This window comes from Nuphar pumila, chromosome 1 (assembly GCF_984573655.1).
Source record: "Nuphar pumila chromosome 1, dmNupPumi1.hap1.1, whole genome shotgun sequence".
Classification (NCBI taxonomy): domain Eukaryota; kingdom Viridiplantae; phylum Streptophyta; class Magnoliopsida; order Nymphaeales; family Nymphaeaceae; genus Nuphar; species Nuphar pumila.
Genome location: NC_143249.1, coordinates 32,619,427 through 32,691,515, shown reverse-complemented (window position 1 = coordinate 32,691,515; position 72,089 = coordinate 32,619,427). Strand labels below are relative to the sequence as shown.

The 72,089-nt window shown below is 37.4% G+C and overlaps 2 protein-coding genes across 4 annotated transcripts; both read left to right on the top strand.

Moving 5' to 3' along the window:
• The first annotated feature begins 12,457 nt into the window (after positions 1-12,457).
• Positions 12,458-44,853, top strand: LOC149848608 (autophagy-related protein 13b-like). 3 transcript variants are annotated; one of them, XM_089996426.1, is made up of 3 exons: positions 12,458-14,723; positions 14,885-15,066; positions 44,049-44,853. In XM_089996426.1, the coding sequence occupies exons 1-3, from the start codon at positions 13,116-13,118 to the stop codon at positions 44,416-44,418; spliced, it is 2,160 nt and encodes a 719-aa protein (XP_089852552.1). In that variant the 5' UTR covers positions 12,458-13,115; the 3' UTR covers positions 44,419-44,853. The 3 variants fall into 3 exon arrangements, with proteins under 3 accessions (XP_089852552.1, XP_089852562.1, XP_089852571.1); XM_089996436.1 differs by having other exon boundaries at positions 44,067-44,650; XM_089996445.1 differs by having other exon boundaries at positions 44,071-44,273.
• Positions 44,854-65,369: 20,516 nt separating this feature from the next.
• On the top strand, positions 65,370-66,017 carry LOC149848607 (vacuolar iron transporter homolog 4-like). Its single transcript, XM_090004875.1, has one exon. The coding sequence runs from the start codon at positions 65,370-65,372 to the stop codon at positions 66,015-66,017; it is 648 nt and encodes a 215-aa protein (XP_089861001.1).
• The last annotated feature ends 6,072 nt before the right edge of the window (positions 66,018-72,089 follow it).

The window sequence follows — 72,089 nt, the reverse complement described above, 5'->3', positions numbered from 1 at the left end:
ACTGAAACTAAGGATCATATTTGGTAGACCCAAGGGGTTTGGCTTAGTGGGATGGGGCCTAGACGGTTTAACGGGTAGTCTAGGTTCAAAACCCATGGGCGTCACCTCTTGTGTAAGCCGAAGCTTGGCGACTCCTTGGGGTCGAGGGGTAAGCCATCAGAGTTTTACGCTAACAGGACAACGACCTGAGGTATGACAGGCTGAGCCAGCTTGACTAGGTCTCTGCACCTAGGGCGGTTTCTAGAGTAAAAAAAAAAAAGATTATATTTCGTGGACTAAGCATTGATCAAGATTCAGATCAACGTGAACAGTCAAGATCCAGGTTTCCAGTTTAACTACCTGCTTTATGTTTGGATGCCATTTGTCTGATGTCTCATACATCAAAGAGAATGGATCTTATCGGGTCCGAACCACGCCCCAGACCTGATCAATTTTAGCCCTACTTTAGCTTGTAGCATTGTGCGTGACAGTAAGTGTAGTGTGATACTATTAGTATATATCTGACACTAGGGGTGCAAATTAATAGGATTTGGTCCGATTTCAATCAAAGAACGGCATGCCATTATAGGATATGGATATTGCAATAAGATCCGAATATATATATGGATCGAACTTTAGATTTATGAAGTCAGACCTTTTTTGGACTTTGGTTCCGAATGGATTGGTATTTTCTGTCGAACCCACATTCAGTTCTTGATCCAAACCGTTGCACTTTTGTACGTGTAAAATACTTGATTTCAACCTTTAAAAAAATCCCGTCCAATTGTTATCATTTAAAATTGGAATCCCTAAAATTGGTTGGGTCCAGTTCTGGATCATATATATCAAACCACAATCGACTAGACAAGTTATGGATCTCTGTCAGGATTGAATCGATTCCAACTGGAAAGGTTTGGACCTATTGACGGTTGCCATTTATATCACACACGATCTCGAGGTAGGCCTTGGCCCAACCAATTAGTTTAGTTAATGGTCATATAGGGTTGTCAATGGGTCGGGTACCCAAACATCAGGGTGCATCCAAACGTGCCCAAATAACAAGCACTCAGTTCTGGATTCTAGTTCGCGTTTGATTGGGTCGATGGACTGGATCCCAAACCCAGCCCACATAATTTAGAGGGTATAACATAATTTTTTGCATAAAAATATCCAAGAGAACACTTGGGTCAGTCAGATCGGGTCGAAAAGCCCAAACCTGACACGAATGTTACTCGGGTTTGGTTCTGGTAGACTCGATTACAATTTGGGTTGGCATTTTTTATGTTCATTCCTGGATATCCGATTTCGGGTCAGGTTGGACACCTGAGAAAAAACTGTACCCACTGTCATCTAAGACTCTGATGTGGATTGACCCGGTTTAGACTGCTCAAACTTATGAGTGGCTTATCAAACCTCGATGAACTTTTTTTTTTTTTTTTACTAAAAGAAACAGCTCCTGGATCAGATACCTAGCCGTGCTGGATCTGCCTACCTGCCGTACTTAGGTCGCTGTTCTGGTAGCGCGGAGTCGCCACACTTTGGCTTGTGCAAGAGTGACGCCCATGGGATTTGAACCTAGACCATCTGCCTAGCAGCCTAGGCCTCACTATGCCAAACCCCTTGGGGCTTAACTTCGATGAACTTCTTGTGCAAAAATGCTGGTCAGCATGGGCCATTGCCAAGCGTAAGCTTAGTCAACACGCTTAAGCTAGTAATCTAATTCATGTTAGAATGGAACAATTTCCTAAATATAAGCATATAATTGAGATTTTGAAAATCCAGAGATATTTTTGCAAGATTTTCGCTGCTTGTGAAAATCCCTATATTATTGTAGGATTTTCAAAAACCCACATGTGGTTTTTGCTGAGATAATGTTATCATGATTGTTATGTTTGTTTTAATTCTTGATGTTTCTGCATGCTTTAATGATATTTTTATATTTTGCGATTATAAACATGCAGAGATTTTCCCAATATTTTCTCGAGAAAAACAAAAAAACTTTCAGCTTATTGAGAGATTAAAATGAAAACTACAATTAAATGACAATAATAGCTGTTATTTGGGGCCAAGGAAAAAAAAAACATGCATAGTCTAGAGACTCTAAACTTGTACCAAGATGTTGATGGTACCACTAAAATATAAAATAAAGATATATTGGGTCCAAAATGTCAGCATTTACATTATCTATCCTTCAAAGATTAAAATAACTTTGCTGGTAACATTTCAGAATTTCCAACAAATGTGTATCAAAATTTGTTTTGTCAATACTGCCAATAAAATCCAAATTTTACCAATTTTACTGAATTTTCTTTAAAGAACTCTTCACCACATTTCTTTGGGGTTTTGACAGTGTATACTTAACAAGGAGATCTTGAATCACTGTAAGATGAAAGATACATTTGACTAGAATAGCGTTTGATACTTTTAGGCAATATAGTCATCTAGCATGTTTTGAAAATGATCTTGATGCAAATTCATGGCCATTCACCAAAACATCTACCAACTACATTTGCCAAACTACAAATATCTAAGAATTATGGTATACATGTGCAAAATATTGGGAATTATCTAAGAATTATTGCCAAACTACAAATATCTACAAATTAACTAAATTAGAGTGGGAATTGATTATCAATCTCAATCTTAATATCTTAATACTTCTTAACTGTTCAAAATATTGACACAGTTATATATGTTTTTAATGGCATGCAATGGATTATGGTATACATGTCATTTAAAAATTTGTTTTAGACTTTTTTATTAAGGGAAAGATGCCCTATTAGGTATGGCAATGGACAGGGGGAAAATGGGGTTCCGCCCTGCCTTGCTCCATTTGGATCGGGGATAGAGGACATGAAACGGGGATGAAGGTTAAAATCAAAACCCGTGCAGAGATGGAGGTGAAGATGTACTTACGCTTTCCCCCGCCCCACCGCAACTCATCCCCGATCCTCAATAGTAAAATAACTAAAATGCCTTTAGGGATGGAAACGGGACCCCACCCCCATCATGACATGAAATGGGGATGGAGGCGGAGATGAAGGTAGGGCGGGGATGGAGTGCAAAATTTTGAGACAGGGCGGGAGTGTAGACCTTGTCCCCAGCCCTGGTCCACTGCCATTCTTGTCCCCCTTCACACACACACACACACACACACACACACACACACACACACACACACACACACACACATATATATATATATATATATATATATATATATATAGAGAGAGAGAGAGAGAGAGAGAGAGAGAGAGAGAGAGACCTGCAAGAGGATGTTATGGATATATAGGAGGGTTAGGTATTTTAGAAAGTTATCTATATATAGATATTAAATTATCAAAAAATAGAAAGAGAGAGAGAGATAAAAATATATTAATTATTAATAAAAATCAGTTAAATTATAAATAATTTTAAAGTTAAAGAGTGTGTATAAATGCATGCGAGTGTGTCTCTTGTGCGTGTATCTGACCCGTTCGTAAGAATGTATGCTCCCTAGTTTCACTGATAAACCCTTGAATCTTTCATCAGAGGAGAATTCTAATTTTACAACTTCCTTATTTGATAAACTTAATTAAGATAGTTTTTGTAAATCTAATCAACTTTCTAACTAGTTATGCGTATTTATCATCCAAGTGTAAGCTAGAAAAATCCAAATAGAAACCTCAATGTGAAACAGAAATTAAATAAATACTGTGAACCTGGCTCCCCTTGCGCTTGGGGATGTAGATGGATAGGATTTAGCCATTACAAAGTCCGTCTTAATCGGATTTGGAGTCGGATGGGATCAAATAAAACTGAACCGAGATCCGACTAGAGTAAAATTAGATATTTACACATAATCATATTTAGATTTTACGGGATTCAGATCTTAGTTAGATTTGGACTAGGATGAAAAACTCGATATGGAATATGACTATTCAGATTTGGATTCAAGTCGGATATCGGATTACATCCAACCCGTTGACATCCCTACAGATGGGGATTCTGAACATTTTTTTTGCCAATAGGATAAGCCTGGCCTTGCAAATTTTCATCCTTCTTTACCCCTCATAATACACAATATACCAATTATTAATAAGTAAAATGATGTGCAAGGTCCCAGATTGGGTCTTCTTGGGAGCTCATGAGTTAGGATAGGAACTGAAGATTTCGGTTGGAGTTTGGTGAAACTCCTTGAAAGTGGTTGTTTGGGAGAAAATTGTTGGGGGAGGTACTTAAGGAATTGAGGTGGTGCTCAAGAGACTGAGGTAGGTGTGTCAATGGGTCAGGTTGACCCAGACCCGACCCGTACCAAACCCTACAGGGTGAGCGTTTGGTGATAAATAAGAAGATCTGATTAGAATCAGGGTCAGACCTAAAGGGACCGATTAATACATGGAGCCAGGTATGCTTTGTAAAATTTCATACCAGACCCAGGCTCGACCAGAGTTTCGAATAAGATCCGCAATTTTTCAATGTAAAAAGGATGAAAAATATTATTTTATTAAGTGTGGTTCATGTTATCCTTATAAGATTTGGGTAGGCTTCTCTTATGGCTGGTCAGATTGAACCCAAGTCCAGACCTGGAACGAGCAAGCCAAATCAGGTCTGGGTTAGGTTCCACTTGGATCCGAACCAAACCCGACCCGTTGACACCGCTAGACTGTGGCATTTAATCATTTGGATTTTCATCCAAAAATATAATTGCCAACTACCACCTCCACAAAGTAGTATTTGTCAGTTCTAAGAGGTGAGGGTTTTCATTTTCTTTGTTCCTCCTTATAAAAAAAAACACCGTGTGATGTTCAGCCAATAAACCAAAAGGAATGTCAACAGATTGGATTTGGTTCGAATATTCAAATGACTGACCATTTAGCTAGAATCATTGAAGAATTCTAAATCTGATTAACTAAATGAATCAAACATTTTTTTAGAGAAAATGAATCAGACTTGGATTTAGTATTTTGCATTTGAATTTAAATCCAATTAACATCTGAAACCGAATATACATAAAAATGTTTCCAATTAATTTAAATACCATATTCATTAGCATCCTGTTCAGAGGTGGTGTTAAACTCAATATTGTTAATTACATCCAAACCGGATATGATCCATTTACATCGCTACAAACATAGGCTAAATAAGACCTTCATGCTTCTCCTGTTTGGTATCTTCCAAGAAGCATTCATTTTTGCTTTGATGATGAAGCATCCATTCAAAAATATTGGTTGGTGGTCTATACAACAAGGTAAAACGACTTGGGCTTTTCCCAAACCTAGGTCAAATGAGACACCACTAATAAGTATCAATAATATTTTATTATTTTAATCATTTTTGTAATATTTCAATAATGCATATATTTATATATATTAAATATCAAAAATAAATTTTGACCAATAAAAATAATAAAAAATCCATGTCCTATCATCCTATTTTACACCAGCTGCCATGTGGTAGGGTTAGGGGTGTCAATGGGCCTGGTTTACTCGGACCCGACCCAGACCAAACCCTATAGGGTCCGGGTATGGTGACAAATAAGAAAACCCGATTAAGACCCAGGTTTGGACCTGCAGATCCAATTAATACATGGACCTGAGTATAGTTTGTGAAATTTTATAGCAGTCTTGGGACCAACCCGAGTTTTGATTAAGACCCACAATTTTTCAATGTAAAAATTATAAAAAATATTATTTTATCAGGTATGGTATGGGTCTGGTTCATGTTTTTAAACTTGTAATTTTTTTAATATTATACATAAATAAAGAAATCATCTTTATCCTCAAGTTAGAAATGTGTTTCTAGTTTTAAATTTCATTTTTGGTATTTTACATGTGCAATTTCTCATTTCTAATCAATAAAGGCATAACTAACATTTCTAAAATTATTTCATATAAATTATTATTTAAAATATATGATTTATCATTACAACTATTTATTTTAGTGAATCATGACTCATCTAGGTGTTTTCAAAGTGTTTTGAACCTAATTCAATGTATTTTGGTAGTTTTTGAAAGAAAATTTATAAAAAGGTATTTTAGTCATAAATAATTTATAAAGAATATTTTAATCAAATAAATTATTATTTTAGAAAGTACCAAAACCATGAACTAATTGGAATTAGTATAGTTATTTTGTTTCAGTAGTCATAAAAATAATTTTTAGAAAAGATTATGGATCTTAGAATTGACCCAAAGTCCATATAGGTTTAGACCCAAATGAGTTGACTTAAATTACGTTTTTATGGGGTTTTAAATAATTAAATAAAATTATGTTTAACACTAGATTAAATTTTAGACATGTAGTTATTTTAAATTTTGAGTTTTACTTCTTAGAAATCGATATTTAAGTTTTTTGGTATTATTTGGATCCAAATGGAGACCCATTTGGAAATGCCCCTAAACGAAGCTGGGTGGGGCCCACTAGGGCACCCCAAACCCCCTTATTTATCTTTTTTTTCAAGAGAGGTTGAAACCCCCTCTCTTCTCCTTTTCCCCTTTTAAGTTTTAAGGAAAAAAACACATTCTCTTTCTCCCTCTTTCCCTTTTCCTTGTGAATTGATCCATCCACTTAGGGATTTGTGCATAAAATATATTGGGATTGATGCCAGCCATTACCTCTTTAGTGTGAAGGTGAATTTCTCCTTGATTTTCTTTCTTTTCTCATCCCTTTTTGGGTTTTTACCCTAGCGGTTTGCCCTAAGAGGGGTTTTCCTCAATTTTTGTGTCAAATCCAGCCTTGGAAATAATTTCTCAGTTAGTTTGGATTCTCTCAGATTCTTATTGACGTGAATATGTATGATTCTATCCCCTCCCATCGTTTTGTCTATCTCATTCCTTTTTTAATTAAGATTCTTCCTAGTTGATTTACCCTAATTAGTGTTTTCATTTTTTTTGTGCATTTTTCTGCCTTGGGAATCATGCCTTGGTAGATCTAGGCCATTTTCACACATGTCGATGGGTTGAGGTGTGTGTTCGTCATTATGTTCATCTTATTAATTGAAACTCATTTTGAATTTTTGTGCTTTACCTTAGCTGACCTTCCCTATTTGAATAATTTTAGGATGTGTGCACATTTTCTGGCTCGAGAATCATGTCCTGCAGTTGATGCTACCTTTGTCAGTTGCAACAACATTGATATCATTTGCTTTATCCCCTTATTCATTTTTTTATCGTTTTGATGCTATTTTTCAAGAAAAAATGGGTCTTCTTTAAAATTGGGTGCCTCAGGATTCATGCTGTCACTATGAAAGCATCTTGAAGTGTGTGCAAAACAAAGGAGACACCCAACATGGTAGTTCAGTCCAGTGTTTGTTGTTTAATTTGTTTATTGCGAAATTGATTTACTTGATTTTCATTTATTTGTTTTTATGTGCAAAAATATATTCTAACAATTTATCACAATTTGTGCAATGCTATAGTACTCTCTGTCAGTGAGAGAATGCCACCAGTTGAATCATTTTTACTATGTTTTGCTTGGTGTTGTGTGCCATATACCAAGTGTTCGGTGAATTGCAAAAATCATAATTCGTAGGATACTTCGTAGAATCCCTAAACTAATCTTGTTGAATGCGTAGTTAAGTTGTTTTGTTTGCAATCTAGTGTATTTGTATGTCATGTTTGCCTAAGCATGTAACATAAGTATAACATGAGTGAATTAGGTTTTTGATATGCTTAATTAATGGATTATTTCATTATTTGATTATTGATTTTAATTAGCATATGATTAGCATTATTAAATGAGTTGATTTAATTCTATATAGCATGATTATAATTCTGAAAATTTAGATTATGCTTTGATAATTGTGTCACACGCTAAGTATTCGATAAAATACTCAAAAGAGTATACTTTTTATATTTGAAAGTGGTCTCGAAGGGGATTTCAAATCAATTTTCAAATATATATAATGTGTATTTAAAACTCAGTTTGAAAGAGGTTTGATGCATGATTAGATCATGGTTATAATTATATTGATTGCATCATAAAAATGCATTTGAGTGTGTGCGAATGTGCGTAGTTAACCATGTTAACATGCACATCGCAAGTGCAGTTTTTATACGTGCACATGCATAGTTTATATTCACAAATGAAAATTGTCTAGAAGCATTTATCAATTTAATTCTAATAGTATGAATGCTTAGAAATATATATTGCAATATCCAAATTATCATGCATGTACAAAATAAATGATACTTAAATACTAAGTATCATTTGCAGTTAGAAAGGCCATACACATAAAATGCACAGTATTGTACAAATCTGGTAAATACAGATGGTAAGTGTTTGTGATGCACATACATTACCACAAAAGATATATAGTTGTATAAAATATGATATACATACACAACTTAGTTGTGGATATTAGGATTGTTATAATTATATTTCAGAGATTATGTTGTGCACGATTTGAATGTATGAGAATAAAAGTATTTTTTTACAATGGTTCAGGAGATCATGCTTGACATGATATTAGATAGCAAGATATGAATTTTTTTTGCAAGTACATGTGTGCATATGCATGATTGAATTGAATATTATGTGATTGATATGACTACATAGCTGAAATTAAATATTTGTGTGAATGTTGCACATGATGTATGTTATGTATGCAATAAATGTATTATGTATATAAATTTTGAGTTGAATGATTCATGCATAGAGGCATGAATGAATCATGACATGTATCATGCATCAAAGCATATTTGTTTGAATCATGCATATGACATAAATTGTTGAATCATGCATGAGAGCATGAGTGAGTTATCCTATAAGATAATGACACTGAAATATGACCTATGACTTAATAATAAAGATAACCCTATGACCATGAGTCCAATTAAGGGATCGGTGAAGTCGGGCTCTCATAGATAACTAGGTCCATCCCGATCTCAACGAGATGACTGGGTCCATCCCGATCTCTTATCTTCTTTAGAGAGAGAAAGGCGGTACAAACATTGTGGGGGGTAACTTGAGAGTTGGAGGACTACGTGTACTTCATTTCTCACCCCACAGAGGTATAGGGGGTAGGCCTACCTAGGAGATCCACATGATAGAGCAAAAAACTTTGCGAAGTAAGGGAAGACATTTCTTTTTGTTTTTGCTTAAGTGACTTATGCAGGTGTAGGTTGATACGAGGACTCCGTGTCTATCTCTCAGTCACTGCATGACATGATTGACTGCTTGGGATAGACTTAGTTAAGCCACAAGAGGGAGAATAAAATACATAGAATAATAAATACTCCTATGATTATTTCTAAGTTGCTATACCCTCTTTTGTACCAAACGAGTCTACGTAAATAAGAGAAACAAGACATTATATTTTTAGAATCATTGCAATCATGTGTATAAATATATAATTGTAGATATGTAGAGTTTGCTAATGTTTACATATGAATTTACATGTGAATGAGAAAGGCATGTTTAAGGTTATGTGGTTGACCTTTTGCTTTAAGTCACAGACTTGATAATTTTGCATGTGAGGTGCTTGTGTATGTGATACACATGAGAATATTTGAGTTAGAGCCTATTCCCTATTTATTTAAACGCTAAAGTGCATTAACTGTCTTAAGAACGGACATGATGATTTGATAAAATTTAAGAATGCATATGATATTCATGAGTTGGACATGTGTATGCTGTTTTTGAGAACAGAATGTGAATGTTTACACTTTCATATACTGTTATGTCTTATTCACTTAAAAAGCATGCACATATCAAGTACGCTGAAATGGTCGAATGAGATTTCGATTTGTTTGTCATATGCAACTGCATAGGTGTATATGTTATGTGAATGTTTATTATTGTAGATTTTCTTGACCCTCATTTTATAAATAATGAGAATCATACTTTATTTGTACAATTACGAACTTGATTTGTATTCTTTAAATTTAGTTTTTGGTTTTTTATGAGCATGTAGTTAATGTTCTATAATATTACATATATTATCTTGGAGGACTGAATGAAAGATGGGTTGCTGCGCACTTGGAGGCACCATTCTTACCTACTACAATCTCTAAGGGATCCAGACATTTTGATTTTGATAAACTTGTAAATAATTAAACTTTATAATGCTAGATTTTTACTTTTAAAAACTTATAAATATTTTGGAATGAGAATCCTTATAAATGCTATCTTTTATTTTATGCAATATGATTACAAATCTTAAATTCTTACGTAATTCCTCAATTGTCTTAAACCTTAAATAAATGTCGTCTTCCACATTTTGACATGTGACATCCCCTAGAGTAATAACTTCAATCAATTGTGTCTAAAGTTGGTTTTATATGGGAGACTAATATACACATGTGCTTGCATTCAAGCAGCTCATCTAATATTTAGAACTGTTTAAACATGATCGTAGATGAACTCATTGAAATTTTTTAAATTTTCTTAAAATTTTGTGCTTTAAAAAATGTTTTAAAAAAGATAGATTTCTGAGGGACGTTACATATGTAGTTCTTGTAGGGTCCGGTTATGGTTTCTCTTATAGTAGACCTAGGTCAGGATCCAATACCATACCCAAAAATCTGATCTGTATGGTTTCACTTGGGTTCGAACCAAACCCGACCTATTGACACCCCTAGGTAGGGTAAAATCACTTTGTACAAATTCAGCACTAAATGGGGCTAAAAAATAGCTTTAAAGATGATATAAATGAAACCCAGGCCAGACTCACGAAAATAATAATACTGATCTTAGTCGAAACTCAAATCAGGCTCAAGCTGACATGAAATTTCATAAGTCATACCTACCTTTATACCCTATTTGGGCCTGATGATGAATCTGTCCTGGCCAGTTATTTTTTTTTTGTTTTTTCAATAATACCAAGAAAATCTCGCCAAAAAATAGATCACTTAATGAGCCCGCCGACCTTTTGCAAGATAAACCTCAGATAAGGCACCCTCACACTCGGTGAGAGTTGAACTTGGGACGAAAGGGTCAATTCAACACCTTCTTTCAAGCCCGCTGCCACTGACTAGTTAATTGAAATAGTTTCTGCGTTACCAATTTTGGACCTTACTGGATTTTACACTAAGTCAGGATCAGGTCATATTAGACCGGTAGACACCCACACCCCACCCTCGAGTGTACATGAACATTTTTCTGATTTGGCTTGATAATACTTAAGGGAAATCTTGCTTGGATCAAAATCTAAGTCCATGTCCTACTTAGTGGATTTGAACATCATCAGACCCGAACCATTCGTGCCATAGACAAAAAGCATTTAAGGCACCCTCATTATCTCTGCTCACCTGTTCAAGGATGTCCTCCTCTCCCTGATATATATATATATATATATATATATATATATATATATATATATATATATATATATATATATATATTGAGAATGAAAACCTCTTACATAAAAACTGTTTCATACCTATCAAATGAAAAATTATAGTGTTTTTTTTTATTTTGACGGTACAAATGTGTTCAACATCATTGATTAATTAAAATCCATACTTGGATCACGAATTTTGGATAAAAAAGTGATATTTGGAGCCTCAAAAATTTATAAAAATTGTATATCATTAATTTTTGAAACTTATAAAAACCTACTCATGCATCATAATCAAATGCTCCAAGAACTTATTCTTAGAAAAAGAAGCATATAGATCACATTTGTACGGTCAGAATTTCAAAAAAATAATAAAAATCTAATAAAATATCCATGAGGGCTTTTCATTGAAGAGGTTTTCAAAATCACATATATATATATATATATATTGAGAATGAAAACCTCTTACATAAAAACTGTTTCATACCTATCAAATGAAAAATTATAGTGTTTTTTTTTTTATTTTGACGGTACAAATGTGTTCAACATCATTGATTAATTAAAATCCATACTTGGATCACGAATTTTGGATAAAAAAGTGATATTTGGAGCCTCAAAAATTTATAAAAATTGTATATCATTAATTTTTGAAACTTATAAAAACCTACTCATGCATCATAATCAAATGCTCCAAGAACTTATTCTTAGAAAAAGAAGCATATAGATCACATTTGTACGGTCAGAATTTCAAAAAAATAATAAAAATCTAATAAAATATCCATGAGGGCTTTTCATTGAAGAGGTTTTCAAAATCATATATATATATATATATATATATATATATGTTGATGACGAAGAACCCTCGTAGAAGTCAAGCCCTACCTTAAGTGCCCCCCTCTCCCTGGTATTAAATATAAGTATTACATTAATATTTTTTATTAAATATTAAATGTGAAATATTTTATTATTATTATCATCATTAAAGCAACCCCTGGTCTCACTTTATTCAAGAAAGCGCTCTCTCTCTCTCTCTCTAAGAACTTAGTTCCAATTATTAATATTTTCTCAGTTAAATTTAAATACTTTAAGATAAATACGGAATTATTACTAATACTTATTGTTATTATTAAATTAAAATATTCACGAGTAGGAAGCGTATGCGTGTGTTATGGTCGAACAACTCAAACCGAGTTTTTTCAAAGAAAAATGATTTGTGGGTTTCCTTTTTCAAACTTCATGGAGCTAAGCTCCTCTTCCAAACCCTAATTCCCCAATCCCTCCTTCTCTCTGAATTTCCCTCTTCTTCTCGTCCTTGTTGACCTCCTATTTTTGTCGTCTTCTTCTTCCTTTTCCACTCTCTGAATTCCTGATTTTGGGTGTGGAAAATTTTGGTGTTTCTCAACTTCCCGAAATCTAGGGTTTTATGGGGCTCAATTCTTGTTTTATGATTAGAATCTAGGGTTTTCTTGGTCCAGTTCGAGTTCTTGTTAGTGGGAAGTCTAGGGTTTATGGAGCTCGATCGTGGTTCTTCGTGATGTAGAATTTTAGGGCTTGTGGGATTCGATTTCCAAGTTTTCCGTAGTAGAATTCCAGGGTTTATGTGGTTCGGTTCAAGTTCTTCGTGGTAGAAATTTAAGGTGTTGAACTTTAATAGTATAAAAACTGGGGTTTGCAGAGTTTATTTTGAGTTCGTCATAGTGAAAATCTAAGGTTTTCTGTTCCATTGCTTGTTCTACGCTGTATAAGATCTAAGGTTTACGGAGTTGGATTCAATCTTTTCCAAGCTTGTGGCGTAAGTTTAGTTTTAGTACTTAGTAGCCGAGTGTAAATTTTGTTTCTTTGATTGTCTTCCATCTGTGGAGTATTTGGCCAATTCATGTCATCTCATGGTAATTTGAACTCGGAATCGCCGAAGACCGAACAGATAATTACGGAATTCTTCTCGAAGTGCCTGCATATTATACTAGAATCTAGGGCTCTCTTCGCCTCGTCGAGGAATTTCAGCGGCGAGAAGGCGGTTTCGTCGCCCTCTTCGTCCTCCACATCGTCGCCTGGAATTAGGCGGAGGGATAGATGGTTCAGTTTGGTGCTCAGGGATTGCTTCCCTGCGATAGAAAACTTCGATCTTTGGCGGCAGAACGGCCGGGAATTGTTGGTCATAGATATAGTCATTGTGCAGCGGTCTGCATGCGATTCACCTGTGGAGAAGGTAGGCTTTTCGAGGAATCCGTCTTTGAAGGGGCGGTTCTTCAATTGTTGGAACTCCGGCGAGGAAGATTCGTCGTTCGCGACGGAGATGGTTGCCGAGCGTTGGGTGGTTCAGTATGAGCACAGGAAGGCGGGTGGTAGAGAATTGCATCCTGGTAGGACCAGGTATGAAGAGGGCAAGAAGGGTGGCGGGCCGCGGCTTGGTAAAGGTCGGGGGCATATGGCCGTCCCGGAGTCGCAGAATTGTTACTTGCCTTCGAATGAATCGCCGTCTTCGGCTTACAAGAGGATGGGGAAGAGATTGAACATACTGTTGCGGTCCTTATATCTTACTGTTAGGCTCTTACCTGCTTATCGATTCTTCAAAGTTCTCAATTCATCTAGTCGCATTTACCCATTTAGCCTTAGCTATAAGGTCTTACCATTTGCAGAGCCTTTCTCTCGTAAGGAAGAAGCTGAGATGCAGCTGTTCAGTTTTGCGCCCATTGAGACTCCTTGTGGTAGGCTTTCCCTGTCTGTGTGGTACCATCCGAGTCTAACCGATATAAAATTCGAACCTTCTATTCCGTCATCCCCACAATTGATGATGGACTATGTTGGAAGTCCAAATGCTGATCCTTTGAAAAGGTTTGCTTCTGGATCATTCAATCCATCTGGGAAGAAAGGAACTAATGCAGTTGGTCTCCCATTAAATTCGCCGAATTCAAGAGTTCCATTTGCTAGGAGGCATAGCTGGAGTAACGACCTCAGTAGAGCCACTCCTCTGCTCTACTCGAACTCACCTCCTTCCCATACCAGCAATTTATCTGCTTCACCTTCTCCAATCTACTCTGACTCTCGTGCATTGCCTTCTAATCCTTCCTCTCATCAGCTCCCACGACATAGGCAGCTACATGTGGATCATTCCCCATCTGGAAGCTCACCACTGCATCCATTGGACATCCCCAAAATGACTGGTTTTGATGAGTACTGGCCTTCTCCTTTCTCACTTTCTCCTTCACCTTCCCCACCAATACATCAGTATCTTTCAAGGGCTCTTCTACGCTGTGAAAGTGCTCCACTCAGCATCTCGTCAGCTAGATTTGGTAGGAGCCCGGGATTACCAACACCGCACTCTCATGACCGAAACTGTAACTTGCCCCGATCCCCATCTCTTAAAAGAGCAACTGTTGGCCCATCTCAGGGCGAGAGCAAGTCTTCTGTCAAGGCAGATGAATTGAGAACATTAGAGCCTAATGCCATCTTACATGCCTTGCCCACATGCTGTAGTCAGAAGGTATTGTGGATGCCAATTGGTCATGTTTGATTTATATCTATAATATAGTTGCTTCAGTGGTTTCCCTTTTAGTTTTTTTGCTGTCTTCTGTCAATTCTTAATACTTGTGAAGCTAATTTTTTGGGTCTTCACTTCCCCTTTATCTTTTGTTTCTGTTTTAGGCCTTGTTGTCTGGTAAGGAAGATTGTGGAGGTTTATGTGGAGCAAGGGTGTCTGCTAGTAGTTCACCATGGGTTTCAGTGTCGAGGAGCTCCAGCAGATTATCACTCCAAGAAGAATCTGATGACTACGAGTTTTCTTGCCCGTTTGCTATTGATGACGATTTGTCATATGCACATAACAGGTGCTCTTACTGTTCAACAATATTTCTTTCCTTAATTAGTATGTCATTCATGTGAGAGATGTCTTTGATATTTATATCGCTAGTTTATTTTACCTGTTTGTTGTTCAAATGTCTATGATAATGTATCGAGATAGTATTAGAACAAGCTAGCAGCTAGCTTGTTTCCAACAAGAAGTTTCAGACAAATGGATGCAATAGTTAAGTTTATCTTATGGCACACCTTTATTTCTGTTCCTATCTCTTAAGCATGTTGCATATCATTTATTGTGTATCTCTGGAAGTGATAATTTATTTTTATTTTTCCCAGTAACTTATTTAGTCTTGTTCCACCAACTCATGATCGCAGTTTGAAATTTTTATGGGGTCTGAGTGTTGGGTTTTAGTGCCAAAAGCTACCTCGCTCCCACCAGACGAGAGACATTTTAGTCATCAAAAAGGGATGGTAACATTCTTGAAAGTCTCATCTAATTTTTCTTTATATATCCCTTTGGTGGCTTATGCAACCTTCATCTACTCTGCCTTAACTGAACTGCATCAGGAAAGATGCAGTTCCCATCATCTCCTGGAAAAGGAAGAAGCTAAAGAATGGAATCACATGTAGGAAATTCCTTGACTTTGTATTGAGTTTTGAGTTCACTTATCTTAAATGTCTAAATCTTCTATCCTAATTCCTTTTGTCATGTCCTTTAGATCAATTCATGGGCTCTTCAAGCTATTTCTTCTTCGTGCCTTGCCTCCAAGAATCTTGTTCTTTTTCCTGTGTTTATCTCTGTCAAATTCTATCCTCACACTTGTCTAACTCTAAACCGTTTGCTTATAAAGTCGCACCCTTCCAATAAAAGTTTCTCTTCTTCCTGACATTACCCCTAATGTTTACCATGGTGACAGCTACTCTAGCATAGGAACATTCATAAAGTTGAAAAGTTAAAAATTCATGAACGTATTCTTGTGACTTCTAGATAGAAGAGAAGAAAACAAAAAGTCAGTTTTCTCTGTTCATCTATTATGATTTTGTATCTACTTCCTTGAAAGGGAATGCCCCACTATCTTGCCTTGATTTGGTCTTGTGAGTAAGCATGTCACCTTGCAAATTTCTGTGTATTTCCCCTTCAAGCGTGTGTATCATATGTTCATATCCCTCCTTTTTTCTGTTCCTATCGTTTCCTTTTTTTTTTGTGTATCTTGCTAGACTGCTCATCTTTGGAAGTTTTCTGTTGTCAGATTATTCTGTTGAAACATATTCATGATCTCATGGTCCACCTCAGTTGGCTGACATCACTGGAGTTTATGTTCTGTACAGATAGCTATGAGATCTACAACAGCATAATGTCTTTCCCTAGGAACATAAAGTTGAAAAGCAAGGGCCATGAATGACCTTCTATGTTACATCTGTAATACTGCAAGAGGTTTTTTTCTTGAAAGACAATATTGCATGAGATATTATCCAACATTCTAGGTAACTATAACGCTCATTATGCTAATTATTTTCTGTAGATTTCTAATGGACACCATTGTATGAAAATGAAATCTTAGATCTGGAAAAGGTGATCTTTGTAGTCGAGTAAATTGGTTGCCAACTTGCAACTATGGATTAACTTGTGCCAGAGCTTGAAAAGGTGAATGGGAACCTTGCTGATATAGCTTCTGGTTTGCACATGGTCATTGCTTCTGTCACATTGAGGTCTCAATCTACACCCAGTTCTTTAATGTGACGCTCTGTTCATAGCATGGATTTCAGCATTCAAAATAAAAGGAATTTGTATGGACATGGTAGAGAAGACAATTTGTAGAGCAAGAGGCAAGGTTTGCAACAGATACAGTGGCCAGTTTTGCGAAAAAGTAAAAAACTTGTGTAGCTGCTAATGGGTGAATAGTTGGCACTAGAGTTGCTAGTCGGGGAAGTGGGAGCGGGAAGTGAGGCATTTCCAAAATTTTAGGAAGCGGGAAACATGGGATGACTTCGAAGCGAACAAGGAATCGTCTCGAAAGCGAGAAGAGAAGTGAACCGGAAGCGACCTAAGGAGTGAACTGGAAGCGAGGGAAAAGTGAAAAAGGAGAAAAAGAAGGAAAAACAAGAAGGAAAAAACAGAAAAAAAGGAAAAAAGAAGGGGAAGCGAGCTTCCCATTTAATTATGGCGCTTCCTAGATCGTTTCGGGAGTGCCACGTTTCGTGCTTCCAAAATGCGTCCCCGGGTTCTATGGCGCTTCCGGTAACCCTGGTTGACACATCAATATAAAAATCTTTTGCAGTGCAAGGACAACTTTTGGCTTTCACAAAATGCATTTGACATTCCTTTCTTTGAATTCAAGACAAACACTCTCAATGAATGCTGGATTATTGGCTTGGGAGCATGAAATTCATGTTAAGTAATCTTTTAATATGTACTCCAAACAAAAACCGTATTGAAGAAGGTGTAACCAGCCACATGGTAGTTCTAAGGGTTAACACCAATGACATATAGGAAATGCCTGTCCTTTTACTTCCAAGTTAGTGTCTTTTGACTGGTTTTGCTGCTCTTGTAATAGAATTTTTTCCTCCTCCTGAGCTTGCTATCTCGGGCATGTATGAAAAAATATTCTTCCGGCAAACTGGTGTCCTTGTGGCCATATCCCAGGGGAAAAGTTGATGCTTTTCCTAAGAATTTGATGCATCAAATAAAGTATACTACTCTATTATTGCAACTTTACTCTATAATCTTGTAGTAATTGACCTGCTTCACTCTGTTTAAATTTCAGAAAGGGTTGTTAAGCTATTTCTAGTTGTCAAACTCATACCTGTCATGAATTGTCTTATACATCAAATATAAGAAGAGGGCTTTTATCTGTTTAAACTTGTTCATTATGATATATCAGTTCTTCTTTCAAAGGATCACAATTGTTTCAATATTTTCATTGGTTCATGACTTTAGTAGATATTGTTAGTTTCATGAAGTAGAAACCCAAGGTAGTTACACTATTTCTTTAATTTTATTCTCAATGCAAGTCAAATTTTAGCTAAGATTCTTAATTGCCAAACTGAAGTTGGGGGTTGAATTTTCTTCTAATAAACCTCATTGAGTTCCTCTTTTATCGTTGGATAATTTATAAATCTTGCCCGTGAAATGAAATGGAGTAACCAAGAGAGCACACTCAAATCTTTGTAATGGTATCATGACAGACCTCTCCTGAGTTGATCTTTGATTTTTGCCACCAAAATATTACATGATAAACGACCTTTCATCTGTTCTTGGTTGAAAGTCTTTGAACTATTTTTGGTTCACACAATAGCTGGAAAAGCTAAAACCAAATAACAAGAATCCGAGGACAGTGTTTGCTGTAAGGGCTGAAGTTTGTTGATTCATGGAAATGTTGATAACTATACCACCGTGGGTGGATGAATGCAAATGTCACCATATGTTCTTTTTAATGAAAGGCTTTTTAAGAATAAATCTGGAGGTTTTGATGATGTTTGTGTTTCTCTTATGAAAGACGAAGAGAGTGGCCAGCACTCTTAATTAGTGTGACAATGTATGCAAGAGGATGCTTTGAGCTGTGACAAAATCATAGTTATCGGTGTTAGAGAACGATTAGAGAGGAGAGAGAGGCTCTGATGGCTGCAGTCTGCGGTTTTGCATCTCATTAAGTATATACAGATACAATAATTAGGGTACGAAAATACCCATGACATGATATGTTAAAATTACAACATGCCATTAATGAGCATGTGTTAAAATAAAACGAATTGGGTCTGGATCTCGTGAATGACAACGTCTTTTCACCCTCCCTCAAGTTGTACATGGTTTTGAACCATGAACAACTTGCCTTTTAACATCCAAAATCGCTCCTTGATAAGTCCTTTTGTAAACAAGTCAGCAACTTGATCAACAGTCCGTACGTATTCTGGTTCAATTTCCTTCTCTTCGACCTTTGTCTTACAAAATGTTGATCAATTTCAATATGCTTGGCACGACTGTGGTAGATATGATTGAATGACATATTGATAGCACTTTGATTGTCACACAAGAGAACGCTTTTAGAAATCGATTCTCTTACTTCTGTCAACAGGTGTATGATCCATGTTACTTCGGCTGTAGCAACTGCCATTGATCTATATTCAGCTTTTGTGCTCGACCTGGCTATGGCCTTTTGTTTTCTACTGCTCCAGGAGACAAGATTTAGGCCAATGAAAACACAGTATCCTGAGACTGACCTACGCTCATCTGGATCTCCTGCCCAATCTGCATCCGTGTAAGTAAGAAGTTCATGCATGTGATGACTATGCATACTCTTTCTGTACAAAAGACCATATCCAATAGTTTCTTTCAAATATCGAAGAATGCGTTTAACAACTTCCATATGCCCAATATGCGGTTCATGCATAAACTGAGATACCTGATTGACAGCATAAACAATGTCAGGCCGAGTGAAGGTAAGATACTGAAACATTCCTACTATCCTGCGATATCCTGTAGGATCCTCATACAAATCTCCATCTTGGGAACTGAGTTTCTGATGAAGTACACTGGGTGTGCTTAGAGGCCTGCAATCTGTCATACCTGTCTTGCTAAGAACATCAACAATATACTTATGTTGAGTAAGTGTCATGCCTTTAGGAGTCCTGTCAACTTCTACTCCAAGAAAGTATCGCAGTTTACCAAGATCCTTCATCTTGAATCTATGGTTCAAAAGTTCTTTAACCTGTTCAATATGTTCATTAGAGTTACCTGTAATGATAATGTCATCAACATATTGTTAGAAAATAATACATATATGTATATTTTAATTCTGTAATTTTTTATTTTTATTTTTTATGTAATCTGTCATCAATTAAACATTGTCAGCTAATGACAGACTGTGTGCTGCACAGTAGCACACAGTCTGTCAGCTAATGATAGACTGTGTGCACAGTCTCTGTCTACTAAAGAGTTGGGACTGTACCCAATGGCTCTAATTAGAGCCGTTGGGTACAACCCAACGACTCCCTCTCTTTCACCCCTCTATAAATAAGGGCCTCCCAGCCCATTGTATTATTATTCAATAAGGGTTTTTATTCCCTTGTGATTGTTAATAAAATAGTGCATTTTATGCACTTTCTTGCTTTTGTGGTGTGTAACATTTGAGTGCAACTTTGAGCTAGCCTGTGTTTGAAATATCAAGTTATTGTCTGTAAGGCTCTTTACATGGTATCAGAGCTAGGTGTATGATCAACAGTGCATCGGTGGGTTGCCTCGTAAATCATGATTATTCTATTTCATGGTGGTGATTTCTTTTCCTCCTTTAATTCACCATGGGTGAATCTTTTCCACACAATACAAGCAATTCCAACTTTATTCCACCCTTCAAACTTGAAGGAATCATCTATAATATTTGGGCGGGACACTTGGAGACATTCATCAAAGGTCAAGGTTTGTGGGGATTCGTAAGAGGTATTATTCTTGAACCCATTCCCAAAATTTCATTAGGTGAAAATGAAGTTGAGACTAGTCTTGAAGAAAGAAACAAAGCCATGGAAGAATACTACAAGAAATTAGATGAATGGGAAATGAGAAATGCAAAAATTCTTTCATGGATGGTAAGTGGAGTTTAGACAAAAATCGCCTCAAATCTATTATGCTATAAAAAGGCAAATGAAGCGTGAAAATATCTTAAAGGTATGTTTACCGAAAAAGATATGGCTCACAAGTATCATCTTCAAGAAAAGGTTAGAAATATCAAACAAGGAGATAAAAATGTAAGAGATTACTTTATGGAGTTATCTTCAATTTGGACCCAACTTGCCCAATTTGAACCCAAATGGGAAGGTAAGTGTAACGCCCCAAATTTCAAACTTGCGAACCTTTTCAGAAAAACAGGCAAGTGACTAGAAATATCTCTTTCCTTCAGAGTTTGTTTATGAAATCAACGGAAGATTTTTCTTTGATAAATCATAAGGCAAGCTGACAACTTTGGGCACATTAGCTAAAAGAACCAAAACTCACAAGATTCGGATATCCTAAGGGAAATCCGATACAAACCCAAGCGTCCAGGACGCGAGCTAAGAGCAGGAAGAAGAAGCCTTGAAGCCATCTCGCAATCGCGCCATCGCCCGTAGTGTACCTAATCATCACCTGTACCCATAGAATGGGTTAGTTTCGCAAAAAACTAGTAGGTGCACAAAAGAGACTACAAGGAACTAAATTAAGTACATTTAATTCAGTAGGCTACGCAGTTTAAAGCAGATATGCAGTTAAACAGGTAAGCAATGCAAGCAGGTGAATAGTGCAAACACGTAAGCAGTACAAGCGAATAAGGCGTGCGAGCGAGTAAGTAGTGCAAGCGAGTAAGCAGTGCAAATGCGTAAGTAGTGCAAACAGTAAGCAGTTCAACGCAAGTAAGCAGTGCAACTGACCAACGCAGCATACGATCTATTTGATCGTAAGTTGAGAACTACTACGCAACAAGCTTGTCCTCGTTCCTAGAACGAGGTCTCTGCATCTAATCACCATCAGGACATCGTTTGTCGCTCACTACTTCTAACAAACGCATTGTCCTGAACAACCTTAATCTATCCTCATCTCTCAAAGTCTTACGCGGCTAACCGTCACCGGTTATGACGCACTAAGGCGTCATACTTTCTCAGAGAATCTCACCCTTCCGTAGAAGGTCCAAAACATGATCACTAACTCAAATCACTAACGATCTGATTCTCACATCTGAGTCACTAACGATCTGATTCTCACATCTGAGTCATGCACGTAATCATGCTAAAACAGAAAGCCGAAACTATGAATTCATAGTTGACTATCACAAACAATCTCAGAAGATCGTCACAGCTCACCATAACTTTTTATGGTAAGCGAAAACACAAGATCCACGTCGGATCGTTCGGTTCGAGAGATATACGACCGGACAAGGAATTACCGCCCTAGAGGGTATACCTGATCTTGGACCCTACACTTCCTCACAGGAGTTCACCGTCTTTGCAGCTACCCGTTCGTGGACAATGTATATTCTCACAGAGATCTCCCACTCTAGCCGGGTCACCCGATCTGGGAAATGTATAACCTCACAGCGAAACCTTTGGGAAACCGATCCCCAACATATGCCATATCCAATGAAAATCATTGCGATACACGCATCAACACAAAAGACCGCTCTTGGGGTCGATAGCTACTAATACATACAACAAGATCAACGCCGGATCACCTGGTCTGGGAAATGTATAACCTCACAAGGAATTCCGCCCTAGATGGTATACCTGATCTTGGACCATACACTTCCTCACAGGAGTTCACCATCCTTGCGGCTACCCGTTCGTGGACAGTGTACATCCTCACAGAGAATCTACCACTCTAGCCGGGTACCTGGTCTTGATCATACACGCCCTCGCAGATAATCCTTTGGAGATCAGGTGCTCGTCAGACACCCTACTCGGTGATACACGCATCTATACAATCGACTGCTCCGAACAGTTGCCTGCTCTCGAGGTCAGTAGCCACAATATGGGCACAAGCATGTATATCAGCAATATGCATTATATCACTCCGCGCAGAAGCATATAATCCTACGTATCGTATGATTGCCACGAGGAATATTGCAATCCTCAAATAGGCCCTCAAAGCATGTGTAAACGACACATGAGAACGCGCAGATATGTCAATTCGGTTGATTCTATGGGCGAAGGGTAACTAACTCTACCCGTCAGCCAAACAAAACAACTGAATAAGACAAGCACTCATAACAATGCTCGTAAAACATATAATTACCATAAAATGGCTCAGTCCATGAACAAGTAATTAAATTAATCGTAAGGCATAAACCATTACATCACAAGCCATTCATAAGCAATCATACGACAACAATTATATCACAATATGTAAGCAGCTTATAAGACAAGCGGCCACATCAATCCTAGTTGCCACCAGTTCGTAGATTACGAGCTGTATGTAATTACATCAATCATAAGAGATGCAAACCAACAAGTGTTACGCTACAATAAGCACCAAACAGTTCAACCAAGGGATAAAGCAAGTCACATGCTAATATGTAGCAACTGGTATAATTCTATTATTATAAGCATTTAACTAGCATGAGAAACTCCTTATTACTCCGCAAAGAACTGCGTAAGCAGTTTAACCAACTAGAGTAACGCCTTGACAGGCGTGCACAGTTCAACGAGTAGCATACAGAACTATCGAGCAAGCAAGCGAATTAGTATTGCAAGCGAATCAGTAGTGCAAGTGAATCAGTAGTGCAAGCGAATCAGTAGTGCAAACGAATCAGTAGTGCAAGTGAATCAGTAGTGCAAGCGAATCCGTAGTGCAAGTGAATCTCACGACCCATGACCAGTGTGAACAGACCTTATGTTTTGATAATTACTGGCCTGCGGGTACGCGCAGGCAAAATATAGAAACAACTGAGACTAGTTCGGGCGTTTGTTATTCTATGTATTTTCGATAACCCGAATAGCTAGTTGAGTCCGCTCCAAAAGGGACGACATTAGCCGAGAGAGGATTCCCCAGAGGCTGAAAAGCAGTGCCACGGATGCATCCAACTTCTGCAGAAGTGTTGAGCTAACTTGTGTAGCCCCTATCCCCTAATTCCAATGACTGGGGAGGCCAGATCTTTGCCCGTGGGGTGGTTGTTAACAACCTGTCCATTGGAGTTTTTATACCGATCTGTCCTCTCCCTTGACAGACAACCAGAAGCGAACGGGTGCGTTAGGGGTTGCTTAACTAACGACCCATTCTATGCTGTGGTATTTAAACCACTCGAGCATCTTGCCTGTGAAGGCGAATGTGAGGCCATTTATGTGATTACAACATTTTGCATTTAGCGCTGTTCGAGGTCGCACGACCGTCTCATCCGATCATCGCAGTACTAGACGTGTCGTGCACGACTACAAGTACTCTAGGATGAAGGGGGTATAGCTCCTCAATAGAAGCCCCAACAGGAGTATTTCACAAAGATGTAAAGTTTATCAACTTTACTCTATCTTTTGAAACAACAGTACCTTGTGCCAACATTATGCATGTGATTATCTCGAATCACATCCGCTATCGGGGTATCTACATGTCTCGCATGACTCGATACCGGCCTCGATAGACGGGATACGGGTTTCTCAACAGAACACCCGCTAAGAAGTTCGCTCGAACCTCCAATTCGGGATCACCCGAGATATGCCAAAAAGGCGAGCAGAACCAGCCAGTCACATCCTTCCAAATGCTTCGATTTGGAGCAGTCTTTGATGCTTTTGCGCAGCTCCCTGAAATCTCAAGTCGACTCTGCAGGACTGTACACACGAAAAGCCAGGATCCTTGTGAGGTATCCCTCTCCTTAAACGGAGGTGTATCGCTAGCTCCCAACTGAACTCTTGTCGCAAGAGTGAGTGATAGATGTCTCTTGCATCCTCTATGAGGATGCCTTTAAGGCATACGCAAAGAGCAAGAACCTGCACATCATCTGCAAAAGCAAGGCAATACCAACACATATGCAAAAGCAAGAGCCTAGGCGCAACGGCAAAGTAAAGGCGGTAAGCATAAGTGCAACGCAAACCCTCGCACAACGCGCGACGGCAAGTAAAAACTCTAAGCAGGAGTGCAACGCAAAACCTTTGCACGATGCACAACGGCAAAGTAAAGGAACTGTAAACAGGAGTGCAACACAAAACCTGTGCGCGATGCGCAACGGCAAAGTAAAGGACAAGGATCGCGAAACCGCGTCCTTGAGTTAAATGCGTACTCATATAAATATATATGATATATATATATATATATGCATATATATTTATTTAATTGTCCTTTTTAGTTAATTGAACTCAATTCAATTGTCCAAGTCTTCTGTGCAATCTTCCCCTACCTTTGAGAGTTGCAAGCTTGCTGTCGTTCGCGGATGTACGCGATTGGCGGCTCGGGTCGCGGAGCGCGAGCGGGATCCGTCGTACGAGCTGCAAAAGTAACGATCTTAGCAAGCTAATACCAAAATAGAAAGTCAGAGGCACTATCGCCGTCCTGACGTAAGGGAAGCAAAGGTAGGGGCATTGTGCACATGCGCACCTGCTATAAGCGCAAGAAGCAGGGGCAGGGCCACGAGCCCCTGCTGACATGCTGTCAGCGAACAACGGGGAGGCAGGGGGTCGCACCCTTGCCCGAAGAAGACAACGAGGGAGGCTTCGCCCTACCAGCCAAGAGAGCAAGGAAGCGAGGCCCTTCCCTGCGAGCCACTAAGGGGGAAGCAGGAGGCCACACCTTGCCTCTCAACAACGAACGGAGGCCCGCCCGATGCCAATGAAAAGCGAGGCGAGGGGGCTTGCCCCGGCCTGCCGAAAAACAGCGAAGGCAGGGGCGATGCCCCTGCCTAACGAGAAAAGAGGCACAGGGAGGGCTCGGCCCCCTCCCTTGCCGTAACAAAGAGCAGGGAGGGGCTCAACCCCCTCCCCCATCAAAACAAAGAGCAGGGAGGGGGCTCAGCCCCTCCCCTACCGTATCACGAAGCAGGGAGGGGGCTCAGCCCCTCCCCTGCCAAACGAAAGGGCAGGGAGGGGGCTCAGCCCCTCCCTTGCCTAAAAGGGAGCAGAGAGGAGGGGCTCGGCCCCTCCCCTGCCTTGACAGAGGGCAGAGAGAGGAGGGGGCCGAACCCCTCCTCTGTCGTGACAGGAGGCAGGGAGGAGGGGCTCGGCCCCTCCCCTGCCGTGACAGAGGGAGCAGAGAGGAGGGGGAGAGTGGCGAACGAAAGAGGGCGTACCTGGTGGTCGCCGACGGCGGCAGCGGCAGCGGCAGCGGCAACAGCGGCGTCGGTGGCAGGTCGCAGGTGGCGGCAGCGTCGGCGTGGTCGCAGAGGGGGGGCTGTCGCCGGCGACGGCCTAACAGTCCTCTTCGGCAAATCACCAAAGACGAGGGAGAATCGGGGAGAGAGAACGAGAGAGGAAGAAGGGGGCAGGGGTTCTCTTTGAAACCCCTGCCTCCCTGTGTTAAAAACACGGGAGGCGGTGCCTCCATTCAGGTCCGGGTCCGGATCCGACCCGAATCCAAACTTTTTTTTTACGGGTTATTACAGTAAGTGTATAGAAATGCGAAGAGTTCAAGTTGAAAAAAATAGATTCTTTGCCTTCTTCTATGGTTTGAGACCCGAATTTGAATAAACAAGGGCCTCACTGCTATCATCTTCAACACCCCCTCCTATTCATGAGATTCTCACTAAACTTAGTGGAGAAGAAACTAGGCTAAACATGAGTAAAAATGTTAGTGTTCTTGCTACTTCTAGCAATAATCAAGAAGAGGACCGCGCTCTTGCCACATCAAAACCAGGACATTATATTAAGCCATATAAACCATCCCACTTCAATAGGAATAAAGGTGAATAAAAAATCATTTGCTACAACTGTAATGAACCCAGTCACATTCGGCCTCAATGTCCTAAATACAAATATAGGTCTCAATAAAAACGTGTTGCCGCTGCACCATCAAAACAAGATGAAGATACTCTGAATCTCAAGGACCTCACCAAATCATTATCTCAATTGACGGAGGCATTACAACCATTGCTTAAAGGATCTACGTCAGGAGCGACTATTGCAGCATCTTCTACTCCTGATATGTGCTCTTGGCTTCTAGATTCAAGAGCTATTTTTCATAAGACTCCACATAAGTCTATATTATCTGAATGTCAATCTAATTCAAATACATCATTTGTTTCCACTGCTGATGGTACTACTTTAGAAATAGAAGGTGTTGAAACTTTTAAAAATAATAGCAAATTTTATATTCCAAAAATAAGATTTATACCTAAACTACATCTTAACCTACTTTTAGTTTCGCAAATCTCGGATCATGGATGTGATGTCATTTTCTCATCGAATAAATATTGGGTGCAGGATCGCCAGTTCTGGAAATTGATTGGGGAAGGTTCTAGGTAAGGAGATCTCTATTATATGGATTTCCTTTGTATTCCAAAGGAATCATTTTGTAACATTGCCCAAACAAAAGATATACAGACTTGGCATCATAGACTTGGGCATCCAAATATAAAGAAATTAAATTTTGTACCAGTTACCAAAAATATTTATAAAAAAAAATTTGAATGTAAAGAATGTTTACTTGGTAAAATGACAACCTTGCCTTATGGTCAAAGAACTTTTTATTCTTTAATGCCTTTTCAATTAGTTCATTCAGATGTGTGGGGTCTTACACCCATAGCTTATAAAGGAGGATTCTCCTACTATGTTGTGTTTATTGATGATTTCACTAGATATTGCTGGATTTACTTTCTTTAAGTTTAAATCCGATGTATTCGAAATCTTTAAAACATTCCATAACATGATTAAAAATCAATATGAAAGTAAACTCAAAATCCTCAGAACTAAATCTAGAGGAGAATATTTGTCAAATGAATTTAAACAATTTTTAGAAAATAAAGGAATCCTACATCAAACATCTCCTAGAACTCCACAATAAAACAAAATTTCAGAAAGAAAACACAGGCACATTATGAAAACTAAAAGGACTCTTTTTATTGCTAAAAATGTTCCAAAAAATCTTTGGGCAGAAGCTGCATTAACTTCAGTATATCTTATAAATAGGATGCCTTCAAAAACATTGTCCAATGAAATTTCCTTTGAAAAATTATTTAAATATCAACCTGACTATAAAAGACTGAGAATCTTTGGTTGCAAATGTTATGTTTTAAATGATAAAAGAGATAAACTGTCCTCTAAGGCTATTCCTTGTGTGTTTATTGGCAATTTAGAAACACAAAAGGGATTCAAATGTTATGATATAAAAAATAATAAACTTCTCGTATCAAGGAATGTCAATTTTGTTGAAAATGAAAGTGGATTTAAAGAAAACATGTCGGAAGACATAAATTCTGATTATTCATTCTTATTTAAACTGCTGTCTAATAATGAAAATATTTATGTAGAACCTCCTATTGAGAATATAACAACAACTGAACCAATAGTATACACTAGAAGGAATCGAAATGCAACCAATGAAGGTGTAAATCAAAGTAATCATGAAGCTTTAGAAATTTCCTCACAACAATCAACTATTCATAGATCTGAACAAACCTCAAGGATCTCAAATAAATTTGTGTCTTATGACTCATTCTCTCCTAAACATAGAACATGTCTTATAGCCATTCATTCTTACTTTGAACCTTCATGTTACAATGAAGCAAAAAATTTACCTGAATGGATAAAAGCTATGCATATAAAATTAGATGCTCTTAAAGAAGCTAATACTTGGGAAATTCTAAATTTACCCATTGGAAAGAAGACCATAGGTTGGAGATGGGTTTTTAAGGTAAAAACCAAAAGTGATGGATCCTTGGAAGGACATAAAGCCAGGCTAGTTGCCAAAGGATATTCTTAAGAATACAAAGTTAATTATGAAGAAACTTTTGCTCCCGTTGCCAAAATGACCACAGTTCGGATGCTTGTAGCTATTTCAGCTATTAAAAATTTGAATATACTTCAAATGAATGTTAAAAATGCCTTTTTGAATGGGCATCTTAATGAGGAAGTATATATGGATGTTCCACCTGGATTGATAATTCCTTCAGGTAAAGTGCTTAAATTGAAAAAGGCATTGTATGGTCTCAAACAAGCACCTAAAGCTTGGTTTGATACTTTTAACGACGTTATTACAAGATATGGTTTTAAACCATGTTATACTGATACAACTTTATTTATTAAGAATTCTCCTGCAGGTATTATAATTTTACTTTTGTATGTGGATGATATGTTGATTACAGGTAGTGACAAAGAAGTAATCAAGAAAGTAAAACAGTTTTTGAAAAATTCTTTTGAAATGACAGATCTTGGGTTTCTAACATACTTTCTTGGTATAAAAGTATCCTACTCTAACAAAGAATACATATTGTCACAAACAAAGTTTGCTTCAGATATTATTGACAGGTCAGGACTATCAGATGATAAAGTTGTTGACACCCTAGAGACAGTTGGAATGAAGATACGAGCCGATGATGGAGTTCCTTTGGACAACCCAACCCTCTTCAGACAACTCGTGGGATATCTTATGTATCTAAGTATTACAAGACCGGACATAGCTCATGCTGTATATATAGCCAGTCAATTTCAACATGCTCCAACATCAACTCATATGAGTGCAGTCATGAGAATCATTAAATATGTCAGAAGTACAATAAATAAGGGAGTTTTTCTATCTTCTTCTTCCTCCTTAGATCTTATTGCATACTTTGATGCTGATTGGGGAGGGGATCCAATTAATAGGCGCTCAACAACTGGTTTTGTGTGTTTCTAGGTGAATCATTGATTTCATGGAGATGCAAAAAACAAAAAAAAATGTCTCTATCATCTACCGAAGCCGAATATAGAACAATGACAACTACTACTATGAAAATCATGTGGCTCAAACAACTAATTTCAGATATGAGAATTCATCTCCAGAATCCTACAAGATTATGTTGTGACAACAAGAGCTCCATATACATTGCTCGAAATCATACGTTCCATGAAATAACTAAGCATATAGAGATGAATTGTCATTTTGTTCGTGAAGAATACTTAAAGAAGACTATTGATCTAACTTATGTAACATCAAAATATCAACTTGCGAATTTCTTCACCAAGGCACTGTGCTCACCAAGATTCAACTTTTTACTTGACAAACTTTCAGTGATTTCACCATAAGTTTGAGGGAGGGTGTTAGAAAATAATACATATATGTATATTTTAATTCTGTAATTTTTCTTTTTTATGTAATCTATCATCAACTGAACATTGTCAGTTAATGACAGACTGTGTGCTGCACAGTCTGTCAGCTAATTACAGATTGTGTGCTGCACAGTTTCTGTCAGAGCCGTTGGGTACAACCCAACGACTCCCTCTCTTTCACCTCTCTATAAATAAGGGCCTCCCAACCCATTGTATTATTATTCAATAAGGGTTTTTATTCCCTTGTGCTTGTTAATAAAATAGTGCATTTTATGCACTTTCTTGCTTTTGTGGTGTGTAACATTTGAGTGCAACTTTGAGCTAGCTTGTGTTTGAAATATCAAGTTATTGTCTGTAAGGCTCTTTACACGTATATCAATAACAGGGTAACTATATCTTTGCATTTGAATATGAAAAGAGAATGGTCAAGAAGAGACCGACTAAAACCATATTTTTATACTTCAAGAGAGAAACTATCAAACCAAGATCGAGATGCCCGTTCAGACCATATATAGCTCTCTTTAACCTACATATGTATTCTTTAGAGTTTCTTTCTGCATACCCAGTGGGCTGCTCCATGTATACTTACTCCTTCAGAGTTTCATGTAGAAACTCATTTTTCACATCCAGTTGGTTGAGAGTCTATTGGTGTTAAACAACCAATGATAGTATGATGCAGATAGTACCCATTTTCACGACCGGACTGAAGGTCTCATCATGGTCTTGTCCTTGCTACTGTGTGAAGCCTTTGGCAACCATCCTAGCCTTGTATTGCTTGATAGTACCATGTGGCTTATACTTTATCTTATACACCCACTTTGATCCAACCACATTTCAATTGTGTGGTCTGGGAACAATATCCCAAGTGCCACATTCATGAAGCGCCTCCATTTCTTCGTTCATAACTTCAATCCATCTCTTAGAATTTATTGTTTGATAAAATGTTGTGGGTTGATCTTCCTTGCCCAAAGAGGTTAAGAAGAGTTGAAAATCCATCGCGAAGTTCTCATAATTAACCCACCTATCAATTGGATGTCGAGATCGGGTAGACCTTCTGTGAACAGGTGATTGAATGGAAACAGAAGGAGAATTCTGCTCCTGATTAGAGCTAAGAGGTATCTCCTTCTCACATCGAGTAAACAATGCCTTTATACCTTTCGGGGGCCAATAATGGTTCAAAAATCATACTTTTCTGGGTCTTTTGCGCAGCAGTAGATACATTTCTCTCATTGCTTTGATTACATTCAGAAGAACAAATATCATCAATCCTAGAAAAGAGATCTGAGTTCAACCAAGGATGATAAACTTCAATTTCAGGAGGAGTGTTAGCATTATGACCAAAGTTTGATTCGTCAAACACAACATTTCTGGATATTTTGATGCGCTTGCTCACGGGATCATAGCATCTGTAGCCTTTGTAATCATCAGCATACCTCACAAATCTGCACTTTAAGAATCCTGAAACTTGTGCCGCATTGAACTGTCAATATGAACATAACATACACACTCGAATACACGCAAATCATGATAATTTGGATGCACACCATGTAAAGATAAATAAGGTGATTTATTTTTCAAGATGTTCATGGGCAATCAATTTATGACATAGACTGCTGTATGAAAAGCCTCTGTCCAGAAGGTAACTGAAAGATTACTATCATGCATCATGCTCATTGCACTCTCAACAATATGGTGATGCTTTTGTTCAACAATCCCATTCTGTTGAGGTGTATGAGGGCAAGACACCTGCTTACTTATCCCATTTGTCTAGAGAAAACTAATAAAGTCATTTAAAGAGAATTCACCCCCTCCATCACACTGAAAATAAATAATATTCTCAGAGAATTGATTTTGAACAAAGAAATGAAAATTCTGAAATAACTTGAAGGTTTCAGATTTACTTTTCATAAAGAAGATCCATGTATATCGTGAATAGCTATCAACAAAGCTGAGATAATATCTAGTGCCAGACATGGAAGAAACTGGAGCCGGACTCCAAACATCGGAACATATAATCTCAAATGGTCTTGAAGCTCTTTTATTAATGGAATGAAAAGGAAGAACATGACTCTTACACTGAAGACAACTAGAACATTTTTTATTATCGACACTTAAATTTAGACTTGACTTGGGAATAAGACTACTTGAAACAAGCTTATCAATAAAGCGACTACTACAATGACCCGGACGACCATGCCAAAGATTCGGTTCAATACATTCAGAAAGATTAAAAACACTATCAGGAGGAACTGAAGATGATGATGTGAGCTTCAAGATGGAATCAACAGGCTGAACACGAGAGGAAGGATTCTCTTGGAACACGTACATATTTCCTTGACGTTTTCTTTCAACAAACGTTTATCTCCTGTGAAGGTCCTTAACACAAACAGAAAAAGGAGTAAACCCAACTAAAACATTAATGTCATCTATAAGCTTAGAGACAAAAACAATATTTTTTTTGATATTAGGAGCATGAATGACATTTGAAAGAGCAAGAGAAGAGTTGGACATTGGAATTACAAAATTTTCAATGTGCAAAATATGGTGGTGAGACTCATCTCCAGTGACTATACTGTTTCTACCAACATAAGGAACAAGATTTAGGATCTTACCAGCATCACCAATTATATGAGTGGCTGCACCAGAATCAACATACCAAGTGCCTTGATCATTTTATTTGATATTCAATTCAGTCAAGGCAGATAATAACAATTCTTTGACTTCTCCACTATTCTTCAATGTATCTTTTCCTTTTCTTGTCTCCAATTGCTTTCCTCTATTTTGCGGGTTAAACCAACAATTTACCTTTATGTGCCCCCTTTTGTTGCAGAGAAAGCAGATAGATATTGTCCTTTGCCTTTGCAGATTAGGAGGCATACTGGGAGTAGGTAATATTCCATGAGCTCCTTGTTCATTTCTCTCTTGACCTTCCCTTTCTTGAGATTCATACCTGCCACGTCCTCGACCATAGGTAACTCCTGTGGCAAGAACGTCGTGTGCTCCAATGGGGTTGTGATTACCTTTAGAGAATCCTTTCAAAGTCATCTCATACTGTAAGAGCTTAGCACGAAGGTCTTCAAATGTAGGTAAGTCTGACAAACACAGCAAGGAAGTAACCATCATATGATAATCGGGTCCCAACCTGCTCAAAGTTTGTTGCACCATATCTTTGTCACTGACCGCACAACCCACAATGGCCAACTGATTTGTGATAGTTTTCATTTTGTTTAAGTACTCCATGACAGTCATGGAGTCCTTTCTCAACATTTGAAACTCTTTAAAAATAAAACTCTAGCCTGAGAAACTTGAGAATACGTCTGAACAAGACGATGTCATAACTGCATAGTTGTGTAGTCATCTGGGATTGCCACAAGCACCTCCTGTGACAGGGTGAAAGTGATGTAGGCAACCAAAGCCTGATCTCGCTTCATCCAGGATATATATTCTGGATTTCTGACAAAAGTAATGGAAGTGTCACCCTCCCCAGTCTTGCCATCTTGTGATATGAACTCTGAAGGAACAGAAACAGAGCCATCTAGATGTCCAGAAAGATCCTGACTTCTTATGAATGAGATGATTTGTCTTTTCCATGTGAGAAAATTGGAATTGTTCTGTTTTTCAGATACAAGTTGTCTAAGAAAGTTGGAAGAAAGGCCAGTTTGAGAAGAAAAAGAATCCATAGGCGATTGAAGGCGAAAGCAAGATAGAATTAGAAACAAGACTGGAGTAGAATAAAAGGAGTAAAAGACCAACAAATAAAATTCAGAAATAAAAGTCAGAACCAATACGTAATTTCAGAGAACTCGGCTGCCTTTTTTTTTTTTACAGCAGACCTGAGACAGAAACCGAGGTTATGCAGTAAACTGATTTGAATAAAGATCAGTAAATGAAATACAAAACAAAAGCCCGTTATTTGAATGTAACGTATTTTTCTTTTCGAAAAATGCAAAGAGGAATAGAAGGAAATCCAAAAAGAAAAGGGATATGATATTTTACTCAGATTTGAATCTGATCTTACTTTAATCTGAAGAAAATGAGGAACAATATGGACGTGATATCAACTTATGAAATAACGCAAAAGATCAAGATTTGCTCTTGCGTGATTATAAGAGATGTTAAGTGGGATGTGTTAAATTGTATCTCCTATGTACATATATTTTTATATGTATATGACGAAAGATACATATACATATATGTTTCATACATATATGTATATGTATCTATTGTTATATATATATAAATATATATTTTCCCTTCATGTAACCCCAGGGGCATTTCTGTCTTTTGTTCTATTTTACGCATATTTACACTTGTAAATATGTTTGTAATTTATTTCCTTTTATTTTCTTCTTTTTCTTTTTTTTCTTTCTCTTTTCTTTTTCTTTTATTAATGTTGACTTAGTCAACCTTGGAGGGGGTCCAACACTAGTCGTTGGACCCCTCCAACAGTTAGATTTCTGACCGTTGGAGGGGCTCCAACGACTAGTGGGAGCCCCTCCAAGGGTTCCTCTCTTCTATAAAAGGGGTTGAACCCCTATTGTATTCTTATTCAATGGTTGGGAGCATTGTCCTCCAACTTGTTCAATAAAATTCTTTATATTTTGCATTTGGGTTCTCTTTTTGTACCTTTGTGTACATTATTCTAAGTGTTCTTGTGCCTTTGTGCATCTCTCCCTTTGTGGTGATTGTGCGTATTTAGCACTATATCTCTCTTGAGATATTTTTACATGGTATCAGAGCAAGGTTGGAAATTGAAGATTGTGTGATTCTTTGTGCCTCGTAAAGCATGCCCTTGGCTTCTTGGTGATTGAAGTAGGGATTTCTCTTCCATCAATATTTTGAAAGATTCTTATGACAAGAAAGACTTTAGAATCCCTTGTGGTACGTATATATTCTCCATTCTTCCTTCTCTAATGGGTGAGAAAGAGTCCCATTTTTCACTTGGTTTCAAATTAAATGGCTCCAACTACCATGTTTGGGCCGATAATATGGAGGCTCACATTAAGGGGAAAGGTCTTTGGGGATATGTTAAATGAACCATTCCCGAACCTAAGATCACCATTATTGATAAGGGTGAAATAAAGGTTCTTGATGACGAAGAAAGAGAAAAAGCTTTTGAAGAATATAACAAAAGACATGAAGAATGGGAGATGAAAAACTACAAAATTCTCTCATGGTTCTTTTCTTCCATTGAAACGAAGATAAATGCTAATATTTTGAAGTTCAAGAAAGCCTTTCAAGTATGAGAATATCTCAAAAGAATGTATACTTCGAGAGATTTGTCCCATAAATATTACCTTCAAAAGAAGGCATTGACCCTTAAGGGGAAATGTCCGTTAGAGAATATTTTGCTGAGCTATCTACCATTTGGGATGAACTTGCTCTTCAAGAACCTAAATGGAGTGGAGAGGCTATTGAATTAAGGGCCAAACAACTTGAAGATGATCACTTCTTCAACTTTTTAAACGGGCTTAGACCCGAATTCGAGCAAATTAGGTCCTCTCTCTTGTCTTCTTTCTATTCTCCTTCGTTGGAAGATGTACTTACCAAGCTAAGTGGAGAAAAAACTCGATTGAGGATGAATAAAACCAATCAAAGTGTGTTGGCCGTTCCTTCTAAAGATGAAGATGAGGGTGCTTATGCCGTCTCTAGACCGGGGAATAATGTCAAAACATATAAACCCCTTCACTTCAACAAAAATTAAGGAGGAAGAGAAAATGGTGGACAATATGGAAGAAGAGATTATAGCAAAATCATATGCCACTTTTGCAAAGAACCGGGTCACATTAAGCCGGTTTGTCCTAAATGGAAAAAGATGGTGGCTATGTCTACAACATTCCAACAATACAGGGAGGAAAGACCATAAACTTTCAACAATGTTCCATTATCTCTAAATCAAATAATGGAAGCTCTTCAACCTCTCTTCAAGGGATCCGTTTTCGGAGCCGCCATGTCCACCTTCTCTCCTCCCGGTAAGATTCTTTGGCTCTTAGACTCGGGTGCATCCTTTCATATGACTCCAAATGCTTTTGCACTTTCTAAATATTCAAAAAATTTGTCACATTCTTTTGTTTCTACGACAGATGGGGCTTCTCTTGAAATAAAGAGAATTGGAGATTTTGAAAGTCAAGGTTTTTTTGTTGCTAAAGTTAGATTTATCCCAAAATTAAATTTAAATTTGCTTTTCGTCTCTCAACTATCAGATCATGGGTGTGATATCAAATTCTCATCAAATAAATGTTGGATACAAGATCGACAGTCCGGGAAGTTGATTGGGGAAGGCTCTAGGAACGGAGATCTATACTTTATGGAATTTCTTCAAGTTCCAAATCAATCTTTTTGTAATATTGCCCAACATAAGGATATAAATGTTTGGCATAAACGCCTTGGGCACCCAAATATTGTCAAACTTTCTTATTTACATTTTACCAAAACTTTATGTAAAGATAACTTCAATTATAATGATTATATTCTTGGTAAAATGAAAAGCTTACCTTTTGGATAAAGAACTATGTTTTCAACTAAGCCTTTTGAAATTGTGCATTCGGATGTATGGGGACCGGCACCCGTTGTGTTTAAAGGGGAGGGTTTTCATATTATGTTATTTATGTTGATGATTTTTCAAGATATAGTTGGATCTACTTCCTCAAGCATAAACATGAGGTGTTCTCTACCTTTAAGGTTTTCCATATGATGATACAAAACCAATTTAATAATAAATTATAAATTTTTAGAACCGATTCTGGGAGAGAATATCTTTCAAATGACTTCAGAAGTTATATTGAAAATAATGAAATTATTCATCAAAGGTCTTGTCCCAAAACTCTTTAACAAAATGGATTGACTGAACGAAAACATAGACATATAATAGAAACTACAAGAACATTACTCATTTCTTAAAAAATTTCAAAAAGCTTTTGGGCTGAAGCGGCTCTTGCATCAGTTTACCTCATAAATCGGCTTTCATCCAAAAATTTGAACCAAATAACCCATTTTGAAATCTTATATAAAAAGGAACCCGACTATAATAGACTAAGAATTTTTGGTTGTAAGTGTTTTGTCCTCACCGACAAAAATGATAAATTGTCTCCTAAAACTATTCCTTGTGCATTTTTGGGTTATTCGGAAACACAAAAAGGTTTTAGATGTTATGATATTAAAAATGACAAACTATATGTTTCAAGAAACGTGACCTTTTTAGAGAACATAAGTGGTTTTGAAGAACACAAAGCTCATGAAGATAATACAGATTACTCTTTTTTGTTTGAACTATTATCTAGAAATGAAGACTTTTTTAGTGATGATGAAGTAAATGAGGATGTGGGTAGATGTGAAAGTACTCTACAACCCATCCAACATGAAGAAGAAATGACGGTTGAACCAATCACCTATACACAGAGAGATAAAAGTATTTTTAGAAGTGCAATAGAAAAATATAGTGACCCTAGTGAATCTTTTAACCAATCTCGAAGACCCGAAAGATCTAGGAAAAATCCTTCTAGATTTATATCCTATGAGTCATTTTCTCCAAAGCATAGGGCATATCTTAGTGCTATTCACTCCTACCAAGAACCTATAAATTTTGGAGAAGCCAAGGAAAGAATAGAGTGGAGGGATGCCATGGATAACGAGCTTAGAGCCCTCAATAAAGCTAAAACTTGGATTTTTCAAGATCTCCCAAAATGAAAGAAATCAATAGGATGTAGATGGGTTTATAAAGTCAAAACCAAGAGTGATGGCACTCTTGAGAGATATAAAGCCCGCCTTGTCGCTAAGGGATATAGTCAAGAATACGACATTGATTACGAAGAAACTTTTGCTCCTGTGGCACAAATGGTCACTGTTAGGTGTTTGATCACCATTGCCTCTATTAAAAACTGAAACATTTATCAAATGGATGTCAAAAATGCTTTTTTAAATGGGGACCTTAATGAAGAAGTATATATGGATGCTCCTTCCGGCTTGGATGTTCCAAAGGGAAAGGTTCTTCGTTTGCAAAAAGCTCTTTATGGTTTAAAACAAGCTCCCAAGGCTTGGTATGATCGATTTAATGAAGTAATGGTTCAAAATGGTTTTGTTTCATGCTATACTGACACTGCTCTGTTTTTCAAAAAGTCTAATGCAGGTATTGTGATTTTACTGTTGTATGTTGATGATATGTTGATAACAGGTAGTGACATAAAGGGTATCAAAGATATTAAAAACACTTTGAGAAAGGTTTGAAATGTCAGATTTGGGGTATCCAACTTATTTTCTTGGTATTGAGGTAGCATATTCTCATAGAGGCTATTTTTTGTCTCAAACCAAACTTGCATGTGAGATTCTTGACAAATCTGGTATTACTGATGAAAAAATTTGTGAAATTCCTGAAATTGTGGGCTCAAAGATGAAAATCGATGATGGGATTCTGTTGAAGGATCCAACCCCCTACCAGCAACTTGTGGGGTCTCTAATGTATCTCAGCATCACAAGGCCAAACATCTCACACGCCGTGCACACTGCAAGTCAGTTCCAGCATGCTCCTACATCTGTTCATATGGACGTTGTTCTCCGAGTTGTCAGATATATAAGGAGAACTATCAACAAGGGAGTTTTTCTTTCCTCATCCTCTGAATTAAATTTGATTGCATATACTGACTCTGATTGGGGTTGGGAGCATTGTTCTCCAACTTGTTCAATAAAATTCTTTATATTTTGCATTTGGGTTCTCTTTTTGTACCTTTGTGTACATTATTCTAAGTGTTCTTGTGCCTTTGTGCACCTCTCCCTTTGTGGTGATTGTGCGTATTTAGCACTATATCTCTCTTGAGATATTTTTACAAGATGATCACGCCAAACAGTGTGAGAAAAATAGAAGAATAAGGAAAATAAAGAGAGAGATTTGATGCAGATTTTAGAAATAGAGATGCAGATTTTAGAAATAGGAAAATATGTTGAAGGGAAATAGAATACATTGGCTGGAGAGAGATCTGAAGAATACGTTGGCTTAGAGATTCAAGAGATTCAGAAAGAATAAGAAAAAGAAGAATAGGTAAGATAAGAAATACCTTGGAAGAAGACGTTGGAGAGGATCAATGCTATGATACCATGTTAGAGAACGATTAGAGAGGAGAGAGAGGCTCTGATGGCTGCAGAAGAATCCCTAATCAGGGTCTGCGGTTTTGCATCTCATTAAGTATATACAGATACAATAATTAGGGTACGAAAATACCCATGACATGATATGTTAAAATTATAACATGCCATTAATGAGCATGTGTTAAAATAAAGCGAATTGGGTCTGGATCTCGAGATCCAGACCCATTCGTGAATGACAACGTCTTTTCAACCGGAAGCGCTACTATAAGGTGGGAATCGTGATTCCCAGGGAGTGGTAACCGAAAGCGCTGCGGAATCATGCTTCCTATGCATGGGAATCACAATACCTATACACAAGAATCCTGATTCCCATGTGATGAGAATCCCGATTCCCATTGTTGAGTTTTTATTTTCACTGGAATTCTTATTCTCAAGTTGAGGAATTCAATTCCAAAATTCTTGTTCTTAAAACTTAAGAAATTTAGTATGTGATAAAATAAAAACTTCAAGGGCATAAGAAAGTAACTTTTTTCTATTCATATTCTTTTTTCTTTTGTGTAAAACATTTCAAAAGGAAGAGTATTTGTGTCTTTTGTTGAACTTAAGTAAAAAAAATTGCATATGCTAAATTAAAACTTTAAGGGCATAAAAGCTAACCTTTTCTAATGGATACTTTGTTTTTTGTGTAAAACATTTCAAAAAGAAGGGTATTTGTGTTCTTTTGCTAAAATTCAGAGAAGACAAATGAGCTAGGCTTTTAAAAGCTTCTTCACTAAGTTTCCTTCCTCCACTACGTCCCTCACTCCTCTCCCTACTTCCTTTCTTGGGCAGCAAGCTGGGGGTTTTGCATTTCTTTGATTGTATGTGTTATTTAGTTATTTTATTAAATGATGTTAGGTAGTTTTTTAATAAGATGAATTAATTGTCAATTGTGGATGTCATTTCTTAATAATTCATTTTGACATATTTTTTTTAAAGAACTTTATTTTTTAAAAGTTGTCTTTTTCAAGGTTGTATGTATCGTATTGTAGCCCGTATCGGTCGGGCCCAAAATAAGATATGTATTGTATCGTAAAAAACATAAATTTTGATTTTTTTTTTGAAAAAATCAGAAAAAATTCTAAAAAAACCATAACACACAAAACAACGATAAAATTCACAAAATGCAACCATAAAATCACATGTGAAGCATTTATGTCTCTATGAGCTACATAACACATCATCAATCATCAAATCTCACAAGAACAATGCAAAATAATAATATTTTCAATTAAGAACATGCCACAAGATTCATCAAAAAGCAAAAAAACCAAGTTTATGAGTACTTAACAGTTACAATAACAATACATAACCAAGTTTTTAAGAAGTATATCATCAATCTTAAGTGGGTGCTTAAGATTTAGATTAATGCTGGTGGAAGTGTAAGAAGGCACAATTATTTTCTGTTCGAAGGAAAGGATTCTGGGTTCCTTTAACCTTGGATCACCAAACTCTAAGTAGGGGGGTTACCTCACCATTCTAAGTTCTTTGTGTTCAAACTTTGGTATTTCTCAAGAAATAGAAGAAATGCCATTGAAAGAGATTTGGGAGGAAAGGAGGATAAGAGATACGACCACACGTAGTGTTATATTTCTCAGGGGCTATTTGGTGTTTACTTTTCACCCGATATATGGTTTATAAGGCAGAGGCCTGAAAATGACAAAAATGCCCACAACAACATATTGCAAGTTATCTTAATAGTTAATACCCAGCCTTAGATAAAAATACAGAAAATAGGAATGATAGAAATGCCCCTGGACAATTACAAAATTACAAGTTTGCCCTCTCTTATATCTTCAACACTTTGGTGTTGAGAGGTTTGAAATGCTGACATTTTCTAGGCACTCATCCCACTTTTACAAGGTTAGGCTTTGGCTTGTGGAAAAATGTTACAAGGGGTTGTCTGGAAGACGATGACTTGATGAGTTTCTTTGGTACTGTTCCCATAATAGAAGTTATTGTGATATCTGCATGATCTGTTCTCTTTCCTTGTTGATTTAACATTGTTTCTTGATGCAATCATCATAAACTAATGATATCTATGTTGTTTGATACTTAGATTTGGTTGCTTATCTACCTTACAAACCATTCAAGTGGTTGAACTATTGATAGCTGATGCTACTTAATGTGAAGACCGTTTTGGTATCTACATTACCTGGTTTTCTTTCCTTGTGGGCTTGAAGCTGTTCCTAATGTAATCATTGTCATGAACAAATGATACTTCTGTTGTTTGATATGGTCGCCTGTCTACCTTCTCAACCATCAAGTGCTTGAACTCTTGCTAGCTATTTCTACTTCACGTGAAGAGCATACACCTTTTGCACATTGGTAAATTGATGATGTTCATTTCAGGCACAGTTTTTGGTTGTCAGGGCTTCTAGAACCTACCTCAGTTGTCTTGTTTGTGTCTAGTTTGTTCTAGTTTCCTAAAAGTACATCAAGTAACTACTCTTTTCGAAACTTGAGGAACTTCTTCTCACTCCTAATTGGCGATTGATTTCTGTCAGCATTTTGAATGCTAGATGCTTGTGCTATTAGAAGCTGTCAGATAGCCATTGTTCAGCCAAGTCCAATGTACTATCTTTTGAAGCTTGTGCATGCGTTTGTGCATATGTGCACCACCAATATCAGTATTTTCTGAAACCATGTTTAAGGGATTTTTAATATAAACAGCTAAAAGTATCGTGACAAGCTATGTCACAGGGACTCGTCCAAGAGCCTGCTGCACCCTCGTTGATGCAATGCGGGTGCAGGTGCGGCACCCGGTGCGGTCATTAAACTCTGGGTGCAACCTGCACCTAGGGTTATATGTGTCCAAAATGGACTTGGTCAACTTTCGAGTCCATCAACTTTGACTGAGTCTATTTTGGTCCACCTTTTAAAAAAATAGGGAGGGGGGTTGATGGGTTGTTTAGGGCATGACTCCTCCCCTCCCTTCCCCACCGACACCTCCTCCTCATCCTTGTCCTTCCTGACTCTTCCTCTCCTCCTCTTTTGATGGTGGCTGCGACGATAAGTCTCTCTCTCTTTCTCTCTCTTCTTCCTCCGCCTCCCCCTTTCTTCTTCTTCTTCCTTCTCCTCCTCGTCCTTTCTTCTTCCTCCTCTTTTTCTTCTTCTTCCTTCTCCTCCTCCCTCCACCGCTTCCTCCTCTCTTTCTTCTTCCTTCTCTTCCTTCCTCCACCTCCCCTCGTTACTGCAAGTGCCGAACCCAATCTTAGGTTCAGCAGAACCAAACCCAAGCTTGGGTTTGGTTCTAAGTTTCGCCATTTTTTTTTTATAAATTTTATTTTAATAAAAAATTTATTTTTTTGGTTTCAAGAACTAAAATGGTGAATTTATGCATGATGAATGTTAGATTGTTAATTTGATTTATTGCATGATGAATTGATGATATGATAATTGTTTTTATTTCATTAATGTTAACTTAAAACTGTTAAAAATTATATATATATATATATATATATATATACCCTCCCCGCACCCAAGTTTTTTTAAAGTGTCACATCGCTGCACCCACACTTGTTTCCACACCCGCACCTATGTGACATAGACTACAAGTGAAATTTATGAAAATATTATCATATTTTTTTCCATTTTTTTAATTTTATAATATTTTTAGTTTTTTTGTTCAAAAAATGCCTAGGTTTTCTTGGAAAAGGCCATTTATTTTACTCTCTTGTGGAAAAAACTTGATGACATTATCTCAAGAACTACATTGGTAACTCTACTGAGTGTGTGAGTGTATTCTCCAGATCTTTTTGTTTTTTCAATTTACATTTTAAACTATTTTTAGAACAAAAAGGAAATTGTGATAAACTTCAAAAAGGTAAAATGAAAAATATCATGATAATTTACTCAGATACTGAATTCTTAATTTTAATTTCTATTATTAGTTATTTTATTTTTAAGTCTTCCATGTCTTTCTCGTGAATTACTACATTCTTTCGAGAAAAAAACTTCCCAATAGTATTGTGGAATCCTTTTTTTTTTTCTGCAATATCTAATTTTATCATTGATAATTTTAGAGTTCCTGGACCCCTCTCTCTCAAGTTGTTACAAGTTCACAACAGTATCATGTTCCACCATGACTGCCATTATCTTCACCATAACATATACTCATTTGTCAGTAAGGCCATCACCAGACAATGATATGAAATTGTATGAAGAATTTTATACTGTCAAAAGTCAAAAGCATGTCATGATCAGGGGTTATTGAGATGGCTACCTTAGTCCAGCGCTTGAAGTACTCTTTTATCTTACTTTTTTCATAAGGCACAAAAAATGTGTATATATGAACTAAGAAGTAAAGAATAAAAAGATAGCATGCATCACTGGCAATAATATATTGGATTATCTATTATGGGTATTAACATAATCATGTATTCAGTGTGCAGTTATCGACATATGTAAGCCTATAATCGGTTGAACATGAGCAAGATTACTTGGATACAGGAGCAGTTTTATTACATAGATTAAAAACCAAAGAGATCTATTGTTTTAAACTTTAAGATATGTTCTCTTTTTTTCCCACTATGTTTACAACTTGGGATAAAAAAATTAAAACTTTCGAAACAAATTGATTTATGTTGGCTCTAGTTTTATAAAACCCGTGGAAAATATTGAAAAGAAACAATTTTGACCAGGTGACAGCTGACTTGGTAATTGACTAGTTAGGTGATGCAGAAAATGTAGATAGATCTTCTATAGGAAGAACGGGGATGATCCACCCACTAAATAGTCTACTCCTTCAAAATCTCTATGTTAAATATGTTTTTTTTTGAAAATTTTGATCGTATTAGATGTGATCTCCATGGTTGAAAACATACAAATAGACTCTTGGATCAAACTTTTTTGATGTGTACGTAGGATTTTAAAAGGTTTCAAAAATCAATGGTTCTGAAATTTTCTGTTATAAAATATTACCTACAGATAAAAAAAATTTTGTTCCAAGAGTCTATTCATATGTTTTCAACCATGAAGATCACATCCATATGGTCAGATTTTCCTAAAAACATATTTAGTCTAGAGATTTTGAAGGGGAAGACAAGGGCTGGACCATTTATCGGGTTTCCCATCCCTCTTCTCTTCTATAGGAATGCTAGCACCTTACATTAGCAAGATTGCTCTCTCTCTCTCTCTCTCTCTCTCTCTAGGATATACACAGAGTGACCATAATACTGAATTGTTGATCATGTTATTTTTCTGAAACCAGGAGTGATTCTTTTGATAGGAAGGGACCCAATAGTGAAGCTTTCAAAGCTGGACAAATGTTGCCTGTCAGAAGATCCAAAGGTGCTGCTGTAGGCGAACTTGTTGAAATGTTACAGAATGCGGTCCCACTGAGACAGGATGGAAATTGTTCATACCAGCAATCTCAAGCCTCCAAACCTCAAATGTTGGATCCAAAGTCAAACCAAGCAGGAGAATTGGAAACTGAGCAACCTGCTTACCCAAGCATTGTCTCAAATTCAGGGGTTGGCTCTTCAGTATTTCTCTTGTCAAAGACCAAAGCTGATGCAATCGGAGAACTTAAGTGCTACAGTAAAATGAAAGAATTGTTACTTCGGCAGGGTGGACCTTAAATGTTGGATTGCGACTTCATAATCTGGATTCAGGCATGATACTGGCTTACTCGTGTATATATGCACAGGTTCTTTTTTTTCGATGATCCATGGCGCCTTGGATTATGTTCCCATCGACATCCTGCTGTCATATGCAAATTGAGGTACTTTTGCTCAGTACTGAAATATTCTTCATATTGGTGAGCTTATGGCATACATGTGATTTTCATATTCTTAGATCCAGAGTAACAGGTTGAGCTTTTTCTTCTTTATATATATATATATATATATATATATATATATATATATATATATATATATATATATATAAAGTACTTCCCCCTCTTGGCAAAAGATGTGAATAGTGCAATGTATCAGTGTTTGTAGGGGTGCCCCCTGCTTGTGTAAATATTTTTGATCTGGAAAGGGTGCGAAGAGGAACTTTGTTACTGTAAATAACAATGAGATGTGTAGTCATGTTTGATATTTCACTCATATTTTCTTTTCTCAGTTCACATTTTGCTTTCATTTGCGCACTTGAGGCATGTTTAAGGGCATATTTTCATTGCGTGGAAAGTGGGCAGTTTCCGCAGAAATGCATAGGCGCCCGTGCCATTTCTGTGGGCCCCACAATGCAATGCCAACACCATTTTACAAGCTGGACCCCCCTTTCCACAGATTCATTTCCTGTTGGGTGTGTGTGTGTGTGTGGGGGGGGGGGGGGGGGGGGACTGGATGTAAACACACTCTTAAGTGTGAGAAAATACATGGGAAAATGTTTCATATGAAAGTCCATCTCTATCTCCTAACACGGAGAAATCCTTTCCTAGATAAAACTTTCTCCCACTCATAGCCCTTCAATGTGTTTTTGTCTGTGTACCTGATGTGCTTGTTTATGTTTTGTGAACATCTAAAAATAAACAGGTGCATGACTAAAATATAAATAGTTATAGGACACACATTAAACAGATTAAGAGAACTGATTGATTACCTTTCTAAAATTGCTCAGCCACTTTCCAGAAGGTCTTGGAATATTCAGTCTCCAAAGTTTGTGTGAATGGCATCCTTGATTGACGCTCTCTTATGGAAGAAAAAAGTTTCCTCATCACGCAAGTTTTGGTCATGAGGAATCTTTAAGACCCTGACTTGACAATCCAATTTGGACGCATGTATGATCAGGGGAGCACAGAAAACAGTCCGTACTACAGAACGGGCCACATGCAAGTGCACCACACACAGAGCAAACATGAGTGAAACAATGCCAGGAGTACATGAACACCAACACCACCATTGACATCTATAGGAAATGATAATGCATTGGTTAACATATATTTTAATTGGGCTGTTAGGTTGTGGTGTAGCTACTTAAATGGGTGAATTTCCGGTAGCTCTCTCTCTTTTAATAGGATCCCCATATAGGTATCTCTCTCTCTTTTAATAGGATCCCCATATGGGTATCTCTCTCTTTCTGTAATGTCTCCATATGATCCCACATAGCTTTCTTAATCTCTCTTGTATCATTCCCGTAGAATCCCTATATAAATAGTTTTCCTAATCTCTCTCTCTCTCTCTCTCTCTCTCATGTCTCCATATGATCCCACATAGCTTTCCTAATTTCTCTTTGTTATCATTCCCATAGAATCCCTATATAAATAGCTTTCCTAATCTCTCTCTCCACATAAACTATCATCTCCATCACCACCATTACAGCCTCTATCAGCACTACCATCGCCACCACCACAGCCTCTATCACCATCATCACCACCACCACCATCATCACTATTACCACCACTCATACTTGCCTCTTTTTCTTTTCATTTTACTTTAAATAATTGGTAATCCAAATATTTACTAGATTAAAAATAAAAGGACGATTCTTTTTTATAAAATGTGATTTAATTTATTCATTAAACAATAAATAAAAATAGATCCAATCAGGGCCTTAAAAAGTCAAAACACAATTAATTTTTTGTTCACTAATGCCCCTAATCCCTCCTTTATAGTATAGTGTGTGTATATAGAGAGAGAGAGAGTAGGGGGTAAATGCCTACTACGAGCAAATGGGATTTTTTGAGGTGTTTTTTCACAAATCTGACCCTGCAGATGTGTTTGACATAGTCGATTTTCTAAAAAATGATACTTGGATAATGTTTTTTTGATGAGAAAATGTGAATTTTTAAGCTTTAATATTTATGAAAATTTTAGACCATCGATTTTCAACCCTTTTAAAAATCTATCCACTTGTCTTAATTAGATAATCCAAGAGTTTATTCCTATAAAATCAATCATGTAGAACACCTGTATAGTCAGATGTGAGAAAAACATACAACGGGGGCTCCTCAGCTAGTGCACGACACCTTGTGTTGGGATGTAGCAGGTTCAAAACCCAATGGTATAGTTATAACTGGTAAGGGTCTGCGTAACCCCAGCTTGCCTTTCAAAAAAAAATTGAGAAAAACATTAAAAAAACCTTCGGGTAAGCTGGTGGTATTCACAGATCAGAGTAGACAGATACCCCCTACTCTCTCTCTTTTAGAATTTGAGAACTTTGGTGTGAACTAGGCATTTTCGATCACTCTTTTGCAAATCCGACCTTGCAGATGTGTTTGACATGGTTTATTTGCTAGGAATCAACTGTTAGATCGTGTTTTCTTAGCAAAACAAACATGATTTTTGCATGCTTAATTATTTACTCAAATTCTTAGCCTTTGATTATCAAGCCTTAAAGAAAATCATGCTTATGCATCGTAATCAGATGATCCAACAGTTGATCCCTATAAAACCAAATATGTAAACCACGTAAAACTCATGAAAATCTCAGTTCACACAAAAGTTCTCATATTCCATATGCAGCAATGAGTGGCTCCCAAGCAGTTTATATCCTAAACACTTCTAAAAGACAGTTGCATGTGTTTTTTTTTTTAATCTATATTGTGAATATCATTACTTGTTCCCTAAAAACCATGCTTTGGATAGAATGGATCAACTAAACACTTTGATGTTTATTTAAACAAGTTTTTGGTGTAATATGAGATGTTGATTTTCTATTGCCCCAAAAATGCCTTATTTAATAGACGTTGCTATTAAGCTGTAACTTATAAAGAATACCTCTCTCTCTCTCTCTATATATATCTCTCTCTCTCTCTCTCTCTCTCTCTCTCTCTCTCTATATATATATATATATATATATATATATATATATATATATATATATATAAACTAGCAAGTTTTGGTGTTTGGATATTTTTATTTTTAATTTTTCAACAACTTTTTTATAAATTTAATGAGAAATTACTTCTTTTTTCAAAAGCTAAGAGGGCCTACTTTTTTTTATACTGCTTATTTTTCCTTCATTTCACCCTCATCACCAACATCATTGCCACCTACACCACTACCAAATAGGGGTGGGCATCGCCCAGTCTGTTTAGAGCTCGGCAGGCTTTAAGTGCGGCCCGACTCTGTTCTTAACTGGCTTGGGTTTGAAGAGCTGCCCATGGTCTGGCTCATTGGCCCAATGTGAAGCGGGCCGGGTCCGACCCAACGCAAATTCATTTGTAATTAGTAATAATTAATAAGTTTTCAACTTTCCATGAACCAATTAATTATATTTCTAGTTTCTATAAAATTAATGTAACTAATTAGGTAAATAGTAATAGTTATCAAGTTACTATGCAATAGTTAATTTAAATTTTTTTATATTATTAAAAAATAATAAATAACTCAGGCCCATCGGGTCATCCCGATAGCCCACGAGTCAGCCCAAGCCCGACCCACGTATATAACACGCCCAACCCTAAAACCTTGGCCCAAACCCGACCCATGGTAGGCCAGGTCAGCTTGGCCCATCGGACTGCCCGGCCCGTTGCCCACCCCTAACTACCAATCCCACCATCATTATGACATCATCACCACCATCTTACAAAATGTGCTTTAATATATGTAAACATTAAATAAAAGCATATCCAAAGGGCCTTTGAAAACCAAAGAAACAAATTGAACTTGTCATTTTTTCAAATGTGTGCAAAGATAGATGTGCATAATGCCTTTCTTCCTAGTGATCTTCATGAGAAAAGTCTACATGGTTATTCCCTAGGGGTAGTACTTGGGGAAGTATTTGGTTTGCAAGCTCAACAAGTCTCTTTATGGTACGAAGCAGGCACTGCAAAAGTGGTTTGCCAAATTTTCTCAAGCACTTATCAAATACAAGTTTTCTCAATCTAAGGCAAACTATTCATTGTTCACCTTAGTTCTAAACACAACTTATATTGTAGGTTTGGTGTATGTTGATGATCTCATAGTAGCAGGTAATTATGTGAATGCTATTGCAAATCACAAGTATATGAATCAGGCATTTCATATGAAAGACATTGGACCTCTAAAGTATTTTTTTGGGATTGAGGTTACCATGTCCAAATTGGGTATTTTCTTTTCCAAGAGAAAATACACTTGAGATTCTAGATGAAGTTGTTTTGTTAGCATCCAAACCAGCATTTTCCTATACATCCGACTTAAATTGTCTTCAATTGAGGAAGATCTCTTGGAAAATCCAACTTATTACTGAAGATTGGTAGGGCGGCTAATTAAATTAAACATTACACATCCATATATTTTGTTCTCGATTCACATTCTGAGCAGATTTATGCAATACCCACGACGCCCACATATGGATAGGGATGGCAGTGGACCGGGGGAAAGCGGGGCCCCGCCCCGCCTCGCCCCGTTTGGACCGGGGATGAAGGGTATGAAACGGGGATGGAGGCGGGGGTGGAGGATAAAATCCATCCCCGCCGCGGAGGCGGGGCGGGGGTGGATGTGCACTTTTCCCCGCCCCGCCCCGTTCCCGTCATGATCCCCGCCTAATCCCCGCCCCGACCACTTTTCCCCGCAATATCCCCGCCCCGCCCCGCCTCATCCCCGTTTGGACCGGGGATGAAGGGTATGAAACGGGGATGGAGGCGGGGGTGAAGGGTAAAATCCATCCCCGCCGCGGAGGCGGGGCGGGGCGGGGCTGGAGAATAAAATTTTGAGGCGGGGCGGGGGTGGAAACCTTGTCCCCCGCCCCGCCCCGCCCCACTGCCATCCCTACAAATGGATGCAGTTTTGAGAGTAGTTCAATATCTCAAGAAAAATCATGGTCAAGGAATCCTACTGTCATCCTCATCTGAACTTCAATTAAGAGCATTTTGTGACTCTGATTGGGCAAGTTGTCCAGAATCTATATCAATCAACAACTAATTATCCCATTTTCTTGGGAAACAATGCTATTTTATGAAAAACTAAGAAGCAACATGCAGTATCCCGATCATTAGCAAAAGTTGAATACAAATCCATGGCTAATGTAGTGTGTAAAGTGGTGTGGTTGAAGTAAATCCATCACCGAATTTTTAAAGAAGCTACCCAACTACAATTATCTTTACAAATTGCTTAAGAAAAGCACAAAATAAAAGGAAAACACAGGAAATAAAGAGAAAATAGGAAATTAAAGAAGAAGAGAATAATTGATTTATCTTATTCAACTCTAATCAATAGAGAGATTCCCCATCTATAAATAGGTGAGATTTTACCTAATTTTAATTAGAGTAAATTATCTAATATGATAAACTTTTAAAAAGATAAGATTTATCCTAAAAATATGGATCCGATATAGTGATCCAAACACAAGAACCAAAATAGAAATCTAAAATGAAAATAGATCCAATTGGATCCTTATGGACCCAGGTCTTCTACTTCGCTCCTGCATCAGTCTCCCGAGGTTAGAGAAGACTTGCCCTCAAGTCTGGATCCCCTTTGTGCTTTTTTCAAACCCATTCCACCTTTGGGGTTATGGGCCCACAATTCAGAACTAGATCCTCATCACACCACAAACTGAGCAGACCAAGCAAAATCTACTTTAATATGTACTTGAAAACTTGGAACATTCTTCTCGAACTAACCAAAGTCACACAAGATGCCTCCAATGTAAAACGTGTCAAATGGATCTGGAGCAGATGCCTGAGACAAAATTTGGATCCACTATAAAGGAATATCATTTATAGCCATTTGTAGAAGCTCATACTGATTCAATTTGAGAAGTCTAAGGTCTTAAATGGGTTTAGGTTGTAGAATATGAATTTAGGGTTTGGATCCTGTATATGTTTGGGTATGGGTATGATTTTCGAAAGGTCACTTTGGATTGGGCCAGATGGATCTATGTTTGGATCATTAGGGCCTAAGATGGATTCAAGCATATCCACTAAAAGAGGTTTGGAGCCATTAAGAGGTCTTGGATTCAAATCATCTTTAATTGGGTTTGGGACTTCATATAGGGCTTGAATGGATTTAAATGAAAGTTCATTTAAGGTAGGTTCTAAAAAAGTATTATCTATTTTGGTTTTGTCGTCTTTTAGGCTAAAGGTAAAGGGTAGTTTGTAATATCCGAATTTTTCAATAATTTTTCTTGATTTTTTGAATTTTCGTACTATGTGCTAAAATAAAATCTCAAATTTTAAGTAAAAAGAATGCATTGGAGGGCTTGCAGAGTTTAGAATAATAATAATAATAATAATAATAATAATAATAATAATAATAATAATAATAATAATAATAATTATGTATAAAAATAACCCCGCACGCCTAGGGTTTCTAGAAAATTCAAAGTACATTTTCTTAAATCGTTTCTCTTAAAATTCGGATTTACCTTAGGGAAATAAATTAAAATAAATGAAAGATTTTAAAAATTTATTTATGAAATTTAATTAGGCATGAATTTAATTAAGTTACGTGTATTAGCATTTCATGTGATTTACAAGTTCATTTAGGAAAAATTTTATTTAAATTTAAAATAAATTTAAATAGAATTAAGTTGAAATTTAATGGAATAAATTTCAAAAATTAACTAAAATTTATAAAATGGTAGTACTTCATAGGTGGGCCATCACATCCTCTGGGGCATACCAATTTAAAGTTTAAATTGTTAAAAATAAAAACAAGTTTGAAAATGAAGTTAAAATCAAACTTACCAAAAAATAAAGCAAAGGGTTGAAAAAGTCATAACTTGCTATTTTTCAAAACTAAACCCTATGAGGGGTGTAACCATTTTTAGGTAGGGGTGGACCATGAGGAGAATAGGAAAGAAAGAAGGAAAGAAAAAAAAAGAAAAAAAATGGATTAGTCAACTTTCTTGCCAAGCAAATAAGTTGCTAAGTTTTGTAAATTGGAAAGAAAGGATCCCATAGGGGTGTCGACCAACCCTATGGACACCCTCTATTTGATATTAATAGTATGTATTATACATATAATACATTATACTATATAGGCTATACTTATTAGAAAGGGGAAAAAAAGAAGAAAAGAGCTTAGAAAAAAAGAAAAGGAAAGAAAGGAAGTAAAGTTTTTTTTTAGATTTGGTAAGTTACCCTTGATTGAGATCAAGGGCTGGGATTTAATCCAGCTCTTAATCTTTACTCAAGTTCTATAAATGTAGAGGAGGGGCTCACGCCCCCCCTATTTGATTGTTTTCCCCCAATACCCTACCTCTTCTCCCCTTTCTCTCCCTTTTTCACACCCAATCCCTTTGTGTCTTCTCTCTTGGGTATACAAGAGAGGGTTTCACGTGGTTGAGGAGGGTTTAATCGAGTTTGTGGTACATGTGGACCGGTTGGTACGTGCAAAAAGATCAACCAATGCGCATAGGATCAGATTTTTTGATAAAAAGTAGGTGAATCTATACTTCTTTTATAAAACATAATTCGTAACATGAATTTCATTGATTTTTCAAAGACATGGACCCTAAACCAACCCTTATATATGTGGTTTTGGCTTAGGGCTATCAAAAGATGAAAAAAGAATAGCTTTTTGAAGGAAAACCATCTTGAAAATATGTTTTTTCCCAAAAAAACAGTTTCTCAGAAAATAAAACTGTAAATTTTTAAAACCATAAATTAGGCTAATATTGTAGATGTCCTGTAATTTTTTTTCAGATTTGCATGGTCAAAATTTTGAGATATTGTGATTTTTGTCATGTCAGGTTTTAAAAAAAAAATGGTAAATTTACGAAAATCATGAATTTCATAGTTGGATTCATGCAATATTTAATTGTAGTTGATAGATTATGTTCGTGTGTATATTTTGTGATTTTTGTAGATTTTTTTAATTTTTAATTTTATGTAAATTCCATGATTTATTTGTTTAATTGAGTATTTTGCCGAAGTAAATTCTGAGGAAATAAATCACGATCCAGACGGGTGTATTTTTTTGAAAAAATGGTTGAGAAAAAAATGATTTGTCAAATTTAGAATATATTAACCTTAAATGTGTGATCCTATTCAAAGTTTAAATTAATTTATGTCAAAAAAATACGGGTGTAAGAATTCAGATGACTCGGTTTAACCCCACCCGAATGCATATACCCGATATTACTGTTTTTCGGCCAGTAAAATGCTTATAACTTTCTCGTCTAGAAGAGTTTTGGTGAGCGATTTATTGCATTGAAAGGTTAACAAAATTGCACACCTATTGTGAAATTTTGGGGTCTATTCATGGAATGAGCATGGTTATGTGATAGTCAAAACAGAATATGACAAGCCTATAGAAAGACGTTCATAACTCCCTCATACAAATTTTTTTTTATGAACAGTTTGCGGCTACAAAAAGTTGACAAAATTTTTTATGATCTGTGAAAATCTTAGCTTTTTTCATTGATTGAATTTTTTTTTGTTAATTCTGTAACAGTCAGAAATAATTGAGATTTTTGTAAATTGAAACCGGTCTAAGGACCAAACTCTGATACTTGGGTAGTTACTTAAGTGTTTCAAAAATTTGCTTATTTCAACCAATGTATAGAATGTATATGCATGAGAATGTCTGATTTTATGCGGGGTATAATATGACTATGATAAGCCCTGCATGTATCAATGAAAAATACGTTGCCCAAAGGGGGGCTATGCGCAAGTAATGTACCGAAGAGTCCAAATTGCGTAATGTGATTATGAGTGTTAATGGAATCCTTGCTGAAATTGTATGAAATTCTCTATAATTATGATTATGATGATGATAATGTTGTTATGTATGTATGGATAGATGCCAAGAATTGAATGAGATTTGCATTTATATATATGCACATGTTTCTATTTAAAAGCATGAATGAATGAATGTTTCAATGCCAATGCTTTATATATGCATCTACTGCCCTATAAGAGGCTAAATCCTTTGAAGGGATTCAATCATGATTTCATGTAAGACATTAAGTGTAACAACACCAACTCGTACTCGTTAAAAAGTGACAAATTTTTTTTTAAACTATTACAGAAACATTTTAAAAAATCTGGTGCCTTTACAGTTATAACACATCCACAGGGGTCTTATATTACCATCATCCAAACCAAACTAACTTTATTAATAAAAATTATATAGTCTGAAGACGTAAGCAAAGGAATATAAATAAATCAAAACATGGAGCCACACTCTCTCAAGAAGAATCTGTCAAGTAGTCGTGTAACTCTCATAGTTCCTCGTAAAAGTAGGTCCCCTCACTAGGCTTTAGAGACTGTGAAAAATACAAAAGTAGAGGTGTCAGAACCAAAGATCCTGTGTATAGGTCCCTCTAATGAAACAAATAAGTAAAAAAATATAAATAAGAATCATGCAATATTTTAGAGGAATATAATTATGATAAATTCATAATTTAAATAATCATTCAAGCAATATGGAATAATTGCTCAGCAAGTGAACAATTATTATCAATATCTAACATTAATTAAGCAGTAAAAAACATTTATCACGCATTAGGGAGCAAATATCGTGCAATAATTAATTTAGCACAAGTAAGGAAACAAATAAATATGTATCATCTAATGCATAACAGGAATATGCATGATTTTAGTGCACATGCATGAATAAATTATTATCTTTTATCAGAGTTTTTTTATATGCATGTCCCTATTAATGCATACAAACTTTACTTCCTCTTTTTATTACCGTTTCCCACGGATACTCAAAATGGGTAAATAATTCTCGAGGTCAAGTTAGGTCTTCAATTGTAGCTTAACACACAACTTGTATTTTATTACTGGGTTTCACACTCAGCCATCGACCGATATCAGGAATCAACACCATCCATCGAAACATTAGAAATCAACATCTAATGTCAAAACATTATGAAAATCAATATCCACTAATGTCACTTTCTTGGTATACCAAAAATAATAGTTATGCCTACACACCATTTTTAAGAAAAGTGGTGAAATTTTCCTAAAACCGTGACTAGGAGGTGAACCACCTAGTTGAGTTTAGGGGCACAACAACGCACACAGAGTTTTAGTATCCTCATGAATCTTCAAAATAGAAAGTTCAGGATTCCCACACTAAAGAAAGGACATCGAGGAAGTGTATATTATACTGTTTTCCTTTTTTTATCTTTTTATTTATTCAATTTCTTTATTTTGCAAATCAACATGCAAAATCAATAACACACTTTTCGCAAATCAGCATAAAAAATCATTACGAGACCACAACCCGTGGCAACATGAAACAGTGCAATTAGAACAATAATATCAAGTTTGATTTTTGCAATGCATACAAACAACTAAACAAGGAACAATACATGCTCAAGGCTCACACGAACTACAATGATCCACTATTGACCATTGATGCATCCATATGCAAAAACCATAAAGAACATGCCACTTATGCATTCTTTTCACATGCTTTACAATGCACATTTACATATGCTGAACAAGGATGTGCATTAACAACAAAACTATTATACATGTGTTCATATAATCATGTCATTTACATGCTTTTATTCATGAATCATTTCAACTAAACATGAAATCACTCATGCAATTATGCACGTGCCAAAACACATAAATTTTGGGTTTGCACATGCATATAAAGTAGCTTTACATTAACACCTTGATCATGCATAACATATCAAGTCTAAGCATGTGAAAAATATCATTCTTTTGCATGCATAAGGCTAAGTCTAAGACAAATAGCAAATCTGGAAATTAACATGCATAATTGAGTTCTTGTTCTAGATTCACATAAGCACATAGAGCGAGCACAAATTAAAAGTTTACATATACTAATTTGACCCTCACTTATGCATAAAATGCATACAGCCACATACGAAATCTGAATGTTTTTCACATAAGCAATTCAAGCATTTTGTCCAAAGGAAGGTGCATTTTCAAACACATGATAATATATATATATATATATATATATATATATATATATATATATATATATATATATATATATATATATATATATATATATATATCTATCTTTTTTTTGCCAATCGAACCCAACCATCCCAGTCGACAAGGCATGACAGACCCAACACTTACCCAGTTAAACCTGGTTCAGCTGGGTCGGCAACACCCTGCTAGCACAATAAAAAAAACTTTATACTTTTCTATTTTTTTTATAGGACTATATAGGTTGGGCCTGGCAGGGTCTCTCAGGCATGTACCAGTCTAGTCGAGTGGCTGGGCTGGGCCTAACCGAGCCAAAGCCTGCCCAGCTCGGCTGGGCTACCAGGCAGCCCGACTACAACAAGCTTGAATAAAGTATTTTTTTTTAAAATATCAATCCTTTTAAAATATCTGGTATTTTTTTACAGTATGTCAGCCTAGCCAATGGGTCGGCTAGGTCTAGACTATACCAGATTTCAGTCCAACCGAGTGGCTGGCCTGGTAGAGTCTGCTAGGCTTGCACCAACCTAGCCAAGTGGTTGGGCTTGGCAGGGACTGCCAGACCTACTCTAGCCGAGCCACTCAAAACCCAAAAATTTATGCATATATAATATCTTTGTCAAATGTACATGCATGTACATATTTTAAAAATTTAGGTATTCATATGTATGCACAGTCAAACTCATTCATGCATGTACTAAACATATTTACCTTCAAGAAACAAGCATATACTGATTTTTTTTGCATTCACATTTTTACGTGAAATTAAAAAGAGAATCAATAGTCATGCACATGCAACAATACATGTTGTTCTAATCATGAACAATAATCACAACAAAATTTTTGTTTTATCAGGACAATATGCATAAACAAAAAGTATTCTAACTATATGCAGATCACATACATGTTTCTTTTCAAACTATAGTCCTCTAGATCTGGACCAGATCTGCACATGTTAAAACATGACAGATCGGTCCAGCTCTAGGGATCTGTGACACTTTATACTATATATATATATATTGATATATGTATTTTCCCCCAAAACAAACCCCAGAAAGAGAAAACTCGTTAATCTCATCAGTGTATATTAGAGTAAATATTCAGATTTACTCTTTTTTCATAGATTTTCACTAAAATCTTATATGGAAATCCAATCCATGTTTTTTTTCTCATTTTAAACAAGAGAAGAAACCCATACCTTATTCATAGATTGAAAAATTAAAATGGATGGATGAAACACCGGATGTCTAGATGTGAAGAAGGCCTCCTCTATGCTCTTCTCCTTCTCCCTTTTCTCTCTCTCTCTCTCTCTTTCTTCCTCCCTCTTTGGGGTTCACATTTTTTTTATCTAGATATAGATAACAAGGGGGGTGACACCCCCTCTTATCCATCCAGCCCTTCTAGAGAGGGATAGAGGCTAATCCCTAATTGAGACTCACTCTCTCTCACTCTTCTTTTCAAAAGATTTAAAACTCTATTATGTTGACTTTTCAAATCTTTTTTTCTAATTTAATTAAACTTTCTCAAACCTTCTTTAGCCTAATATACCTATATAAGGAATCTTCTAAGGAGTCCTAAACAACTTAACAAAATAAATTTTAGAATTAATTAATTAGATAAATATTAATATTTAAATATCTGGAAACTTTTAGAGGGTACCTTATCCCTATGGGAGTCCTTTTAACTCTAGTTAACTTCAATTTAAATATAAAAATTACATTTAAAGTTGTATTTTTGTTGGGTATGGGTTTCAAATCTGGATTCAGATCCAAATCCATATCCAAACTCCAATTGGGTCATGGGCTGGATCAATTCCTAATTAATATGTGTCTTGGACAGAGTCTAGATCCATATTAATTTGGATCAAAAGCATTTGATCCAATCCAATCCATATCCGGACCTTCTCGTCGAGGCAACTTTTTTTTGAAAAATTATGGGTTTTGGGCCAACCGTAGCCTGAATTCTAAAAAGTAAAATATCATTACGCTCAAAATTTTGAGATGCATCCAATGATATATAACTTGAATTTTGCCTTTGAAATTCGTCTAAATTTAACCCAAATTTTACTTAAATTTAAAGGTTGAAAATAAAACTTTTTATCACCTTTCGATTGGTTTATCTAGACCTTGTTGATGAGACTTGGGCCAAGCCTAGACTCAAAGAACATCAGCCTAAAATCAAGATTCTACCGATTTTTTTTTATACTTAGCCAAATTTTAAAAAAAATTTAAATTTAACTAAGTGTGAAAAGTACACGATATTACATTAAGTAATAAAGTAAAAAATGCAACATCAAAAGTAAAAGACACTTGCTGGGAAAGTGGCAAGTGGTACAAAACTTCATGGGATAAGTTATGTTTTGAGCATAAAAGGTTGCTCCTCTCCTCCTACAATTTTATGGGGAAACCTCTACAATAGACTACAGCGTAGAGGATAAGATACTCATGAGTGAAAATCTAATGCATCAAAATTAAAGGTATTGGGAATCAAGGTTGTTAAATGCGATGAGGCGAAGCGAGGCATTGAGCATGTTATGAAGCGAAGCGTAAGCCTCGAGGCGTTGAAGCATAAGCTTCATGATCAAAATAATAAAATATATAATATTAATAAAATAGCATTGGTAAATGGTTTTTTAATATAAATATACATATATGAGTTTGTTATATACATATATGAGTTTGTTTGATGGTTGATTTAGTAAATATAAGGTTTTTGATGGACTTGAAAAATAAATAGCTCCTAATTTTTTAAATTATAACCTTGAATTTGTTTCCATCAAAAATGGCCTAAACAAATTTTTTTTTATTAGTGATGCATATAAATATTTTTTTCTTGGACATATCAAATGCATACATGCAATAGAACCATCATGAAACTATAGTTTTTCAGCAATGCACTTTTGCCCATATCTCTTACTTATATACAGGTATATGTAAATTTAAGTTAGTTATACTAATGCAAGATTTTGAGTGGTTTACCACCACACAATTAATCAGGAGCTATTAATGCTATTGAAACTTGTATCAAACATTTAATTTAGCTGAAAGGGCAATCCAAACAGTGTTATATTTGAAATTATTTTAGATAATTATGTATTCAGAACGCTTCAGGTACTGACTGTGCGCCTCAGTACCTTGAGCGTGTGCCCCGCCTGTGAGGCGTACGCTTCAAGTACTGAGGCGTACGCCTCTCACAACACTGTTGGGAATTTCTCTTGAATTATCGTCCCTCACCCTATTCCTGATAAAAGGTGTCTGGCCAGATCAAAGCCACCCTTATGTATTAAAATACTCCTGCGCTACGACCCTGATCCAGTTTTCAGGCATGTGTCGTACCAACAAGGCTAAGAAGTGAAACCTAATATGTATGCATATTAGTTAGGCATTGCATGCATCATTTAAGAAAGAAAATATAATTAAAGACAAGAATCGATTCATGCATCAAAGGGCTTCTATATATGGTAAGTACATACATTTTAATTCTTCATGTATATTTATTTTATTTGATGTTAATGTGCTGTTCAATTATAATGTATGCATAATTCCTTAGTTTTGCTTAATTATCTTTATGAAAATTAGATGAGATTCTTGTTTCGTAATTTCTTTTTCAAGTTTAGTATAATCTATGCTACTGAGACGTGTTATGTTTGACCTTATGTATTTTAATATTTTCAAGGTAGTGAGTAGGTGCTTACATACGAAGGTGGGAGGTTGCGATGGAGACTGAGCATACCTTTCCTTTTCCCTTATGAATTTTTAGACTCTAATTTTTATTATTTAAATTTTAATTCAAGGATAAATGTAATTGATTATGGATAATTATGGACATTTGGTTCTATTTTATGAATGTTTGGATTAATTTTTTTAATTCCATAATTAAATGATTATGCATGAATACAGGAAGTAGCACACCAACTTTTGGACCCGATGAGTTTTTTTGTTGTTTATTGTTAAATTTTTTAAAAGGATTTAAAAAAAAAGAACCATTTTTTGGCTTATAAAAATTGGGGTGTTATATAGTTGATCCACAAACCTAACTCACATCAATTTCTTTATCTTAATCCATGTTTGATCTTTGTTTATTTTTCTATTCTTACGGTTGAATTGTACGTCCATCCACCACCATCTATCAATCTCACAAAATGCAATAGTTGCTAGGAGAACTTTTTTATGCTCTGAGATCTGGTTCACCTCGAAGGTCCGCTCCATTGCTTGAATCCAATCAAAGAATACATTTGGATCATGGCGGCCTATGAACTTTGAAATGTCCAATCCATCATCATACTCAACACACATCTAATACTCTAACTATTGGTCAACAATTTTAGGTAGGGTTTGGGTTTGATCTTGTCCAATTTGGTTCAAACAAAGTTTTGGATAAAGACGAGGCAAATTTGAAGAATTTTGGATCAGTTGGAGATTTTTGGGTCTTGTAATATTGGGTCAAGTTTATAGGGTTTGAGGTCGATCCAAAACAAGGTCAAAATTGGTTAAAACAGGTTTCAGGTCATGACTGAGTTGAAGAGGTTGAAAACCGATTCTCAGGGCATATGAATCAGCATGGGATGATGGAACAAGAAAAGAACCAAGTGATGAAAATCAATAATGTGTTGAACCAATTTTCACCCACCCACTCTCATGATGGGGAAGGGGGGTCGGGGTGGAGTTAGGATTAGGAATCCCTCCACCTGCATCCCATGGTGCACCTATGGCTGAGGTCGGGGATGACAACCATGGTTATCGCCGAATAGGGAGGAGAGAGGCCTGCAATGGCTCACTGGATGTTCTCTAGTCAACAAAGGCTATCGTCGATCATGTTTGGGTGAAGAGGGGGATGTGATAACTGTGGAGAGGAAGAGAGAGGATATATATGCACCTGTGAGGACTCTGGCTGGGGAGGGATGCTCCGACCAACTAGACTAGGTTGGCGGCAAGCTGCCAACCTAGGGCAGGTGCGTCCTTTGCCCCTTCTGATTTTTGAGAGGAAAGATATATACATGAATCTGAAAATAATTTTGATTTTTACATGACTGTGATCATATGCATGTTTGGTTGATTATATGAATGAAATTGTTTATGAATGGTGTGCCGGCAAGCATCTATTTGCATGCGTATGCACTTGGCTTAATATGCATTCATTTTGTATGTTTTGAATGTATATCGTGAACATGTTTGGAAACCGCGTGTGTTTTATGTTCAATGAAATTTTATAATTTTGCATAAATTACTTTTGAGATAGGTTGGTGGTTGGATGTGAATCACTTCGGGCCATGTATGCTAGAAGCATGTGTTGCTCTAACTGTTGTTGATTTTATTTTAAATGAGGAAGCCAAAAAAATTTGCAGCAGGCTTAACCGCTGGCAGGGCTGAGTTCTACCAGCCTGTCCAATCTAGTGGATGGTCACCAGACGTGGCCATGCTGACAGACAGGTCCTGCCTTGCCTGAAAATGCACATGAGATGAGGAGTGCGGGGCGATGAATCCTTGGCGGCTTGAACCTGGTAGAGTGAGGTGGTTGGACTGGTTCCAACCAGTAATGTAGCCGCAGTCCATTGGAGCCAGGGGCGTAGCTAGGGGGGGCAGGACTGGGCTGTAGCCCAGTCCTGCCTCCCCAAACAGTTAATTTTTTTTTTTTTTTTAAAAAGCCCAGTCCTAGCCCTGCCCTGATTCCATATGAAATAGATTTTTATCCATTTTTTAGCCCAGCCCTTACTGCAGCAAATAGTTTGATTTGTCCATATGAAATAGATTTTTATTAATAATTGTAGCCATTTTTATTTTATCTCAAATTTTTTTTTTTCGGGGGCGCTGCCCCCGAACCACCGACTATCACACAAATACAAATTTTTTTGCTACACTCCTGTTTGCCCCCCCCTCACATGAATCCTAGCTACGCCCCTGATTGGAGCTAAGTGTGGCTGCACAAGAAAGGGGCCGATGTGTTGTGAAATACTATTGAGCCATTTTGTTGGTTAAGCACACAGAGTTGTAAAGCATGTAATCGATGAAACCCCTCCTTGAATTTTGCTTCACAAATCAGATGAAATCAACAAGATCGTTCCTTGAATGGAATCAAGGCAATAATCCCTTTCTCTGATGCTACTTTGATGTAAATGTGTCACCAGATTTACGAAGAAGCTACCCAATTATGATTATCTCTATTAATTACCTAAAAAAAGTATAAAATATAAGAAAAGTATAGAAAATAAAAAGAAAAACATGAAAGTAAAAGAAAAGAGAATAACTGATTTATCTCATTCAACTGTAATCAACTAAAGAGATCCCTCGTCTATAAATAGATGAGATTTTACCTAATTCTAATTAAAGCAAATTACTCTTCAAAAAATATAAGATTTATCCTAAAAATATGGATCCGATATAGTGATCCATAAACAAAAACTAAAATAGAAATCTAAAATGAAAATGGATTCAAATGGATTCTTATATGCTCCGCTCCTGCATCAACTTGTTAGCAGACCTCCAAGTTTCACCTTCTCAAGCAGCTGATTTGTTTTGTGACAATCAAGCAACATACAATTTACCATAAAAAGACAAAGTACATAAACTTAGATTATCAGTTTATTCGAAGAAAAATGCATCAGGGGTTCGTACTATTTATGTTCAATCCAAAGAGTCTGATTTTTTTTACCAAAGCTCTTGATAATATCTTTTATGCAAGCCTGGCATTTGTGACATTGAGACAAGGATATACGATGGAACTATAGGGATCCCTATATATTCTCGTCCTTATCTCTAAGGATGGAAGCGACGTTACCAAGCTGAGAGATTCCATATTAAAGGTGATTCACGCTGAGATCTGAAAGGATTTGAATGTTGTATTTTACTTTCCATTTTTTAATTTTTTTTATTGCTGTAATTTTTGTAATTTTTCTTTCCTAGTTTTTCATCCTCATCCACATTCTGTGGATATGCTCAAGCTAATGTAATATATAATATATCATCTTTCCTGAATGAAATATCGAAGTTATCATCGCCTATCTGAGTCTCACATAGCCAATGCAATCTCAACGGCTTCAAAAAATGGAAAAATGCCCTCATGTCACTGAAATTTGTATTTTATATGCATTATATGTAAGAAGCAGATTAGGTAAGACGTTTTTTGTAAAACGCCAATGCAAAGTGAACTCTGCCCTATGTGGTGGGACCCAGTATCTACCTTTTGGATGCAGAACAAGAGAGTTGTCATATTCTGTGTTGACATTTTACAATAACCTTGTAAAATGCTGGTTTACCTTATTTGCTCTTGAAGGTTTTGTGTCTCTGTATGTGTGTGTTAAAATTTTGATTTTGGGCATCCTTGAGAACATCTTGTCATTCAATTGCTTTTTTATTTGTCACTTGTGGTTGTGAGCCTCAAACGGCAGGATGCAAGGGGCTCATAAGATTGTGGGCCCCAGGACCTGACTGGGTCCAATATCTGTATGCCACGGCATCCTTAGGTTAGGGGGGCCGATGCATGGCATTCAAACATGAACATGGATCCCATCATTTGAAATAGGATAAGTTCCATCATACATTCAATCTATTGGATGGTTAGGATTGAATGTATGATGAAGCTCATCCTATTTCAAATGATGGGATCCGTGTTCTCCCAAGATTGGGCCCTATTACTAGATCTGCTCTCATGTAAATATTGAAATTTAAAAGTTTTAAGCTATGTGACAATGACACACCACTTACTGAACGTGTCACAAATGACACGAGTCGGACACCCTATGACATGGTGGCACAACTTTGATGCATTCGAACATTATTTTAATATTTTAAATTGCTTTTTAAGGTTTTAATAATATGTTAACAAAAATGTACTTTGTAGATTAAAATGCTAAAAATAGTTTTTATTGGTTTAAAAACTAAGAAACTGCATTGCCGTATCTTAATTTTCCAAAAACTTTTGAACCCACGTGTAGAACTCGACTCACGTGTCAGGTCGTTCCTGTAGGTTTATCACATAGGTTTTAATCCTTCAATCATGAGAGAGAGAGAGAGAGAGAGAGAGAGAGAGAGAGAGAGAGAGAGAGGATAATTTAGATTAATGGGAAAAGAGTGTGCATTCCACAAGAGCTCCAACCTTCCATTATCTCTCACATTGCGTTTTAACATGCAGTGGGTCATCCCCACATCATGATGCTCTCTCTCTCTCTCTCTCTCTCTCTTGAGTGATGATCGATTCAGCAATCCATTGTCCTTTTATTAAGAAAGTACAAAACGGAAATGGGAAGAAACGCATCCCATTGACATGTCACTAACGTATATAGGGTAGGCAACTGGTTCACAAAAGAGAAGCATAACAAAGCAAACCGATTTTTTTTTTTGAAGTACCTCCTTGGCCTTTGGCCTTTCCCTCTCTCCAGGGACCATGCATGGGTTATGCATGACTTTAAGACTGGTACAACTACCTTCCCATATCGCCTTCTTCATTTTCCTCCAATTTTCTTCCTCTTCTTTCTTTCATAACTATCTTTACATGTTTTTAATCTTATCTTGATGTTGCTTTTACAATCATTGATGCTTGTACATGGAAAAGATATACTTGTTACAATTAGCATATCCTATCGTTATTCTTAAGTACTCAGAGAGAGAGAGAGAGAGAGAGAGAGAGAGAGAGAGAGAGAGAGAGAGAGAGAGAGAGAGAGAGAGAGAGAGAGAGAGAGAGAGGTAAACCTACTGCTATTAGGAGAAACTACTATGCAGTTGAGTGTGATAGGGGTGGTATGGTAGTGGCTTGCTATCTTAGCAAAGTAGGTCTTGGGTTCACAGGAGAATATCCCCCGACCTGCCTAGAGGGAGAAACAAAAAAGCGGGAAAATGAAAGTGAAATTGTAATACAGTTTAACCGATTTTTATCTTCTAACTTTCTAAAAAGTGCATTCCTGCTATTATTCAATTAAAAAATTAGCAAGATGTGAAACCATATTAAAGGAGCAACCGATTTGTAATAAAAGTATATATTAAAAGAATTGAATCCAAAGGTGGACAGGAAAGGCCATAAATCATTTCCCTGCTATCAAACAGAATGATTGTCTTGAAATGTTAAATAGATAAGAAAACATTGACAATGTGTCATAAAATGCTGAAATCATATTGAGGCAGAGTCCCATTTCGAGCACTACTATAAAACTTAAAATAATGTGAATCATTTTTTTTTTTGGAATCATAATGTGAATCATTTCAAGGAACTTTAATTGCACCTTTGACTGCTTTTCTTAATTATAGAGATAATGAGGTTCATTTTACATAGCTTTGTCTTTAATCTGATGACCCCAGTAAAGAAAAGTTTCTCATAACACATACTCCCCCAAAACTTACATTGCCAAATTTAGTGAGAGGAAAAGCATGAAACCAAGTGGATGACACAAAAATGACCATGTAGGATCAAGGTAGCCCACTTTCACTTTTATTTCTTAGTGCTCAGCTCCACTCATCAACAGGACACGAGTTGCCCCCAGTATCCATATTTCTATATATACGTGTGTACGCGCCTGGTGCTAGGCTTGTGTACTCCACACGCTTAGAATTTCTCCAGTAACTTCTTTCATCCTTGGGATTTTCTCCTTTCTTGGTCTACTTTGGACAGGCAAGCTGGGAATTTTCACACTGGGTGAGATAGACACCTTGGTGAAGAGAACAACTTATCTCTCATACTGAACCATTTCTTCTTCTTCTTTTTGTTATTATTATTATCATCATCATCATCATCACCGCATCCAACTTAGCTGTTATACTAGACCATTCTTATTATTATTACTATTATTATCATATCATCATCATCGCCATGGCTAAAGTAGTTATTGATGTAAATGACCGCGAATTGAAAGGCGAGGAAGTTAATTTCGATTACTCACAAAGGTCTCAGTGGTTGAGGGCCGCCGTCCTCGGTGCAAATGATGGCCTTGTTTCCACAGCCTCTTTGATGATGGGAATTGGTGCAGTTAAGCAAGATGTGAAGGCCATGATTTTGTCAGGCTTTGCGGGACTACTTGCCGGAGCTTGCAGCATGGCCATCGGTGAGTTTGTGTCCGTCTACTCGCAACTGGAGATAGAGGTAGCCCAGTTGAAGAGGGAGAAGATGAGGGCTGAGGGAGCTGATAAGAGTGGAGCAGAGGGAGGTGGTGGTGGTGGTAGTGGTGAGGAGGGGGCCCAACTGCCGAGGCCATTCCAGGCAGCATCTGCTTCTGCACTAGCCTTCACTGTTGGTGCACTTGTGCCTCTGATGTCTGCTGCATTTGTAAGGCAGTACACTGTGAGGGTTGGGGTGGTTGGAGGGGTATCAAGCCTTGCACTGGTGGGGTTTGGTGCCCTGGGTGCAGTGCTGGGGAGGGCCCCTGTGGTGAGGTCCTCACTAAGGGTCTTGGTTGGGGGCTGGGCGGCCATGCTGCTCACTTTTGGGTTTATGAAGCTGGTTGGATCCAAAATGATGTGAAGGGATAAAAAGGAGGGGGGGGGGGGGGCAGTCACTCAATGAAAATAAGATGTCTCTAGCTGAAGCGTGATTTGCTATGAACAACCACAAAGTATCATGTATTGGCTGATGATTAATGGAGGATCACTGAACTTAAGTGATCTAAATAAATAAATATTATTTAAATAACTGTAAAGGAAACCTGGTAGTGCATCTCTCTCTATCTCTCATGCAGGTTCTGCACCATGATACACACACTCTTGTTTGCATAGAAGTAGCCAACAAATGATTACATCTAACCGTATATATGTGTCTAACATGATTTATTTAGTATATGAGAAGGTTTTATTCATTTTTGTGATGGCAAAAATCAACGGCTCACAATTCATAAAAATAAGCGTGGTTTGAAAATGGTATAAAACAATTTTTTTTTAACACATGAAAATAATAAATAGAATATGCTAAACATGAACCAATGGTTTGATTTTGCTTTTCGAGCTTAGGTCCATGTAAATCAAGTGTCTACTACCATAAGTATACCACCATAGAAGCGCCCTCTTTGTGTGCACTCGCTAATTTTGGATCGAGCAATTGCGAAGTGTAAACAAATATTTGATGCTTTAAAAAATCAATGGTCCACAATGTAAGAAAAATTGCAGCTTAAGGGTACATTTGAAAGCGAGAAAGATGTAGAAAACGGGATGCAAAATGAAAGATTCGTACAAATCTTCTGACCCTTCCAAACAAGAGAAACTTTATCTCCGAGACAGTTTTTCTAAAAAGTATACTTTTTGATTCATCGATGGAAGGATGGAGGGATGTTCCTACCAAGAAAAAAATTATTGTTATACTTCCCACCACCCATCTCACAACCACATCACTGTCACCATCCATCTCACCACCACCACCACCATCCACCACCACCGGTCGGTCATGGGAGGCCAGTGACCACCCACCGGTGGTGGTGATCACCCTTGTCGTCATTGTACGACGCCAGCATGAACGAGACAACAGTAGCGACCAGCAGGATCTGCATTAGTGTGTCCTCGAACTGGTTCGAGATCAGGTGCCACACCAAGGGCCTGTTGTGGCGCTTGAGCTCATTGGGGCCGTAGATCCGATGGTGGTCTGCCACCTCCCAGGACAGCCCCTGCTTAGTGCTCACCTTGTAGTTTGCCATGCCGGGAAGGGGTTGCCGTCGGCCGCCTGCGGCGGGCTCGACTCTCTCTCATCCTACCCGCCTTTCCCCATCAATTAGGGCAAGGCCACAACAACCAAATCCTAATGGATTTTCGGCAAATGCAAAAGCAGAGGAATTTCGATGAGCTCAAGAATGAAGGCCCTCGATTGGCAATAAATCGATCTAAGGCAAAAGAGAGAGCGGTGGTGGAAACTCCACCACCACCCTCCTCTCTCTCATTTTTTTTAAGATTTTCTTACTTTGTTTTTCTCATGCTACACAAACAAGCAAAATATTTCTTTTTCAAAACTTCTCGTATCAACTTTTCCTATTAGGAATTTTCTCGCTTTCAAAAGTGCCCTAAAAGATCACATGTATGTCAAAAATCCACAAACCAATGTGCGATTCACATTGGCTTGTGAATTTTTGACATAAAAGTATGTTCTGAAAAAAAAAACCATATTAAACACATCCATAAGGTCAAATTGAGTTGATATAGCTCTTACCCATTCACATATACACCTTTACTTGCAGTTGATGACGACGACGACGAGAGAGAGAGAGAGAGAGAGAGAGAGAGAGAGAGAGAGAGAGAGAGAGCAAATTAACAGTGGTTTACGAGTAATGTTGGCTTGTGAATGGAGTCTGACAAGGCCCCTACTAAGTCACTTTTTCAAAGTTGGATCCCATTAATACTCTGTGTATCACATTTACTTATAGATAAAGTTTCTTTCCTATTTAAAATTAAAGTAATTTTAAAACTTTAAGTTTACTTATTTAAACATATTAAAAGAGTGCCAACTAAACAAAACTCAAAACATCGTTCCAAAGTTCGTCCATGTCTTGGATGGTCCCTTCATTCTTTGAGAGGGCGTTTGATGGTGCCAATTTTTTCTCCCCAAAAAAAGACCTTCCGGTTTCTTGCCAGACCCATGCGCACCATCAAATGTGTGATTTTTAATCTTCATTTCTTCCAGCTTTTTTGGCGCATAGAGGTGGGGGCCTTGGCTGCTAGACGAGCAGTCAAGGTTCGATTTCTATAGGTGTCGCCCTTCTGTGCAAACCAACGCGTAGCATAGTCCCCACAGGCAGGGGTCCTAGCCTCAGAGTTTTATGCCAAGGCTGAGCCAACACGATCAGGTCTTCATGCCGGGTGCGGTTTCTTTGGATTATAAATAAAAAAAACTATCCTAAAAGAGCCCAAGCAAGTTATATGCCCCCCCCCCCGAAGGCGGTCGTTAGCTACATCTCATGTTCGGGGGTCCCAATGAGTGCCACGTATGTAAGCACGTGCGGCTCATATCCCCATGTTTGTCAGCATCAATTAGCATCAGAGTCCGGTGCGGTTGCAAAGACTTAAGTACCCTTTCCTCCATGGGTGCCATAAAAATGACGATTCTAGAAAAAAGAGCGGTTGCAAAGACTTAAGTATCCCGAAGATGGTTATTTAAGACTCCAGTGTAGGATTATCCGATAAAGGAATCCCCCGAAGAAGGTCATGAACATCAACCCTCTCTCTCTCTTCCTTCTCTTTCTACCTATGTGCACATCAAACAGACGATCTTACACTGCTCCATCAAGCACCGACTGACCTGCGCACTGACTGTAGCATGGTTCAACTTGATGAGTTGTGAAGCCAGATTCAGAGTTTTTGCCATTACGGGAGGGAGGTCCGGGGGCTCCCCCGGTGCGGGTCCCGCTGTTTTGTTTGATCGTGACGCTCATATGTTTTCTTCGGTTGTTTCTTACTCGAGTTTTTTATAACACACTTTTCCGCGATTTTTTTTTGCTACACGATTTTCGTAAATCGCTACTCGATTTAGCGATTTTAATTTTTTTTTCACTATGTGATTTTTTATAAATCTACTCAATTTAGCGATTTGCCATTTTTTTTCGCTATGCGATTTTCGTAAATCGTTACTCGATATAGCGATTTAAGAAAATCGCATAGCGATTTGCTATTTATTTTTTTTTCACTACGCGATTTTCATAAATCGCTACTCGATTTTGCGATTTGCTATTTTTTTACGCTATGCAATTTTCGTAAATCGCGATGCCGAACATCGCCCCCTTGAGCATGATCTTCGCCATGATCAGGCTGTAGTCGTCAGTCGTCCCGATGGCAGTCTTGAGGTCCATGATGAGAAAGCTGGAGAGGAACATGTCATTCCCGACGCCCGTGTTGAGCAACGTCAGGGTGGCCTATAAGGCATTGCTCTGATAAGAAGCATTGCCGACGTAGGGGGTAGACAGATTATACTTTGAAAGACTTTGTTGTAGGTGCACTGGAGGAAGACTCTGTTGTAGGTGTCCCTCGAAGGCAGAGGAGGGGCCGCCGTAGTCGGTTGCTCGTTGGACGAGGGCAGCATTCCGACCACTGCTAGCAGAAAGAGGATGACGATCACCATCGGATCACTAACTCTTTGCCTCCCTTAATTTCTTATCTAGAGAGAGAGAGAGAGAGAGAGAGAGAGAGAGAGAAAGAGAGAGAGAGAGAGAGAGAGAGAGAGAGAGAGAGAGAGAGAGAGAGAGAGAGAGAGAGGGGTTTTACAATGTTTCACGATGAAGAAAGAAGAAGAAGATGACGATGAAAAGTTCAAACAGAAAAGAAAGAGAGAGCGCTTCAGGTTCGTTTCGCTGTTTAGACTTTGAAGAGTCAACATCATCCTCAACTTTTTGGATGGAGGACATTTTTGTCCTTTTTTTGAACCGTTGTTTCCTTTTTTTTGAATGAAGGATATTTTTGTCATTTTCTCGAACCATCGTTTCATGGCAAGAATAGCAAAAAAGAGTACTTAAGTCTTTGCAACCGCACTGGACTCTGATGCTAAGTGATGCCGACACACACAAGAATACAAGCCCCATGTGCTTACATATGTGGCGCTCATTCAGACCCTCGAACACGCATTGTGGCATTCAATGCGTCTTCGGGGGATAACACACACCACCCTCTCTAAAAGAGCGACTTATCTTTAGTATCAAACACCATCTGTACACTTTTTATAGGTATCGTTCACTTTCAAGATGAGACACATCCAAGGTGGTATGGCATGATCTTCTTTCTTTTATATAAGGGTGGCCATCGGGCTTCGGTTACCTAGACAGAATCAGGTTGGCTTGAGCTGCACTTTGCAGTTCAGGCTCGAATAGAGTCTCGCCGGGCCCATGTCCAAAATACATAGGTCTTGACAAGCCTAACCTAGTTATAGGTCTGGCTTAAAGGGTTCTGGCCCGAGCCTGATTATAGTTGAGCCAACCCGAACCGACCTGATGTCCACTCCTACTTTTAAAGTAGACTTCTCCAAAAATAACAAATATATTGAACACATGCATAAGGGTGTCAACAGGTCCAGTTTACCCGGACCCGACCCGGACCAAACCCTATAGGGTTCGGGTATGGTGATAAATAAGAAGACCCGATTAAAACCCGGGTCCAGACCCCAAGGGCCAATTAATACATGGATCCAGTTATAGTTTGTGAAATTTTATACCAGACCCGGGCCCAACCCCGCAAATTTTCAATGTAAATATGATAAAAAATGTTATTTTACCGGGTATGGTCTGGGTCTGGTTCATGTAGTTTATATCGGGTCCGAGTATGGTTTCTATTATAGTGGACTTGATTAGACCCGGTCTGAACCCAATACCATACCCAAAAATCGGGTCAAAGTCTGGTTCAACCTGGGTCCGAACCAAACCCGACCCGTTGACACCTCTACACATGCATGTCTGATAATTGAATGTGGCGTTTACTTTTTCATCGTTTCAAGTCAAATTTAAAATATTATTTAACAATCCATACTAGTGCAATCCACGCTTCACAATGTGAATGGAGAAAGCTCTTTTGGGCGTGTACATTCTTCACCAAATGCAAAGTCAGACAAGTTGGGTTAGGAGGACTTGAGGTCGGTTTGGTCTGGGTAAACTAGACCCATTGACACCCCTACTGGGTAGTAGTAGAGCTACAAACGGGTTACATCTATGTCTGATTCCAAATTTGGGTGGATACAGACCACTCCTGCTTTATAAATGGATTGGGTTAGAAACAAATAATTTTGGATTTAGTTAGATCCGGGTCTAGATTGGATTAACAAATAGGTTCAAAACAGGGTCAGATTTAATTCTGACCCGACTCACTTTATATATTTTTATAGAAAAACCTATATAGTTGACCCTTTTCTGGATCCATTGTCAAAGGGGATTGAGTCACATCCAGATCCAGAACTTTACCATGTTTTTAGTCAGATTTGGATCTGAAACCAGATCCACTGATAACCACTTGTCAGCTGGTAGGCTGAAATTTCTTCTCTCAAACCTTGAAGAGGCAAGAAAAGCACCAATTCCATTAGAGAGGGACATTAACCACCATAACTAGGGGTGGCAATTTCTGACACGACCCACCAACCCGACCCGCCAACCCGCCTCTTAGGCGGGTTCGGGTTGGGCTTAAGCCAACCCGTTTAATAAACGGGTCGACCTGCGTAACCCGTTTATTAAACAGGTCGGGTTCGGGTTGAGGGTATGCCAACCCGCCAACCTGACCCGCCAACCCGTCTGCCCGACCCGTCAACCCGACCCGTCAACCCGCCAACCCGACCCGTCAACCTACCTACCTGCCAACCCGTTTACCCGACCCAACCCATTTATTAAATGGGTTGGCGGGTTGTGTCGGGTTACCCGTTTATTAAACGGGTCGGGTTCGTGTTTGCCACAGCTGACCCGTTTAATAAACGGATCGGGTTCGGGTTGAGGTATGCTGACACGCCAACCCGACCCGCCAACCCGACCCGATTGCCACCCCTAACCATAACCGGATTGTAGAGCAGATGATGCAGTGAGTTCCTCTCCTACATCAAATCATCAACCCAATTTTAACACGTAGACACAAATCCTACTTTCTGTTTTTTTTTTTC

Coding starts and splice junctions, on each gene's coding strand:
- LOC149848608 (XM_089996426.1), top strand. CDS start 13,116: ATGTCATCTCATGGTAATTTGAACTCGGAATCGCCGAAGACCGAACAG. Junction 14,724..14,884: donor CCACATGCTGTAGTCAGAAG/GTATTGTGGATG, acceptor TTTCTGTTTTAG/GCCTTGTTGTCTGGTAAGGA. Junction 15,067..44,048: donor TTGTCATATGCACATAACAG/GTGCTCTTACTG, acceptor TTCTGAAACCAG/GAGTGATTCTTTTGATAGGA.
- LOC149848607 (XM_090004875.1), top strand. CDS start 65,370: ATGGCTAAAGTAGTTATTGATGTAAATGACCGCGAATTGAAAGGCGAG.